Source organism: Sinohyriopsis cumingii, chromosome 3, assembly GCF_028554795.1.
Source record: "Sinohyriopsis cumingii isolate HCF-2022 chromosome 3, ASM2855479v2, whole genome shotgun sequence".
Lineage (NCBI taxonomy): Eukaryota > Metazoa > Mollusca > Bivalvia > Unionida > Unionidae > Sinohyriopsis > Sinohyriopsis cumingii.
This window is the reverse complement of record NC_142963.1, coordinates 149,179,104-149,251,192: the sequence shown is the minus strand read 5'-3', so window position 1 is coordinate 149,251,192 and position 72,089 is coordinate 149,179,104. Positions and strand designations below refer to the sequence as shown.

Sequence of the window (72,089 nt, the reverse complement as noted above, 5' to 3'; positions counted from 1 at the left end):
AGAACCTGACAATAGAGGGAAGGTAGTAATGTGGGGATGTATGGGGTTTAAGGGAATTCCAAAATAGAATTAAAATGTATGGGGTCAAACCAGAGTTATCATCACGCCGTTAATCCATAGGTTCAGTATTATGGACATATATTTTGTCTAGCGGGAATTTAACATTACTTTCTAGGTTTAAGGCTATAGGCCATTATGGGGTCAATTCGAAATATACATTCCAGATATACATATATACATAAATTTATTAATTGATCGATGACCATAGTTCTATCCATAACTTCTAAACTTTGTGTAGATAACATTCCCACACATGGACAACAACATTACGGTATATTAAGATAATTATATGCCTATCATTAATACTGTAACATACAAAGGGTGTATGAGAACCGGATAATAGAGGGAAAGTAGTAATGCGGGGATGTATGGGGTTTAAGGGAATTCCGAAATAGAATTAAAATGTATGTGGTCAAACCTGAGTTAACATCACGCCGTTAATCCATAGGTTCAGTATTGTGGACATGTGTTTCATCGAGTGAAATTTAATATTACTTCCTAAGTTTAAGGCCATAGGCCATTATGGGGTCAATCGAAACATAAATTCCATACTTATCTTTCAACACTTATACTATACCAATGACATGTCATTAGATTGACGAACACCCAAATGTGCTATTCAAGGCTATACAGTTAATGTCCATCAACACACTTTACTATCTTACGCTCAAACATCCAACTCAAAAACTCTTAATCTTTTTCGTCTCTTTTTTCATTGATACACAAACGAGTTCTTTTCTTGTCCTCAATCAAATCATTTGCCTCTTGAGATGTTTGATAGGGTAGTAGTGCCTCGTCTGTTTCAAGAAACGCTCTGTGGTTTAAATAGCTTGCATATCTAGCAGTGATGGCTATTTATACTTCTATGACGAGCCGACGAGAAACGCTAGAAAAGTGGAAGTGATGGTAAAGATTCCTAAAAATCAGTGACGCGAACATATAGCAAACTATGAGTAGAGGTACACAGATATGTCAGAATATAATTAGGAGTAATCCTGCGGAGTAATCCTGCGGACCTTAAAGAAACAATCTATCACAATTTTGGTTTTGGCTTAGTTGTGAATAAACCTGTATAAAACCATGGAAAAAGAAAACAAACTCCCAGAATATTTTGATAATACTTGAATAATATGTCTGTTTGTTAAAGATGTGGATGGCCCTGATATTCAGGACTACTAGACATCAATGTCCTGGCTACACAGCATGGACGTTCCTCTGTAGAAGAAAACGTGATTTTAAAATAGGTATGATCTGCATACAGGTTTCAGTGTTCTGTGGCTGTAGCTATAAATTTGGTCCACTTATTAAGCACAGACTTCTCCTCTGTTCAGCTCTTTATATTCTTCATTACTTCACAAATCACTTGTCTGATCAGCTCCTTGGCTCATTAGAAGGCTGTTATTTTGCTGTAGAGATGAAGGGTATCAGTGTAAATTTGAACTCTTGTGAATGGTACAGGAGGTCACTCGATTCAACAAACAACGTCCTCGCTCGACGTAAGCCATTTCATTAACTAATTCACTTTGTCTTCCTCGTCTGATCGACGATGAATTGCAATACTGGTGAACTCATCCATTCACATGCTTAGAGGCAAAGCGTCAAGAAAATAAACCCTTAGAAAATTTAATAGATCAAAAAAGTGAAATTTCCTTTCAAAATAATTTCATTCTTTAAATAACGAACATCGTTGTTTTCACACAAAGCTTTTCTCAACCCCACAAATTTAAATAAAAAACAAAAGGGGACAATTGTGGCTAGTCTCTTTTCCTTCATGTATATCTAGCAAACCAAATGTTAAACATATTTATATTTACAAGTTGATAACTTTGTGGAGTAAAACTAGACTTCCAATGATCTAGTACAATGTCATTTTCCATCAATATACACTTTTGAGCTAAAGAAAATATATGTCCATGATCTTCACATATTCACATTTCTAATTTGGTATCAGTTCAAGAGACAAGCAGATCGAGTTCTGACCTGGAACAGTCGCAAGTATCCCCCTGAATGATTTTCATATAGTTAAAGAAAACGTCAAAATCTCTGTCCTTCTTCTCTTGCTATCTACTGATCATATCTGTCAGGTCTAAAGTGTTTTTTGGCATCCTTTTATGCTTTGTTTTTGTTGAGTAGAAATCAATGTTTTCTAATGTAACGTACGTCTAAAAGAAAATATACAATAACTATGGAATCTGATATTTATTTGGTGGATACATAATTTTTTCTCATAAAGTAGATGACTGAGTTTTCCAGAGAAAATAATCCGAAGCATTCTTTCAGCCAAGCAGCAAGAAAATGTTATTCTGATTTGTTGTGCATCATTGGGTTGATAGGTGGAGATTGAGACTTTTCTCCTTGCTTTGTTACATACACCCTACAATACAATAAAAATACATTACTACAATAATAAATAATATCGTCATCAGTGCATTATTGTTCTGCATGTTTACATTGATTCTCTTTACAGTACATTCATTACGAATAACTTACAATTCTATATATTTATTAATTATCCATCTAGAGAGATAGTGGATCAACTAAACCTAAACAACTGTCAGTGTTTAGAGCAAAGGTAGGGAACAGACAGACAGACAAAGGTATGGACAGAATGATATGCTAATAATAAAATGCAGGTTGATAACCTTTTAAAATGTATTAATATACATCAACATGCATTCCCGAGAAACATGCAGAGTACATATAAAATAAACTATTACATTAACCGTATTATAAATCTATTTACCTTATCATATGGGACAAAGGCCAATTTACATCTTCTTGCAAGCACAAAAATCATCAGGCACATTAATGCAATGCCATGACCAGCACCCTTCAGCAGCTCCAATGGACTGACCACCACTAATATGTTGTTCATACTATGTTGTTTATACAGACAAGTAGCAAACTAACCAATCAGAAAGTTGTTTACCACTTGTCATACAATAGAACAACCCAGCATGACCAGCAATCAGGGTAGATGCATTGCTTAATGAACAAAACTCTAACAGGTAATCCTGGTTCAAGGTTACCTAAATGGCTAAATATGTGTAAAACGAGAATAACACAATAATTGCAACTGATGACTGTATTTCACTCAATAATAAACATTAACTACATAAATTAATAAAATACCTACTTCTGCCGAATTAAAACATGAATATAAAATTATAAAACATGCTCCTGCTACAATCGTAATCGTCGCTTGCATGGCAAGCAGATCGAGTTCTGACTTGGAACAGTCGCAAATATCCCCGTGAATCATTTTCATTTAGTTAAAGAAAACGTCAAAATCTCTGTCCTTCTTCTCTTACTATCTTCTGATCACGTCTGTCAGGTCTAAAGTGGCTATTTTTTTTTTGCATCTTTTTATGCTTTGTTTTTGTTGACTAGAAATCAATGCTTTCTAATGTAACGCGAACATATAAGTTTTTCTTGGCAGCCAAGGAGTTATTGTTATGTCTTAGTGAAAACTTTATTCCTGCTTTTAAGAACGCTTGTTTGACACATTGATGGTAAATAAATATATTTTTGAATAAAATTGGTTAAATTCCCCGTTTTTCAAAGTCACTAAAGATCGATTTAATACATATTATAAACCATGTCTTCCATGTCAGCAAGTCCACAGTTCAGAAGATTCATTGTACAATTCCTAGGAGAATAGATTTCAAAAATAGTTTCATGGTGACATTTGTGCAGAGTATATACTATTTTATCGCAGATGCTTTTATACAAATTTACAGGCAACGTGATAACAGAGATCCACAAATTAACTACCGCGGCCCCTTCCCAATGAACTTCATGGTATAAATGTATGGAAACCCCGTCCCAATGAGTCCCGTGATCTAATTATATGAACCACGGTAATGTAGCCGTAAACAACATAATTTGCTGTTTCTAAACAAATCCATACGGCTGTTACTAGGTAACTTATGGAAGATTGATCATTCATAGTTCAAGTTATCGTGTCCTCGAAATGACCTTTAATTCATGTTTTCCTTTCTCTGAGGGGTCTATAGATATCAAAGGAGAACCATAAATTTCCAAGGAGTGTTCCAGAAGATCGCTGGTATGACTGGAACAGTTGTCACTAGTGTTAACACCGTGGTTGCGTATAGCTTTTGAGCACAATGCATACACGTTATTATCCTCCTTGTTGCAAAGGCGCGTTTATAATCGCCGCTCCAACAACACAACACACCACAAAGATATGGCGGCAGACGACAATTGTATAGTGCGTAAACGTTCTCCATACTACACCCACTGTTGTGGATGTTGTTGCCTTGTTTGTATTGAGATAGATCAAGGGGAAACAGCAATATTTAATGTATGTCGTGTTTTGTGAGTCTTTTATATGAATTATGAAACCTCAAGAGAAGAACGAAACTTAGATGATATCGTTGCAATCGTACTTCACCTTCTGTATTTCGGAGAGAAGTCACATGCACTTAATTGAGGAATAGAAGAGGAAAGCAAGCACGATGCCATGATGGTCAGAATAGGAATAAAACTTAATCTCCTTGTTTCGCTTGTTCTTTGGTTTAAAAATTGCGGATTATTTCCTCGGGAAAACATTATCATCGACTTAATGAGATGAAATGACGTACCCACTAAATTCAAATTTTTGAGATTATAAAGATCAGATTCAATAGTTGGTGTGTGTGTGTGTGTGTGTGTGTGTGTGTGTGTGTTTTCGTTATCAATGCTGTCTTGGACTCCCACTAGAATATGTACTGACTTTATTTGGATTTAATTTTTCTATAAATTATGAAAAAACAGAATCGTGTAGTTATGTATTTTCTTTAGTTCAAAACCATAGTTTCCCTCGATGGAAAATAAACATTTTACTAGGTCAATGGAAGTCTTGTTATTTAAGGCAGACATTTATTTTGACAGGCTCTTCCGCTTTGTCGATCTTTGAAATTTTCCAAAGGGATATTATTTCGATCAACTATGATGTTTAACACATGTGGTAAATTTGTAATGCATTCCATTTTTGTACTCTCAACCTTAGCCTCACTTTCAATAACTTTGTCAACGTGTATAATCTTCAAAGAATTGCACACAATTCTTGAAAGGACCATACATATAATATTTATGTTACTTTATTTGGAAAAGTATACATTATGAGATTTGATCCGACCTTCTGTAAGTAGACACTTTACGATTTGATCCGACCTTTAGTAAAACTTTGTATATATGGACAATGGGGGTGGGGGACTAATACAGAATAATCGAAGAGAAAAAGAGGAAAAATAAAGCCGAAGCGAAAACGAGACGATAATTTATATTTACTTTAACATTTTTATTTATTGCACATGAGAAAGATGAGAGAAGAATAAGGGTGAGACAAATGAGGTAGAAGAGACAGAGAAGAAGGAGAAAGGAAGATAAGAAAGGAAGCATTATGTCAGCGATAAAGTATCTATACCTTTGATTTTGGCTGGAAAAATTCATGCAGAGCCCATGAAAGGAAGAAAGGGACATAAAAGAGGAAGAAAAAGTAAAATAGACAATCATAATAATTAAACTAGTACAAAGTATCTTGCTGTATTATTTTTATTTTCTCTTGCAAAGTCAACAGATTTAGAAAACATTTACTGACGGAGCGGAGAAATGTAGTTGGTAAAACAATCAGTGATATTCGTCTGTCTGAACATTAAAGGAAGAAATCATGTTCTGTTTCATTCCACGCAACTAACGCAATGAAATTAGCTGTCTTTTTCTCACAGGCAATATCTATTTTAAATCTGATACAAGGCAGGGCCTCCATTTGTCAGGCGGCTGAACTTTTTCTTTTGGATTCGAGAAGCGACTGTGTATTTATCGTGAAAAGCTTTGAATTTGTAAAATTTCGATCACTTTATGAAAGTTTGGTAAAGATAAATCCCTGCCTAGATGCACGTGTGTCGGTCCGTATATACCAAGCTACATAAATATGCATACCGTCACTTCTTCATTAGTTCGTCCATCCTTCAATATTCGGGTTTAGAACCTTTTACGAGTAAAAATGTTGAAGATTTTATAGTTCATTAATTACTTACATAAAAAATTTAGCTTCATGGTCGAAAATATGTTATTTCATTCATAAACTATGCACGATCTAAAAGTGCCTCCTAAGAAATATTTACTCGCATCTATGTTTTGTTAGATAAGTAAAAATTCTTGTTACCTTTGTATCATCGATTGTCTCATAGCAAAGCCAGCTTCGACAGACTGGGCGGAAGAGATCAACTTAGTGATAAAACGGCCACGAAGTAGAATCTGCAAACGCTCTGTGGAGAGCGCAGGGCATGATAAGGCACTGAAAAGTCGTATCCATCCAATGCACCCGAAGTAGTCACCAGTCTTGTCGAATCCAACTACCAAGGCCGAGAGTGAGGCTGTCTCTCTGCAAAGTCTATTTCACTTAAATCTCCTTCATGCACAGGTCATATTGTGCACCTATCATTCATCCCCATCATCACTCTCATCTACCAAACTCCTGGCGAATTACTAGGAGGAGATGACCACTGGGAGTTGTAGTCAGAGACTTGCACGTAGGTTCCCTTGGACAAGTCGCTCTGCTCTGTACCTAGGGAAGTGGAGCAGTTCGGCAGCATCCAGGGCGACTGAGGAGACCTTTACAGGACAGCGTTTGCTCACCCTGCATAGAAAGGGGCCGATAAATGGTGGCCTTAAAAATAGCCTGCCGCTTCAAAATCTGGCCGGTTTTTTCCGAGGCTGCAAGATCGTCCTAATCTGCGATCGAAACTATCAAAGAAAAACACTTCTTATCGGAGCATGGAATACCCCTACTCTCATAGAAAAAGAGAACGCGCCAAGACCTTACAGGAAAACAGCCCTAGTTGCAAAGAAGTTCTTACGCTACAGTATCGACATTGCAGCCTTGAGTGAAACCAAATTCGACGAGGTGGTTTCACTGACTGAGATAGCAAGGTGCTATACCTTCTTCTGGAAAGGAAAAGCCCAAAATGAAGAAAGGATCCACGGAATCTGCCTGGCTATCAAATAAAGTTTTCTGAAGCAGGTTCCGGACCTGCCTGTTGGTATCAATGAGGCTAATGAAATTGCGACTACTTGACAGCCACGAACGCCACGCAATGATCATTAGCGCCTACGCGACTACCCTCTCGAACTAGCGGAAACCATGAAGCAGTTCTATGCAGACCTCAGCTCTCTACTGTGCTCAGTTTAAGCAGAAGACAAGATCATACTACTGGGGGACTTCAACGCCCGTGTTGTCTGCGATTATGGTCGATTAAAGGTGTGCTTGGCAAGCACGGTGTCGGCAGGATGACCAACAAATGACTGCTCCTAATTAGCAAATGCGCAGAATTTGACCTCCTTATCACAAATTGAATGTTCAGAATGGCGAACAAACACAAAAACACCTTGATGCACCCGAAATCTCGACAATGGCACTTAATCAACTGTGTAATAGTCCGCTAGCGCAACGCCCATGATGTCTTCATCACCAAGGTCATGCGAGGAGTGGACATACCCCATACCTCTTCGAATTACCCTAAATATGCACATTGCCCCACGTCAGCCAAGGCGTCCTACGCTTGTGCGCACAGCCTTCAGCATTGTCAAACCCTAGCAGTTTTCCATCCATTTCAATTTCCAGAAGAGACTAGATGATAAGCTGTGCACCAACGGACCTATACTTGGAAATTCCTCCGAGAAATGGAATTAGCTCAGGGACATGATAAGAGAAACAGCTATGGCAATTCTGAGCCCCAATATACAAACCCATCAAGATAGGTTCGAGCGAGAACAACGGTGCCATCGAAGATCTGATTGCCAGAAATAACAAAGAATTTATGGACTGGTAGAATAAAACAAACTCCATCATCCAAGAAGACCGCTTCAAATCAAGTTGAGGCTCAGAGGGAAACCCGCAAGATGCATGACTAGTGCTGGAAAAGGAAAGCTGGTGACATACAACGCAACTCCAAAGAGTTATACAACGCCATCAGGTCAGTCCTAGGCCCTTCAAAGCCTGGCAGTACACTAATAAAGGACAAGGCTATCATTAAGGACAAATGGAAAGAACACTTTAGTCAGCTCCGAAACCTGCTCTCATCGGTCAGCCAATATGCTATTGACCAATACCCAACAGCCAACGCACGACCAACAGGATGTCCCGCCAACGATAGAGGAGTTGACAACGGCCATTAAACAAATGAACTGTGATAGGGCACATGGAAAGTATGGTATCCCAGCGCAGATGTACAAGTCTCTCAGTGAACAGACTTTGGAGGCGTTCCACGATGCGCTAATCAGCATCTGGACGGAAGAGGGGATACCAGACGACCTCTGAGACTCAACAATTGTGACCTTCTATAATAATAAAGGCACACGTGCGGACTGCAGTAACTACAGAGGCATCTCCTTGATCTCCATAGCTGGCAAAATACTTGCTCGTATCATTCTCAAACATGCTTATTGCGACCGTGTCAGAAGATAAGCTTCCCGAGTCTCAATGTGGTTTTCTCCCAGACGTCAGCACCGTGACATGATCTTCTCAGTGAGACAAATCCAAGAGACGTGAATTGAGCTTCTGTATGCCGTCTATGTGGACTTGACAAAGGCTTTCGATACAGTCAACAGAGACGCACTGTAGTTCTCAAAAATATTGGTTGTCCTCAGACGTTTACTTGCCTCATCCTTCTGAACCCATTGCGAAATTATGAATATCAAACAATGTCAAACAGGGCTGACTACTCGCTCCGGTACTCTTCAACCTCTTCTTCACACAGAGATTTTTCCATGCCATCAGTGACCTTGACCTTGGTATCTACATTAGATATCGCCTGGATAGATGAGTGTTTGACGTGCGTAGGATAGCGTTTGAAACCAAGACGCTAGAAAGATTCATCACTGTAGCACTTTTTGCAGACGACTGTGCCCTCATGGCCCATGAAGAGACTCACGTACAGGCAAACGTGGACATGCTCTCTGAAGCCTCCAACATATTTGTACTCACAATTAGCCTAAGAATGACATATGTCCTCTTCCAACCAAACACTGTCCTTTCATAACCCAGCATCACCATTAGCGACACTCAGCTGAAGAACGTGGACATTTTCAAATACCTAGGTAGCACAATATCCAGTGATGGCTCCCTGGACAAATAGATCACTCCAAGGATCCAAAAAGCCAGACAACCACTCGGACGACTCCTAACCTCTATCTTGCAGCACAAGGACATAATCCTGTCAACAATGATGAAGGTGTGCAATGCAATTGTTTCCACTTCTCTCTTGTATGGTTGTGAAGCGTGGACTGTGTACCAAAGGGATATCAATTAGTTGGAACAATTCCGCCAGCGCTTCCTGAGATGTACCATGCAGATCAAGTGGCAGGATCGAATCACCAACCAGGAACTCCTTATTTGAGCCAATACAACAAGCATCGAAGCATACTAATACTATCCCAGCTTCGTTAGACTGGCCATGCCATCCGCACGGATCAAAACAGAATCCCAAAGGAGCTGTTCTTCGGCGAGCTAGTCCAGGGCAACCGAACCAAGGCCGACCTCGCAAGAGGTCCGAAGACAATTTCAAGACGCACATCAAATGGGCCTACCTTCAACCACACTAGCTCGAGCTCTATACCTCAGACAGAAGTCAATGGCGAGCTCTAACCAGAAACCCTAGTTCCACCTTCGAGGTTGACCACTACCAGCGTCTTGCTGAAGCTCGTGAGAGACGTCATAGAGCTGTGACCGAGCCTCCCCCATCCAATGGTGTCCCATGCCCCACCTGCAACCGCCTGTGTGCATCGGAAGTTGGACTCTGGAGCCACATGTGCAACAACCATGGATGCGATCGCTCAACTTGCTTGTCTTCCTCGGCTCGACATACTTCCAAGATAACCTTTGCTCTCGGATACGCTTACTCTGTAGAGGTAATTCGCATTATACTTTCCACATTATAGTTTATTCCTCCGGAAAAATAAATAATGAAAAAAAAATGTTTGCGCGTTTGGTGGACACACGAGTTGAAGAAAAACAATTGTCAGTGTATTACGTTTAAGCTGTAACTTTAGAACTTATTCACACAAATTTGAAACAGTGTGGCGCAAATATTTTGTCTTTAGCTGAAATTAAAATATATTTTAAATCTCGGTATTTTAATAATAACGATTAGAGACTATTTGAAAACTAATTTTATGTACAAACAACATTTGCAAATATTTCCGCAATAGAAATGAAGAAAATCAGAGTGCATAGTTCTTTAGCTTCAGGGTAAGTTGTTGTTTTGCCTTCTTCCTGGTACTCTTTTCAGCGTGCTTTATGTTCCTGTCTTCCCCGGCTTTTTGAACGACCTGTCTGACATGTAGGCGCCAGGAGGAATGGTCGTTAGCACATCTATCCCAGCTTTGACATTAATGTTGGCTGTCTTGTTGCAGACATCTTTGTAACGCAGACGTGGCCGTCCAGTCGATCGTGCATCTTATGCAAGCTCCCCGTATAGCAAGTCCTTGGGAATGCAGCCTGGGTCCATTCTCTTGACGTGGACGAGCCAGCGAAGGCGCTTCTCGCTGAGAATGAAGAAAAGGTGGAAGCTGTTAGGTTTCCTCTCGTGTCTCGCATAAGTGGTCCATGTCTCGCTGATGTATGGTGTGTGCCTAGCACGCGTGCCTGTTCTACGCGCAAGTTGGTCTTCTCAGGAGGTTGGTGTTGTTCCAGACCCTCTGATTCATTCTTTGGTGCCGCCTTGGCAATCCTGCCGTTCATCTCAGAATCAGTGGAGAGTGAGCTGGAGATGGTGGACCGGATGGCATGTGAACTTAGAAGTTGTAACCATCGATGGGGACGGAGGGGAGGCGTCTGCGTCCTGTGACATGACGTTCTTTTTCTTCAAACTGATGATCAATTCAAACTCCTTACAGGCGTGGAAGAGGCGGTATACCAGCTGCTGCAGTCATCTTCCGTGTGTGATGTCAAGTCAGCATCGTCGGCGAAGAGCAATCATAGATGAGGACCTCTGTGACTTTAGTCTTAGTTAAGAGACGGGCCATGTTGAACAGCTTGCCGTCAGCCCTGGTATGGATGTACACTCCCTCGCTGCAGTCCTTGAAGGCTTAGTGAAGAAGCATGGAGAAGACGATGGTAAATAGAATCAACGCAAGGACGCATGCTTGCTTGACTCCGCTGCTAACTGAGAAGCCCTCCGATGTTGCGCCATTGAAGCACACGGTACTGTGCATGTTCTCGTGGAACGACGTGACAAACAGAGAGCAGGAGCATGAAGAGTCCACTTCAACTGACCAGGTCAAACGCCTTCGTTAGGTATATAAAGGCGATGTAGACGGGTATCTGCTGCTCGCAACACTTCTCCTGCAACTGACGTAGTGAGAAGATCATGTCTACATTTCACCTACCTGCTCTGAGGCCACACTGGGACTCTGGGCAGACGCGTAAGGATAGGGTCTGCAAGCGCGCCATGGCGACACTGGAGAAAGAATTTCCGACGCGGCTGAGTTAGATGAACGGTAGTTGTTGCAGTTGTAATGGTCTCTTTGTTCTTATCCAAAGTGAAGATGTTTGCGTCAAACATGTCCTGGGGGAATGTGTCCCTGTTCCCAGCAAAGGCAGAGGAGTATGTGAAGGGACTGGAGCAGTGCTGATTTTCCGCTCTTGAGGACTTCGGGCGGAATGCCATCGCTTCCAGGAGCCTTCCCACAGACGAGACAATTGATGGCTTTTCAGAGCTCTTCCAGGGTGGGCGGTGTGTCTAGTTTCACCATGACTGGCATGTCTGAGATGGCATCCAGTCGGTGGCGGTGACGATGTTTTGGGTTGCATACAGCTCGAGATAATGCTCGACCCATCGATGTAGCTGCTTCCCCTGGTCTGTGATGGCCGAAAAAGGTAGTGCACCATTATCTTAAGGGCAAACTATTATGCGAGTGGTCAGTATCAAGTTATTTGAATGTATAAGGGTTCAGCAAAAAATAAAACAACAATTTTATATTCGAATATAATTACAGTTGAAAATAATGAATAATGGCAATGGTTTAACAGAAGAAAATTCTACTAAGAGGTTAATTCTTTAAAAGTTTGTTCTATAGTTCCAAAACTTTAATTTATTGTAAAATTTCTGAGTATTTTAATCACTGAAATCTTTCGCTTCTAAGCATAATGATTTTTTTTCATTGACATCGACATAAAATAGGTCACTTTCATCTGATGGTCGAACCCAAAATTTCGACTTACCGGAGTTAATTCAAAACACCAAAACAACCTTTAATTTTTTTCAAGGCACATGAATACATATATTTGGCTTTATTTGTAATGAAAGGTACTGTTTGTTTCCAAGGAATATTTACTAAAAGTGAAGGTCTGATCCACTTTGTTGTTCCTGAACAAAGTCAATACTCAGTCCTCCGTAAATGTATCCATGATCTTTTTATATGTGTTTTCTTTATCGTTTTTTGATGCTTTTCCCTTAATTACTATTTGTGGATATATACAATGTTTTCCATTAAATTTCACGTTGCCAGGAAGTCGTGACAAATGCTCAACTTGAAATTGATTGTGTGGCTATTTCCATATCTTGACAATACAATTTTAAAAAAAGTGCAGCTCGCTTACATCACAGTTCTGTGAGATCTGTCCAAATGAATACCAGAAAGATTTGGGTTAGTTGAAGCCCATCTCTCCATTAAATAAGATAACTCGAAGATAAAAATCACAGATATTTTCCTTCTATCTTGATAAATACGATTCATTCCAAGCATCGAAAGCAGGTGGTTTATTTTATAAACAAAATTACTTTTAGATTATTTTAATAATGTTTATATTTATCAAATAATTCCACTATCTTTCTTGTAATCACGTAGTTACAAAATAACAATAATAATATTAAAAGCGACGACAACGACAAAAATGATTCTGTATTGTACTTCAATTTAGGATTCTCACTTTCCTTTAGACCCATTTCAAACCTTAGTAAATAATTATTTGTTGTGTTTACTTCTTACAACTACGCGAGCCTTGTTGGTGGTAGAGATCCATTTGTCTCACTCTCTCATGCTGTAATTACTGGTAAAATTCTTAAAGGTCAAGGGGCTTGGGTAAAGAGTGAAAAGAGGTCATAGGTTGTTTAATTTGTTGAGAATTTGTTTCACGAAACGAAAGATTATATTTAAATATTTTAAAGGATTTATTTGTAGCTAACTGTATTCAATAATGTTATGCATATCTACATTTTATTTTTGTAACTCCTGGTACATACTTTTGTCTAATTTTTTAAATAATTTATTTCATCACTGCAAATTGCACTGATTAGCAATAGTTGGATTTGGACTTGCCTTGATCCCTCCGTTCCAGCATTCGATTCCAGTTTATTAACTAAACATGTTTTTTCCCACTTATTTTAGTAGAATTAATACGATAATAATTAATTATTTTACTAATCAATTAATACATCAATTATTTAACGGTATTAATTACAACAGATGTTTAGCTCATCTCGTGTACAGAAAACGCGTATGACCTAATTAAAAAGTCAACTAGAACAATGGTGATGTATGCTTAGTTACGTTATGTTCTTCTCTAGAGTTTGGACGTACTTCGGAAATAGGTACAAGCATAAGGTAACGTTCTTTGCATTTGCAGCATTCACAGTGGAGAGACTGTTGGCATCCCTTGATTTTATACCATGTTGCAGAAAAAATCATTGCATGTAGTAATTATTAATCTCTTGCATTATGTTAGCATGCAACTAATCAAGATGGGATTATCCCATGTGTTTGGAAAATGAGCATGAACTAGCCCAAAGTACACTAACTTCAGCAGCTATTAAAGTAGGTGAATTGAATCTTACAAGAGGAGGCAGTACAGTTTCTGAAACTGCAATAAATGAATTAAAAAATATAATAGTATTTAAAAAATGTTTTTGGCTGGTTTGTTTTCTCTAATTTACATTCAGGTTCACGAGGTGAAAGTAACTAAGGATAGCTATCTGTCTTTCGATAGGATACTCATTTGAAGCAAGGACAAGCTAAAAACTCTCCAAGACAAATTATACTGGCCAAAATAAAGGGAATTCAACAGTTCTTTTAACAATATCTAAGGGCTTCTAATAATCTGCAGAATTTTCAGAAAGTAAAATCTGGCCAATTCCTTTACTTTAAAAATCAAACCCAATGGAAATTCCGAAACGGTGAGCAATTTTGATATGGTACATTCCAAAGACACTGCCGGGTCGATAATAAACTGCCGTTGTACAGTAACAAAGGATCAACGTACAGATAATTTCATTTTTAGTGGGATTTTCTAAACAAATATAGTCAGGACAGGCCGTGAGTAAATTCTCCTCTGTTCTTGACTTTTTGTTTTACTCCTGGTAATGTTATTTGCATATGTACATTTGTTTCATAACACAAATCTTTCAACCTTTAAATCGAAAGGAATAAAGAAGAGTTTTCCTCCTCTCTAAAATACTTTTTTAAAATATGGGAAGAGATCCTCCAAATTAATCCGAATAATAAAAAGCTACACTTAGAAAAATTAAAGTGATAAATTTAACTTTCGTTTCCAGTGGCAATTAAATTAAAATATTACAAAACAATATGTAATTCCCTTTAATTCTTAATTTTGTTTTGGCAGATACCCGTGAAAGAAACCGAACACCATTATGTAGTAAAACCGAGACATGGCCTGGATTTCATCAAGAAAATTCTAATCAGGACTTGATATTAATATCCCGACCCTGTATTCACGAAACCGTCTGGGCATTAAAATGAAACTCAGACTATGAGTCTTTCAGAGCAATCAAAGTTGATGTGTATGCAGAAATACAAACAATAAGACACCCCCCCCCCAGCATTTTTATATATGACTCGACAAACACGGTACATCGTCAGGTTATGCTTTTTCGTCTTTATTGATATTTATTTCAGCTGGCTCATTTTTGTCTTTTAGGGGTAGAAGGGTTTGGATAAAGAAGTGCTCTATGCATTTACACACACCCAGCGAGAGAGAGAGAGAGAGTGTGTGTGTCTGTGTGTGTGTGAGAGAGTGAGTGAGATCTGGATTTTTAACATAGCTTTAACAATATGTCAGTCATGTCGCTACGATGTCTGCAGTGTGACAGTTCATAGTGATGTCTAGCACTGGGGCATCATGCCGCAGACATGTAGCACGATGTCCCATCCAGTCATATTATCCTCACACCAAGCCGACCAGACCTAACACTAACCTCTTAATGCTGAGCGCCAAGCGAGGCAGCTGTTAGAACCATTTTTATAAATCTTTGGTATGACTCGGCCGGGGATCGAACCCAAGCATGATAAGTACAAGAATAAGGATGGTAATTTAGAAAACTACCAATATATATATATATATATATATATATATATATATATATATATATATATATATATATATATATATATATATATATATATATATATATATATATATATATATATATATATATATATATATATATATATATATATATATATATATATATATATATATATATATATATATATATATATATGTATACTGCACAGTAGATGTAAGAAAAATAAAAACTTGGGAGGCCCACTCCACCTGGCTTCCTTTTGATCATCTATTTTTCTTTTTCCTCTTGTCTCCCTCTTCATCTTTATTATCTCAGCCATTCTATTTTCAAATCACTCAGTACAATAACTGAGAATCGTACATTATAGTAAATATGTCAGTTATCTTCTCCTTTTCTCTTCGGCCTTTCTCTATAACAGCAGCATAGGAGGTGAACAGACCTTTTGCTAGAGCGTCATTTTTGAAAAAATAAAACTTCCTACGAAAACGAACAAAAAAAGAATAGGTCAATAACGTCAAACCTAAGCCTCTAACTGACCGAGAGTTTCTTTAATTGGATTAGTTTATTTTGTTACTTTATCTTTGTCATTTGTGCTTTTTTCTAAATTCGTATGTGCGTTCGTTTACTCGCCAGACGTTTTATTGAGGGCGCACCTCCTCTGCTGCTATAAATGTATGAGTAATTAAATCATTAATATATCATTACTGTAATCATACACTAGTAGATTAGCTCGAGAAAGATTAGAAGCAATTAGAAAATATGTCTCTAATCGTGACATTCTCAAACAAAAACTGTAAGAACGTCAAAAATCACAAGTTGAATATGCAGAAGTAAAGAACGAATTTTAAAACCTGTTACAAAGGCTACTGAGAAAGTTGCGAAAGTTACTGAGAGTCTTCTTCCAGCATTACAACAAACTGCTCAGCAAACTGAATAGATATCAAGAACTAAACAGAAAAAAAGATTTTAAGAGATCTTCCAGCTTAAATAGCTGCTGCTCAACCACAGCCTGCCCCTCAGCTACAACCAGAACTTGAAGATGAAGAAATACTTGAAGGTGCTTTTGATGATAAAACTGATATAAGTGAAAAATTTACTCCAGGAATTATTGATGAGAGAAAAAAACGTAATGACATTGATTTCGCTAAATTTTGATATTATTCTTATAATTACAGAAAAAATACTTAAAACCAGGATATAAAAAGACTACAAAAATTGGGAAAATGGGTATATCGAGTATGTAAAGGTATTAGCCATGCTAGAGATAGTGATCATGAATTTATAGACTATCTAGTTAATATAGATACACTTGAAAAAATTATAAATGAATTTCCAACGCCGAAACAGTCTCAGATGGCATCAGAGTTTTTTTTATATAGAAAATGTGATAGTCAACCAGGTCCTTTCCGAAGGATTTTTAAACCTGAAATTATTCAAGAACTTAAAAAACCCGCTAAAATGATTGATATAGCTGCATATGGATATGATGAAAAAGAAAAATATATAATACCTCAATACATTCAAAAGCGAAAACCAGAAAAATGGTTCGCTGAGGTATATGGAGCTGCAGGTGATTTAGATAAAATTAATTTACATGACCCAAAACTAAAATGATTTGAAAAAGTACCAAAATAATATAAGGAAAAGAGAAAAGAACAAGTACAACAAGAAAGTGAAAAGTACTAAAATAATATGAGGAAAAGAGAAAAGAACAAGCGCAACAAGAAAGTGAAGAGAAAAAAAGACAAGAAGATGTTCTTAATGAACTATTTGGAAAATCTGAAATAAAAACCGGAAATGGATTAGGAATTTTCCTGACAGAATTCTTGCCGATGTTGATCGCTTAGAAGTTCTGATCGGAGGAAAATTATTAATGAAATATCTGATATTTGCCGACGATTATTAACAGGCAGTGTTATGGATCGTAACATTGATCATTCTCTCATTAATGAAGTTGTTGATTATTATTACAGTGACTGAAAACAATTACTTAATCAACATGTAATTTAAAAATGATTATACACAATGCTCAACGTGGACCTATAATAGGTACCAAAATCACGATTGATAACTTACATAGCGAATTACAGAGATAGACTTGGTGATGTTGTTCAAGGTTTATTTAAGAGAATAGCTCCAAAAGCAATAACGATTGCAAAACAATTAGGAATGAAAGTTATTGACGTATTTTGCCATGAATGTATCAGTGCTGTTGGTAATCTTGCTGGTAAAGTAATTTTATCAATCAAATTAAGAGTAACTCGATTAGTACGAAGACAACCACATTCAGTAAAATTACCTAGTACTGAAAGTATGCCTGCAAATATCAGTAAAATAATAAATCAAGCTGCAAATAAAAAACTAGCAGAGTTGGCTGATAATGAAAATTAAACACATTTGTTTCATAATGAAAACTTAGCGAAGTTGAATATTGGAAAATGAGCAAAGTAGACTAATGAAATTATGCCGACAAATGCAAGTTTTATTTCAGGAAGTGGTCCTCGTGTTAGACAAAGATAATAATAATAAAATGTTCAAGCGTATATCCGATCCAGCGTTAGATATTAACGCAACAAATCTCAAAGATGAATCAACTCGCGATTATCAATATTATTCTTATGACGCATGTATACCAAATCAGCTTGGTCGAATAAAACTACAAGTTCGAGATACAAACAGATAGTTTTGCCTGCCGAAGCATTTATTGAAGTAGAAGGAGAGCTTGAAGCAGACGTCCCTCTTAATACAGTACATGGAGCCGATGTTATAGTTGGTTTTGTTAACAAAGGTATTATGGCGTTGTTTGATAGCGTTACGTACATGATTGCCGGAAGAAATATTGAAACAGTTAAAAACTAAGTTGATGTTGCTACAACGATAATACATTTAGCAAGATATTTAGATGAGTATACAAGATCATCTGGTCTGTCAATGATGTTTACCAACGATGACACTGGACATCCTGAAAGTATCAGTATGGTATAAGACGACCAAGAAAAATGCAGGCGCTGCTGACGCTGATATTGAAAATATGATTATTAAAACCAAACTAAATTATAACCTATAACATATTTTTGGATTTTGTAGAAATGTCAGAAAATTTATCTTTGGAGCTAAACATCCAGTTGTACCTGTGAGAAAGGGTAATGATAATGATTTTATTTGTCGACCAGCCGCTGCTCTTGTTGGTAAAGTAATATTATTCAAACTTTCACCGTTGATGCCAGTAATGACTCCAACATTTGGTGAAGAAAGATGAATTAATTTTATGAATTCAGGCGGAAAATCATTATTCTCAAGGTTGACAGTAAGTACAGACAGCACTCAAAGTAATATTGCTGTGTTATTTATATGGTATACTACATCACAGCAAGGAGTTTCTGCACCAAAACATATATTTATCGCTTTACAAAATGCCGAACGATAAAATAATCAAGAACGCAGTCATATAATGTTTGACAATTTTAATTTTAGTGAAGTCAGGAAGTATCTGAGGGTATAATGTTAAAATAACTATTATTTCTAGCACGTGCATGTCATCGTTTAATGACATTTATGGGGCATGATTAATATATAGATACTGATTTGCAAATATTACAGTTCGATTTTACAAATCTGTATCCAATCTATTAAAAACAATTACCGATCATTTAATATATACGGTAAGTGGATCCTATGGATGTTTGTTAGTGAAGTTAGATCAAAAGGTCGAGGGAATATTTCTGGTGGAACCTGAAGAAAATGGCAACCCCGTGTTGTATTATTTGTGTCTTCAATTATTTGCTTAACTACCACCAAGTTAAAATATAATGAGCTCCCCAATCAACGTTTAACGTTTTAGATACAATCAAGCACGTGAATGGGAAAGGAAACTAAAATATACGGTAAAATTTTAAAAATCTCAAACGTGTAGTTGTTGTTGACATAATTGTATATTCGGCATCCGGTGTTATTGCTGGAACCGGCGTATTATTATCAATAATAACAATGACATCACCAGCAGTTGGAACAATGTGTATTTCAGCTGCATAAACAATTTCCGGTTTTCTTAATATCATCTGATAGAAAATATGCACGTGTACAAACACAAAATTAAATGATTATATAATAAAAGTACATACAGGGACATTAGCATACTCAAAATTATCCTCGTTATTATCAACAACCCTTGTGATAGAAAAATATCAGATTTTGAGTTCACGGAGATGATTAAACTTTACAAGGAAGTAATGACTTTGATAGAATCCACGCCTGATTTAGAAAATTAGGATTTAAATAAGAATGTAAACTTCGAAAGAGATACTTCACCAGATTGTAGTTAATACGACATAGTGAAAGACTAGGATGATATCAGTGAGCTCAACTAATTCGGAATTTAGTGTTAACTTTCCAACTGCAATTCCAGAGAAATAAATAGCGCTGGCACAATTACCAGTATATTACAGCTGGCCAAATTACAGATCAAAATCATACGATAGATTGTCAGCAAATAATTCACTGGTATTTGAAAATACAAATAAAGATGATGGATCTCCTGATTGGCAAGTTGTCGGAAATCCCACATCGTACAAATCAATGATGAATAGCCCATTTCTTACCAAATTTAACCGAGTTGCTCCGTAATTATCCGAATAACCTCCCAAGTTACTTTATATTCCAGCCAATCCAACGATGGTGGGTACATGTACATAACAAAATGGCGTCCATTGTTGTTTAGAAATATTTCAGAAATAAAATTAATTAAATGATTGAAATTTTTATGTAAATTATCGACAGTCTTTCAAAAACAAATCTGATCAACTCATATGAAGCGCATTTTATTATAGTGACGTTTCGGATGCACATAAATAGTTTGAACAACTTGCACTTTGATTGCCAATATTACATTTGTTTACTTCGACACCGTTTCCTTACTCACATGTACATGTCCAGATGTAAACAGCTCAAAGGTACTCTTTCGTATGGGTTTGAAATCCGCCCTGGTTTCCAGAAAATATGACAGGATGGATCCAATATCAAATTTCGTCAATATCTGTTGCAGCATCACTGTCGAATATGCATTTTTCAACTCGATAAATGATGTTGAAGTAGTTACAGAAGTTAATGCTGATGCTGAAGCGTTAGCCATATTTTGTCCACCACCTGTTACGGTCAGCAAACAACACGCCACGTGATCAATATTCCGAGCAAATTACGAAGTTCACCGAAGTCTGCATGAAATAGGCTATTCCAGCGCAGAATCAAATTTATGAAAAGAATAAAAAAAATAGCTATCACCGTTCACGAACCAACTTAATCAGCTGCGTTAGAAATAAACTCTCTACATTATGATGTAGATATTTATCAATCGCCAATCAGATCAGTGTTAGGATGGCTTGAAATTCTACATGAATATCAAGGACAGCCAGAACCAAAATTAAATGAATTTATTACAGATGAGAAAACATTTAAAAATCTGCCATACTATCGAAAAGAATATTCGTGGAGTCCTGATTTTCTTTTTTTGCCTCCTAGTCTACACGAACGTGATCCGAAACACTTTAATATAATTGTTATTAATGATTAAGAATTTAGATCACTTGTTAATAAAATTAAAGATGAACATAGCATTATGTCCACGACATTAATACAATTATTTAAAAATTATCTTTTGCAGTATCATAATAACAATCTAAAAAGGAAAATCATTGAAACAATACAACATTTAAGTCAAATTGTATCATACCTTGATTATGCTAATCGATTTTTTTATTGAGCGTATATATAATAGTAGTATTCGGTTAAGAGAAATGACAAAAATAATAAATTTTAAGCAACTATTCGCTAATCATTATGAAATAGCTCAAGCAGATTTAATAAATATATATTAACAGGATTTGATACGGATGAACGGGTCAATGATATTATGAATGAATACTTGCAAAAATTGTCGAGTCATGGAGAACAATAGTCCCATCAGCAGGAATTCTCAAACATAACAATGATTCATACGGTGGAGGTCGAAATATTTCACAAAGAATTGCAACTATCACATCACCATTGCAGTCAGTCTTGTATGTGATGCAATTAATTGCACCTATCAAATAGATCTTGAAAATACTAGTCAGGCTCAGCAAGAATATATTTTATATACATTTACACCGCAAGTACCTCCTGGATATTTGACCGTACAAGAACCGATTAATTCGTCTATTTGCGATGTCATAATCCGCTAATATCAACTATAGATTTCAAACTAACTGACCTATCCGGACGGTTGTTTGATTTACGAAATTAAATCTTGAACATAAATCTCTGCGTAAAATCTTAACGATTTCATGGGAATATTCAAATTATCAAACAATTCCAATAAAATGGGATAAATGAAAATAATGCCATCTAAAACATTTGTATAAAAATAATTTCATAAATAAATAGATTTCTTTTACTGATTTTTTTAATTGGATGGGGTAAATAGTACTAAAGTAAGAAAATCAGTTAGATTTTATAATATTGATGGGGTAAATAGTACTAAAATAACGAAAACCTCATCAAAAACACGATTTTTAAAATGCTTAATAATAATAAAGTAGATAGAGCGATTTTGTGCCTTGTAAAGTCTACCCATTTCTGGACATCGCCCGTCGTTCAAGAATGTTCTAGAAAATTATGTGACTGAGTTATTCGGAAAATAACCTAATTCTAGAATGTTCTAGAAAATCAGGTGATTGAGTTATTCTGGAAATCCCAGCCATTCTAGAATGTTCTGCGTAGACTATAAAAAGCTAAGAATCGTTCTATCTCATCCAGTCTGGAAGCACATTCTGGAGTTAACAGAGGTAATTTAAATATTTTCCTTATCTGTGTTGTGTTAATTATCACGCAGACAGTTAAATTATTGTATATTTGTATAATGTGTTTACGAGAACACAAAAAAAATTAATAAATCGCTGAGGTCAATTACGCAGTAACAAGCAAAATAAGTACTTAATTACTCTACTGGAAGGAGCTAAGCTTGACAGAGATATCTCCCTTCAACAATACTGAAATTTTATAGCAATGTATATACCTTTCACACCAACGATAGAGTTATCAGAATAACTAAACAATTTTATCTCGTAATTCTTGTGACTGGTGAAACTTCCGGAAATATTTATATAGTATTTACCGAAGTATCACCATAAAAGTTAGATATATCAAAATTATAAAATACCTTATATCGATGTTATTTTAATTAACATAAAAATACCTCATATATTTTGCGAATGGGGAACCGTCAGTAATTATATATATTATTTATGATTATAGTAGTTTCCACATCGACGATAGAAGCTTCAGAATGAAGGATACACTGTTCTGTCATAGTTATTTTAACAATTTGTATATGTATACCATGAATCTCGTTCATCAAATATACTGAACCATTTATTGACACTCCATATATGAAATTTTAACTTCACCGAATGTTCTTTTATTACCAAAATATCATCTCTCTTTACTGATACTAATTAAAATACATATGGTTAAATTATTGTATATTATTAATCACTGAATGATGGCACAAAAAATAAATAGTTGGTAATGTAATTTTAGCAACAACAAGCAAGGTAATTAATTAATTACTCTACCGGAGATATCTTAGCTTGACAGAGTTATATCCCGTCAACAAGAATGTAAAGTTGTCTTTTGGTTATTTTTGTTCGAAAAAGATGATCTGGTTATATTTTCTGCGACACGCTCACCCGAAGACATGCGAATATCAAAATAATTACCAGCTGCATTCATTGACTGAAATATTATTTATTCACCTGTCTCTACATTTATAGATACAACTGCTCTAGCGATTTTACTACTACGGCCAGTATTTCGAAATTTACAATTTTGGCTGTGAGTAATGGCTGGTAAATTATCTAAGGAGTTATTGAGTTTTTCTCCATTAATATGATCGGTCACAAGACCTTCTTCGATTACACCCCGGAAACATTCGTACACGAACTCATGAAAAAGATGTATTTTATTCCCACTGATACTGAATATTAGATGACTAGCATTAGCGACAAAACAGACTGGTTTTTCAGTCGACCTTGTTTGATGATGCCATGACGAAATGTCTCGTAAATCGCGACGATAGGATGTTTCACAAATTCTTTTTGCTAGACTTATATAATAACATCATTTGTTTTAATAATGATTTGTTTAAATCATTATTTTGAAACTATAGAGAGATAGTTTTCAGCGTTTCTTATAACTTTGCCATTATTATCAGTGCTTTTATATATATAAAATGATGATATATTTTCAGTTCTCTGTATTTTCTGCCACCACTTTGCAGAAACATCTGTATTTTTCCTCTAACCCCATTTTTTCCCTCTAACCCCATTGTATTTTTTACAGCCACATTGCATAAACAACTGAGTTTTTCCTCTAACCCCAATCCCAACACCATTTTTCAAACACGTTTAGGTCCTAAACTCCCTCTCCGAATACTTTGTAAATGATTGCCGCAGAATTCATGTACGCAAGCTTTGTTACAGGGAGTTGTAGAACTCATAAGCCATTAGCATTTTTTCTTTCTTTAAATATTTGTTTAAATTATAATATGGAAGAGTTATTATCAGCGATTAAAATTAAGCCTGATCATAGATTCGACGTTGATAGAAGAACCCCTGACCTACGAATACGAGCTCTGGTTGATCCGACAGAAACTCCGATTAAAAGTATTCGTGATGCTAAAAGTTCCTATTATAGGAAGAATTCGACTGAACAGAGCAAATGCTTAGTCGAGTCTTGATACCTACCTACCTACCTACCTACCTACAAACATACCTACATACCTACCTACAAACATACTTACATACCTACCTACAAACATACCGACATAACTTCATACCTACATACACACATACATATATACATACATACACACACACACACACATACATACATACATACATACATACATACATACATACATACATACATACATACGATTATTAATACTAGTGTAAAAAAAAACAAGGGGTATACAAACATTATTGGGTTTAACGAAATTCAAAGGTATGGGGTCGAACAAAATTGAACATCACGCCTTTGGTTCATAGTTAGAGGCAAAGACCTGAAGAAAATAACACGATAGAACAATTCAAATATCGAGAAAGCGAAAAAGTACCTATCATAAGATTTGTTTCTTCAAATAATGAGACAACATCATTCTTTTCGCAAATAAAATATTTTTATCAGCCCTCTAATTTCAACAAGGAAAAACGAATGATATGGATTGTCTTTTAGTTTTCACGTGCAAAATAACACACAAGTGAACATCTTTACAATGTTGACAACTTTGTGCAGAAAGACTAGACTTCCAATGATCTATTACAGTGTCATTTTCGATGGAAGTACACTACGAGTTTGAACTAAAGAAAATACGTTTCTATAATAGTCACAAATCCACATATATATTTTACCATGATAAAAAATCACACAAATTATTGAATATGATCTGCACAATGTTACATTATTAAATTTAGTGGATTCGTAATTTTTCTCATGCAGCAAATGATATAATTTTCCCCTACTTTTTGAAGTTTCGGACTTACTTCCAAGCCATTCAACAAATATTTGTCTTTCATAATATAAACAAGCCATCATTTCTAAACCAAGTCCTTGCTTTGGCAATCGTTAAATCCAATATTGAGAGAATTGTCAGCTTTTGTCAACTCTATGTCGTTGAAGGCACCCAAAGTGTCAGGTTTTCCCCAGCACTTAGGCATCACAAGATTTAATCTTGGATTCTTTTACACATAAAAAGAGATTCGCTATTATAGCTTCGTATGGAAATTTTTAAGTTTAAATATTCTCCGATAAAAAACAAATGTTCATAATTGTTTATGAGAGCTAATATAGAATGTGCTAATGTGCCAACAGTCTTCATGTACCACGATGTTATAGTAGAAGATGTCCTGGAAAGATTAAAAATAATGAATTAGTCCGAAAAAAATAATGACCACTTTGTACTCACATACAATAATAAAAATCCTCTCAAATATTAACTGCAACACAACTAAAATTGATAGCACTATGAATGATATTAATGAATGGAATGAGTTAAAACAGTCGTTTGTCTCCATGTTCCAAAATTAAGTTTTCAATCGCTGCTCCTATAACACAAAACACCCAAAGATTTGTCAGAAAAAGACAATTTGATTTTTAGATCATTGTTCTTCATACTAGATTCATCGTGGTGATTGTTGTTCTTTTTGTAGTTCTTGGTGAGATGAAGTCTACGATGGAGTAGTGAATTTTTAACGTAATGTATTTAACGGCTTGGTTGTATACTTATTCTTCTTTTTGTAGTCGATGATATGTGAAGCTGGAATAGAAGAATATAATCTGGTGGGTATGATTCCTTTGAACATTCACCTCGTGAATACGTTTCCCCCACTTTATATATATATATATATATATATATATATATATATATATATATATATATATATATATATATATATATATATATATATATATATATATATATATATATATATATCTGTGTGTGTGTGTGTGTGTGTGTAAACTATACTTGATATTTTTATTTTATTTAAAGGCATAACACTCTTTAAAGAGTAAGGTTCTATTTTGGAAACGGGGGGTTCCTGCAACTCTGACTCGGCCTCAAAATCTTGTCAGAGGAGGCAAAACAGTTTCTTGAAGTGTAATAAATGAATTATAAAATATATGAAAAGTACAAAAAAGATCTCGGTTAGTACTTTATCTCCAATTTGACTTTGAGATCCACAAAGTGAAAATGACCAGCTACCTGTCTTTTCATACGATACATATGCAAAGTAAGGACAAGAAGTATACTCTTCAATCCAAATTACACCCATTATTCGGAGACCAAAATAAAGGGAATTGAAAGTTCCTTTTACAATACCTAAGATATACAAATTCCTTGTTTAAATAGCTCGCATTAGCAGAGAGAAAATCTGGCAAAAGATCCTTTTCTTTAAAAGTCACACTCCATGTAAATTACAAAATCTATAGTATTACATTCCTAAGAGACTGCTTGGTCGATAGTCGACAACTATTGGTCAGTAACAGAGCATGCGGACTGTAAGAGTACAGAGAATTTAGAAATTTTAGTAGGATTTACACCTCTTTGTATAGCCAACAAAATGTAAATTACTTTTATAAATCTGTTGACAAATTGGGCTCATTTTTACGAAAGATTATTCAGTATTTAGATTAATTAATTTGAATAATGAGGAATGAAATGTATCGCTTTAGTTAATAGTTATATGTGCATCATGGTAACATACATGAATTAGCATTAACCCAAAGGTTTACATGAGTGAGTCAGTTTGGGCTCTACCGGGAAATGCTATGTTAAAAATGTCCATACATTTCTCATTGGATCATAATATCTGGTGAAAAGTGTTTACAGGGTCAACCGTGTTTTATTGGGTCAAACGCGAATAGTAATGTTAAATATTTGTCTACAATCAAACAAAACCTATACTATCCAACAAAAAATATACTATACACTAGCCACTTTTTGATTACTATCCAACATTACCAATGCATGCCATCCAAATGGCTTGTTTAGTTTCTAAATAAACCCACATCAACCATCCAACAAAAAGGATAAGATGTAAAAATGAAAAAGAGTGGGGCTAAATCACACTAACAATACTAACCAACACACACTTTTTGATAAAATTCTCCATCTCTCACTGTCCACTTATAGTCCAACATACAAAACTATATCAATGACCCTATGTTTGATTACCCTCCAATACCCACTTTTTGAGTACTATCCATCATCCATACATGATATCTAAAACGCCTAACATAGTGTGTAACCACACCACACTTACTATCCAACGGAAAGGATATGATGTAAAAGAAGACGGATGAAGAAGACAACCATTTTAACTTACATACACTTTGCTCACTATACCATCCAACACAGGTTGTTTGATTACAGTAGAACACAGTTCTCTATTATTCAATGCCACACCTCTATTATCCATACACGCACACAAGCTATTCAGAAACCGCTTTTTGATTAGAAGACATGACGCAACTCTTCTATCGATCGAAAAGGGTAGGTGTGTTTTTACACACATTATATTCAATTATATGCAAACATAATATCAAACAAAAGACAGTATGATTAAAAAAGGAGTGGGGTGAAAGCTAACAAGCATATTATCCAACAGACATGTTTATAATACAATCTAAAACTCACATTGTGAGTACTATCCAATACTCAATGCATACTATCCAAAACGCCTTGTGCATTGTCTTATGTTACCTGTTTAGGCTCGAATAAACGGTAACACAAGAAAGAGTGAGAACAGCAAGCTTTGAAAAATACAATAATTTATTTCCCTGGCAAAATTCTATAAAAATGAAAAAAAAAATATGAACTTACGGTTTTATAGAATCAAATTCAAATATAATTCAGGAATAAAATTGTAGTAGTCCTAATAGCAAAATGTTCTACTGATTTCAACTTCGAATCCCGATGAAGAATCCAAGATGGAAGACGGTGACGTTTGCTGAAGTATGTAGTGTTGAAATTTACAGTTCCTTGCAGAAACAATCATTATCACTCCGATTTTGGAAATCAAAATAAGTTCCTTATGAGAACTGTCTTTGATTAAGAATCTCACAGGAGCACACGTATTTTCCAGAAAAATAACAGAATTAATCCTTTTGAATCCAGATAATTAGAAATAACTCCAAACGACACAATACTGTCAAGTGTAAAAACCCAAACTGAGATTATTTCTCCAAAAACAAAGGTTATGTTGTATTCTAAAACGCAGTTTCGAAAATTCCCAAGCTGCGAAATCGAAACAGGGAGGGTTGGTCACTTGATCACGTTTATGCCCCGTACTCCGTTCCTGACCGTGACGAAAATCAATCATTTTATTCTAAGAAATAAAACAAAATTGTTTACATCTTAAATACGAAGTCCCAACATGACCTCGACAACAACCAATCATTTTAAAATAAAGATAGAACTTGTTTACATGGTGCCACAGATTTTGAAACAAGGTCAGGATTTAGATCAACATCTGGTGTTTATAAACTAATAGTCAAGGTCAAACTTATTTCTAAAAAAAATGTATCATCTCTAGTGAATAAATTTACATTACAATATCATGTAAGGAAAAATAAAAACATTAAAACTGACAAATAATTAAATTGAATTAGATATATAAATCAGACATAATTAAATCAAATATACATAACCACTGCCTACAACAGCACACCGACTATAAAACGAAAAGAGTAAGATGTAAAAGAAGGGGATAAATTACACAAGCATACTGCCCAACACCCCGTTTTTAATTACAATCAAAATACACACTACTGAGCATCTCACACTTCTTGATTACAATACAGCATCCACTTTTGAGTCTTATCCAACACTCAATACATGCTATCCAAAACGCCTTGTGTAGTCTCCACCGCAAAAAATGCCACACCTACTACCCGAAAAAAGATATGAATTAAATAGGGTGAATGAATCACACAAACATACTAACCAACACACATTTTTAATATACTATAAAACACCGTTTTTTAATTACAATCAAAACACACACACCTACTACCCACCACCCACATTTTGATTGATCTCTAACACCTCATACATGCTATCCAAAATGTTTGGTGTCTTAAGAACCCACACCTACTCTCAAAATAGTAGGGTATGATGCAAGCTCATGGGGATGAAGTCGCACAGGCATAGTATCACATAACGGGAAAACTTAAGTTAGGTACGCGGTAGTGAAAGATAACTCATTTGATTTGGTACGCGGACGTGAAAAAGACATCTTTTTTACAAAGATAGAAAAAGGTGAAAAGACATGTTTAAAACTTAATTTAGTTGTATAAAAACAAAACAATTCCATTTGTTAAAAATCAACACCTTTTTAATAAGCGACGTTACATCAGCAGTAATATGACTGTGACACGTTTATTCTTCTTTATTTACAAGTTTTAAAGTTTTAAAATGAATACGACTTTTATATTTTAAGGGTTTCTCTAATTTTTTATCATGTTCTTCAAATACAAAACAAACATATAATCAAAGCAAGTTACGATATGTGGTATCACGGTGTGGTGTCACGACTTCATTATGTAAAGAAAAAAATATGTTATATGTATTGGGTTATATCTCGATATGAATAGGTGTCACATATAAGTTGTTCCATACCCTTGCTTATTTGTAAAGAATTTAACAAGGACGCAATGGCGGGTTATATTGCCTGTTCTTATAATTGGATATGTTATTCTCCATCGTTTCTTTGAGTTAACGGTCTTGAGAATCTCTAGATCCTGGCTTTATTTAGGAAGAAATATTTGTTTTGCTTTTTTAAATTTCATTGCGGCAATATATACAAATGTTGTTTGAACAATAAATCGTTCTTTAAACAGTCAACTTTATTTCCAGGTTTTTAATCCTTGTTCAGGAAATACTGCCACTTAAAGATCTTAATTTCGGTTTAAAGTCAAAGAATAATGAATACCCTGCCAATAAGTGTTTTTCATCATTTTCGTAGTAAAATCAATTATGTCTCCACCTAAAGGTTTCTCAGGGAAAATGTTTTTCTCAGTTATTTATGCTTCCGGAGGAATAAGTATTACTATAATATAGTAAGTAAACTGCAAATTATCTTTGAAGGGAAAACTTATTCAAGAGCAAAGTCTATAATAGATCACTGTAAAAAGGTATATAATGAACGAAATATCTGCGCATACGTATATGCACGCATACAGACACATAAAAGGATAGCGATAAGAAATTATTGAGACAGAAGCTTATCTGGCAAGAATATGCCCATATGAATTGAGAATTTCCCTCATTTAACTCTGATACAAAATTTTAAACGGTTTGTACTAACCTCATCGTGACATAGCCCAAACTTAAGGCGACTGGATTGATAAGGGCAAGATGTCATCCTTTGTCCAACGAAAGTCACAACATTCGTGATAAAATCACTCATTCAAAACGTAAACCATTTAAATTTACAACAATATAAATCATATGGTTACGTTAAATGCTGGAGGATATTTTACTAAATCTGGTTATATTGTGTGTATACCTACATTTTTTTAAAATCAAACACGAGATATACTTTTTTGGCTTGTTCTGCCAAAGGTAAAAAGGATTGTGCCGAATCAATTTTTAGAATGTTACATAGCACGTGTCATTTGGTTTCACTTACATGGGTATTATTTTGCATAAATTGGAACAAGAGCGGGATTTCAGTCACATCTGAGGATCAAAGAACACTCCAGTAGCGTCTAAGAAGGTAAGTTAGATTGCATTAAATAAATACAATTTTTATATAAAATTAAGTTTTAGTAATTCGGACCTAATCGAGTCAATTTCGTGTAGTTATGTGTTTAAGTCACCATCTGCAACAGTATGTCGTTAGTTATATTATTTGACTTGACAGCCTACTGGTCTAATATCAAATATGAATGAATACATGTAGAGACCGTTTGGTTCTAATCTCAAATAAGATTGTATACATGGAAACCACGTGGTTCTGACCTAAATTATGATGTATACAGACGTAACAGATAGAAACCTAGAAAATTAAGATCACGAACGGGAAAATCGGAGGCGTTATTTTCTCTAAATTCATCCCAAAAATATGAAATATATAATGGGGAAATAGTACTTAGCAGAGCACGAAACCATTAAATTCGATTACGTTCAGTACACTGTTGAAATTCTAACTCATACAGTACGAACTCATAACATTTTATTAAGCTCTAGACACTGCTGCAATTATGCCTATACAGCACGAACCATTTAATTATATTCCGTTCCATATACTGCTGAAATTATACTTCATAAGGCATGAAACCATGAGTTCTGTTATATTTTCAGCATCCTGAAGCTCGCCCTGGTTATTTTAGGTGTGCTCCCGCTTGTTCTCTCCGGATCAGTGGAGGAGAAGAGATTTATTGAATTGTTCCACCGTATGTGAGTCGCTATTCTTTTAGTTTTGTTGTTGTTTCCTTCGTTCCAGCAAAATCTTTATGCGTTATTTTAAAAATAAAAAAGGTTCAATGTCATGGGCCCCTGAATATAGGGGCAAGGGGAGGGGAACTTTCCCTCTCCTCAGATTCAACCATAAACACGAATTGGACCACATCCTTAAAACGTTATAGCTGACCGCTACATTTTTGCCCGCCCCCCAACCCCCCAAAAGAAATTCTGCTGAGGCTCCTGTGCAATTTAATTAATATTGATCATCTAATGCCATACAGATTGTGGCTAAGTTCAAATATTTCCACTGGGCACGTTGCTTTTAGTCTCCCTCCATCGCTATCTCTATGTTTGTCTTTGTGTTTCCCTCTCATCAATCCCTACAGTCCAACGCTCATGAAAATATCCCCATAGTTTTGTCGAGACTGAAGTTAAAAGCAAATGTTGATTCCTTTGTGGACTACAGTAGGATATCAATGGGTTCAGATGAAGCGCAATTGAGACGAACAATGAATACACGCCATCTGCTTATTATCTTTACTAGCAATCAGGGAACTGCACGTGGATGCTTATATTTTTATTCCACCTGTGGTTCGGATTTCACTAAAACGTTTCTCAATATAAGTATTATGTTTCTAAACTTCTGACTGCAAGCAAATGCTTATATCACTTGTTTTGAAGGATACACTTTTTCACCGATTGTTATTAAATATACCGTATTGATGTACAATCTTAACAGGAACAAAACTTCGTGAAACATTTCCTATCTTCATCATATAACATTTGTAAAGCATAGTTTGCAGATACAGAATTAGCACAAAAATAGACAAATTTTAATGTGTCGAAGGATATGTTGTTGTTTTCTGTATATTGTTTTCGCCATACTTCGATAACAATGCGCAAGCCGTCCCTGTAATCGGAAAGATGACTTGATGAGATCAAGGTTTTTAACAGGATAAGAACCTTTGTCGGCTAAAGGCTTTGGATAGTTTATACATGTCATTTAGCATATATATTAAATTCGAATGTTTCATTTTTTGCTATGTGTATGCATGCAATCAATATAGTCTTCAAATCTTTCCAAACATGTACATTATTGTGCTCGATGAAGTTTAGAAAACACGTTATACCTGCAACTGATGACATACCAAACAGTTTTGTTTCTGTCAATTTCTTTGTCGCTATTTGAGATTCATCTTGTACTCTCTCTACAGTCGATGGTCTGGTGAATCAACTAAATTCTATAGTCCACGGGTATAGTATATGATGCGTGTGTTTCCGCCAGCCATGGAATCGCCGGTGAAATGTCTTTCCTATGTGATACCTCTTGCACCACGTTAGTCACTTCATATATTGTACTGAACGTAAGGTTCACAAGGGACCAATCATTTCATTTTTTGGGTGATGGTGGTATTGGTGGTGGTGTTACGACTCAATGGTTTTAAACTATGTAACACAAAAGAAGAAACCAACACATTTAACAATATAGGTAAGGAAGTAATGTGTGGACGTATGGAGTTTAACTGACTTTTAACGAAATAGAATTGAAATGTATGGGGTCAAAGCAGAGTTAACATCACGCCGTTAATCCATCGGTTCAATATTGTGGACATGTATTTGGTCTAGCTGGAATCTAACATTACTCACTAGGGCCTAGGTTTAAGGCCACATGCCATTATGGGGTCAGTTCAAAATATACACTCCATACTTATAATTCAACACTTAAACTATACCATTGACATGTCGTTGGATTGACGAACACCCACATTTGCTATTCAACGCTATACAGTCAATGTCCATCAATATACTTTACTATATTTCCCTCCAACATCCAACTAAAAAACTCTTAATCTTTTACGTCTGTTTTTTCATTGGTACGCAAACGAGTTCTTTTATTGTCCGCAACCAAATAATTTGAGCCTTGAGATGTTTGATAGGGTAGTAGTGCCTCGTCGGTTTCAAGAAAAGCTCTGTCCTCTGAACAAGGCTATTTTTTTATACAGCTTGCATATCTAGCAGTGTGGGCTATTGATTGTTTTTGTATAACAAGCCGACTAGAAATATTAGAAATGTTTAGAGGTAAAGAGTCAAGAAAATAAACCCTTAGAAAATTTAAAAGATCAACAAAGCGAAAGTTCCTTTCAAAACAAAAATTCATTCTTCAAATAACGAGAAAACATCGTTGTTTTCACAATAAATCTTTTGCGAACCTCACAATTTTAAATAAACAACAAAAAGAGGGATGGTCCCCTTTTCTTCATGTATATCTAACAAATCAAATGTCAAAAATATACATATTTACAAGTTGATAACTTTGTGGAGTAAGACTATACTTATAATACAGTGTCATTTTCCATCAACATACACTACGCTTTTGAGCTAAAGAAAATACATATCCATGATCATCACATATTTACTTTTCTATTTTGGAATCAGTTCTTGAGGCATTGATTCTAAATAAAGTCGGTAAATTGTAATAGGTGTCGTAGACAGCGTTGATAAAGAAAATACACAATAACTACTGAATCTGATATTTATTTAGTGGACGCATATTTTCTTCCTATAAAGTTGATGACTGAGTTCTCCAGAGGAAATAATCCGAAACATTCTTTTAGCCAAGCAGCAAGTAAGTGCTATTCTAATCGATGCTTCCCTCGGTTCGTCTCTACATTTCAGCCACAATATGATCGAAGGTGATCAAGCACTACACGGGATAACATTCTATCTATCGGGATTCTTACATCATCATCATCGTCGCTTGCATGGCAAGCAGATCGAGTGCTTACTTGGAACACTCGCAATTATCCCCGTGAATTATTTTCATCTGGTTGTAGAAAACGTCAAAATCTCTGTCCTTCTCTTATTATCTTCTGATGATATCTGTCCGGTCTAAATTTTCTTTTTTTTTTTTGCACCTCTTTATGTTTTATTTTCCTTGAGTATAAATCAATGGTTTCTAATGTAACGCGAACATATAAGTTTGTCTTGGCAGCCAAGGAGTTATTGTTATGTCTGAATGAAAACTGTATTTCCTGCTTTTAAGAGCACTTGTTTGACACCTTGATGGTAAATAAATATAATTTAGAGACAATTGTTAAAATTCCCCGTTCTTTAAAGTTAAAAAGGTGGATGTAATACATATTCTAAACCATCACATGTCCAGCTAGTCCTCTGTTCACATGATTCATTGTACAAGTCCGAGAACAATAGTTTACGAAAATAGTTTCATGGTGATCGCGTGCAGAGAATATACTATTTTGTGGCAGATCTACTGTTATGCAAATTTATAGGCGACGAGATAATGGAGAGCCATAAATTCTCTACCGAGGCCCCTTCCCAATAAGATCGTGTCTAACTTTATGGAAACCTCGTCCCAATGAGCATATGAACCACGGTAATATAACCGTGACACAACATAAATAAATCCATATGTCTGCCACAAGGAAACTTATGGCAAATTAATATTTATAGTTGAAGTTCTCGTGTTGAGTACAACTTTTGATCACAATACATCACAGTCGTTTATCTACTTGTTACAATAGGTCATAACACATCAAAGTATTAGGGTATGTTGTGGTGTAAAATAGTTATACCTATGTCGTTGTACGGTCCTATGAAAACATTCCACGCCTTTGGCTTGAGTTTCATTTGTATTTTTCAATTCCGTTTGAAAAACTTATTTACGAAATTAGGTGTTTTTGCTTGTTTACCATCGCAACGGATGTCGATCGCTTTATTTAGGTCTTATTTTAGAAGTCAAACAATCAGCCCAGGCCAAGTTTAAAAACATACCAAAAAAGCAGATATTAGTAACCTCGAATGTACGAAGATAAAACGGTTTTAAATTGATTCCTGCTACTTTTTGACTTCATACATAATATTGTTGAATGTGTTTGAGTGTCTCGTAAGTTGATTGTTCTTGTTATCGTTTTGGTACATGATGCAAACAACAATCTTCGAATTATTTTTCGCTTCATCTATAGCCAGTGTTATGATCAGGATTGCAGCAAATGCTAGATCAAAGCGTTTCCATATTGTTGTCGTTTCTCAGTAAGTCACCAATTGATCGATGCACCTTATGTTTTTGTGGTGTATTCGATTGTTATTCTTGTCGGGTATGACGACCATTGTGAGTAGGAAATGAAGTTTCCACGGAAGTCATAGGTTCATTGAACACTCTTCTGAATTATATCTCTTCTTTCTTTTTTCTCTTCTGCCGCTGCTTGCGTTAACATAATCATTTTGTTTTAGGCTTTCGCATGTTTTCGTTTAGGAGTAGGGCAGAAGTAAACAAAGTTGTGTTACTGGAACAGGACGAGCAGACAGAGTTCGAAAGACTGATATTGTTGATTTATCTTTTTCCATTTCTGTGACTGTGTCTATAATAATCTTGTGAGCTGCTAGTACTGTTTGTTTTTTCTTCTGTTTTTATTCTCAAAATATCTTAGATTAAGTTTACAGTTCTCGTTTAAAGCTTTCTAGTGAAACAGCCGAAGATGTTGCAATAATTTTTCAATTGGTCGCAGTGTTTCTGTTTTTGACAGTTTTCCATCAAAGATTGTTACTATTGTTGTAAGCATGACAGACCACTGCGACTCGCATTACGAGGTACTTGCGGTATCCACTGCTTGCATTAGTGGTGAAGTCCCATGTACTGTTTGTTAGATAGAAAAGTTAACTTTCGAACTTCCTAAAGATGCAGTTGTACAGATTTTGATGTTTTTCCAGAAATGTCTGTCCCTTTATCTCTATAGTCAACCGGAAAGAAACGATAATAGGTTTTCTTTCTTCAAAATGTGTTTGATATTGTCAGTCATCTCTTGTTTCCAGGTGTCGAATGCAGTTTTATTCTAGACAAGTTTATCCGTCCAGTCATCCATAGCTTTGTGGATATAACTCTTGCTAAGCATAAATAGTAGAAAAAATGCCAAGTGCATTCTTCTGATGGTTATAGAATAGGTAATGATGCAATCAACGCCTGTAGTTGAGTTCACAGGGATTAAACCTACGGATGCGATTATAACAGCGACAATGAATACGTCTTCGAAGTCGTCTTGGAGTAATCAGGCGAAGTGCACAGCACTCGCTCTGATTATCCATTTCCACCGGGGCATACATATTGCATACGAAATTGTCATAGACTAAATCTAACGCAGGTCGTTTTGAAATATCTATACGGTTGAGGCGGAAGCTGTCGTCGTCTGCCCAATTGCATGAGGGGTTTTCAACCGGATAGCGTGGGGGTAGGTTGGCTGGTTTCCTTATTCAATGCTGCTATGACCGACCGAGCCTGCGCCACCCATTCATTCGCGAGACCGCTCTAGACAATTCACAAACAATTAATGCGCATGTGAACGTTGAATCGACTAACAAAGACTTTATCACGATGCATGCTGAAATATCCCCGGGATATTCTTTCTTTGAGTTCTCCCGCAGAAGCTGTGGCAAAGTAAGTGGCGAACGTGCGCTGATGCACTGGAACGAGTAAGCAACACTAACTGAAACTTTGAACGTAAATGGTTTCGTTGTATCGTCTAGAAACATGTGCATATTTCTGATCGATCATGTTGGAGAAAAACAAAAGATCAGTCTTGTGAATTTCGTTGCGGTGTCCTCACATCAAACCGTCGGTGGGAAATTTTCCTAGGCGCACGTATGTAAATCTGCCACAACGCAAGCCACGCAAGTGGGTCACTTTTTGCTGTGCTCACTAAACACTTGAATAAAGCCACAAAGGCAGCAGGTGATTATGCATAGCGTGTTGGATAGAATGTGTACGACTCAAAATGGACTCGAACAATGTAGCAATATAGCCCCATTTGAGGTCAGTCACTTCTAACAACGTTGCCATGTGACAATTTTAATATCTCCGTATCCCATGTGTTGCTGTGAACCACTTCTAATAATTTTCTCATTTAATCTTAATCTTGAAACTATGACCAGTTTTAACATATAATTTCTCGTACGACCCCCAAGTGGCTCAACCCTGTAAAGCTATGTGGAAATGTAATTCCCTTAAGAACCTTTAGAGGTTCAGAAAACTACTTACTGGTGTATAAACAATGTGTTTGATACTGGTCATAGTGGCTGTCACTCCAATGTTACACAATGACTCAATCGGAATGTCGTCGGCCTTTCCTATCTGGCAGAGAAAGAAATCTGGCACGTAAATCTTCATCATCGAGAACTTTATTATGAACTACTTTCGTTCACATGGAAAGTAATAAACGGAGAATTCTCGGCCTTTGATGTTGTAATATGTGGTGCACTCTGCCAGATGATGATCGCCATCCTTAGCTAAAAAAAATTATTTATCCTCACTTTCAATAACTCTGTCACCGTGTATAGTCATCAAAGAATTGCACACAAATCTTTAGAGAACTATACAAATAATTTTTCTTTTACTTTATTTGGAAAAGTACACATACTGAAGTTTGATCCGAACTTCGTTAAGCAGACATTATGTTGTTTGATCTGACCTTCATTAAGTAGATATTGTGAGGTTTGATCCGACTTTCATTAAGTAGATATTATGAGGTATGATCCGACCTTCAGGAAATAGACATTATAAGTTTTGATCCGAATTTCAGCAAGACTTTCAATATGTGGACAATGGGGTGGGGTAGATAATAATACCGACTAATCGAAGAGAAAAGTAGAAAATATAAAGCCGGAGAGAAATGGAGAAGGTAATTAACATTTTTATTTAGCGTACTGAGAGAGATGAGAGAAGGATAAGAGTAAGATAAGTGATGGAGAATGGAAGAGAAGAAGGAGAAAGGAAGATGAAAGTAGAAGCATGGTGTAGTATATCAATACCTTTGAATTTGGCTGAAAAATCCCTGCGGGTGCCCATGACAGGAAGATAGAGATATGAGAGAGGAAGAAAAGGGAAATATGGATTGTCTAGACAATCATAATATTTAAACTAGTACAAAGTTTATTGCTATATAATTTTTATTTCCTCTTGTAAAGTCAACACATTTAGAAAACTTTTACTGGCGGAGCCGACAAATGCAGTCGGTAAAACAATCAAAGATATCCGTCTATCTGAAAATTAAAGGAACAAATCATGTTCTGTTTTCATGCCACGCAACTATAGCAATGGAATTAGCTGTCCTACTGTTACATACAATATCTATTTTAAATATGATACGTGGCAGGGCCTCCATTTGTAAGCTGGTTGAACTTTGTCCTTTAGATTCGAGAAACGACTTTATATTTATCGTGAAAACTTTAAATTTGTGAAATTTCGATCACTTTATGAAAGTGTAATAAAGATATGTCTCTGTCTAGGTGCACGTGTGTCGGTTAGTAAATACAAAGCTACATAAATATGCAAACCATCACTCATTCATTAATTAAAGATCTTTACGATTTTTAGTTCAATAATTGAGTCCTTAAATACTAACATCAAATAGTTAGCTTCATGGTCACAAATATGTCGTTTCATTAACAAACTATGTACGGTCTAAAAGTACATCCTAAGAAATATTTATTCAATTATATTTTTTATTGAATAAGTCGAAAATCTTGTTAACTTTGTATCATCGATTGTCTCATAGAAAGCATTTTTATTATATGAATCGACTGAAGTTAGATAGTGTCTGTTTCTACTAATTGCACAGGTTCAAATTCATATTTTAAAGAAATAAAGAAATATACCGTAGTAAAATTCATAAGGAAATTATAGATTTTCATTTTACTATGTAACACCGGTTTGATATGACTTAAAATTAAGTATAAATTTATTAAACTCGAGATATAAGTTTGTCTAACAGGCGTTGATACAGGTTTTATCTTAGTGATATTTGGTATTCCTGGTCCACTTATATTTAACAACCTATTTGATAAATGCACGCACACACGACTCGAAGGAGCCTCGGTGGTCTTTTGGTTGGCGTGCCTTACGATCGAAAGGGTGTAGATTCGAATTCTGCCACAGGATCACCCTTGGTCAGCTACCGTGCCCTTGGGCAAGACACTTTACTCCAATTGCATAAACAAAACTAAATAACCTACTTGTACCGTTAATGTACCAAACCGAGCCAAACAAAAAAAAAAAAAAAGAATTTGGAAGGTTTACGGTTAGTCACACTATGACAATATGATTGTGAACGAAGTATTTCCCTGTATTTTGATTGGTGAAGTGAAAGGTCAACAGGTCCTGGCTCATATTGGTGTCCGTCAAATGCATGTTGTGTCAGAAAGCTCTATTTAAATCAAACTGCTGAATTTATTTAATCATATTTGTTTAAATCCTTATCTATTTCATGAGAACAAAATATGCCTACATCTAAGACAAATATTAAATGTTTATTTTCACAGCGTTTCTCGCCTTCAAGAATTGCTTTATATGAATAAGAAATGTAAGAAGAGTAAGTCTGGGGTCATATTATCGGGACGCATGCGTGAATCCGGATTATTGAAAGTTATTTACATTTCCTTTGGCTGTGTCCAATATCTGACATCACTTTCCTAGGGAGGCAAGAGCCCTGAAAATAAAATGGTAGTTTCGCTATTTACATATGAGAGTAAAATTATATAGAAACTATCTACCTTTTGGAGTAAATATAAATATTTCACGAATTAAGTTGACACACTTTATTGTCATGAGTGGCAAACAATACCAACTTTTTTCACTTCACGTGTAAAATATATACTTGTCTGCAGAGAAAATGTGAATTTTCTTTATATATATATATATATATATATATATATATATATATATATATATATATATATACATATGCATGCTAAGGCCAAAACCATCGTTTGCGATGGATTTGTTACTCCCTTTTATTGCCATGTAATTTAATGGCTGCATGTTTTGCTTCATGAATACAAAAAAGTTATGACATTTTACAAATTTTTTAGGACTGCAATATTTTTACAAATTTAGATTGTGCATTAATGCTTCAAATTGTGTATTTATTCAAATTAAATGAATGGAGCGATTTTTATTTACGTCAACACATTTCGTGCACATATTGATACAGTGAACATTGATGGGGAATGGTTGGTGTACAAACATGACTTAACGCTCCAACCGACCTTAGAGCGGAGCATCATTAAACAATATATTTTAGTGATTGTGATATTATTTCTAAATATTTTGGTTTCTATAAGTGGGTTATATCTATATCATACTTCTTGCATACATATGAATAATGTGTGTGTGTGTGTGTGTGTGTTTACATCAAATCGTATATATTAATTTCAACTTTATCTAATATGAGTTTTTGCTGCAATGAAATGAGGTCTGAGAACGTTTTCACTAATATGCTAAAAGCCAGATGTAGAGTGATCGATACATTAGGTTAATATGTAATGTGGAGTGATCAATACATTAAGTTAATATGTAATGTGGAGTGATCGATACATTAAGTTAATATGTAATGTGGAGTAATCGATACATTAAGCTGATATGTAAGGGCTAGAATTATCGGCGTATTTAAATGTTATTAGATCCCTGAATATGCCAATTGATATGAAGAATGTGTAAGACAATCTACACGAACATTTTCTGTATCGAAAGGGTTGATCTGTTAGATGTAGTACTCTTTGACAAAATAATCATATATGAGGAGAATCCATTGTTATGCATATTTAATTTATATTGCATGCTTGACCTTTCTCCACGATTACGAAAAGTGTTTTTGTGTGACAGAAGTAGTGAAGGGGGACACTTTACGGACAATGGGAATTAGCATTAAAAACACCCTTGGGACACTTTACGGACAATGGAAATTTAACATGGAGAAAAATCGTGGGACACTTTACGGACAAGGGGAATTAACATGGGAATAAATCGTGGGACACTTTACGTACAAGGGAATTTAACATGGGAATAAATCGTGGGATACTATACGTACAAGGGAAATTTAACATGGGATTTTTTTTTTAAAAAAAAGTTTTTTTAAAATTTAAATTTAAATTTAAATTTAAAAAAGGGGTAGGCAATTCAAAAGACTATCTCTTTTCGAGAAATATGGCTGGCCCTGAAAAGGGCCTTTGGGTTTTATGTTAATGTATTCATTAACATAAATGGCACCGCATTGGTCTTCTTCTTGTCCTTAGGCTGCGTCTTACTGTTGGTCCGTACATCAGCACTCTTTTCAGGCATCCTTGTCTTTCGACGTAGATCCTACGTATCCACAGGCTGGTGTTGGTCCTGTGGACAACGGTCCACTTCGATCGGACATACATGAGCAAGTCTGTCCGAAACATCATGGAAGACACAAGGGTGGATGACTCAACTGTAGTCCACATCTTGAAGCGACGAGAACAGGTGAATCAATGCACTGAACGGCGCTTATTTATAGGCGGAGGAAGGATTGAAACGGATTGAGTTCATTTACCAATCCGAACACGCGTTACAGAATTCAGTCAGCTCGCATCCAATCCGAAGAGAGCAGTCTGTGACGTCACGTAGTCAATATAGATTCGCTAGCGCTTGTGTGCAGTCAGTCTATGCGACAGTGATTCAACATGACGGAAACTCAGAAAACGGTCCATTGGGGTGCACCAGCAGGGGAGACTGCCCAAGGGAACTCGGACTTACTTTCAGAAGAGGTGAATTGGGATTTTGTGGATTTTCTCTCCTCGCAAGAATTTGTTCCGGAACCTTCGTTACTTTCTTCATTACCGCAAGTGGAGAATTTTAGACAGAGACAGAAAGAAGAATTGGAGAAATTTATACAACGACAAAAGGAAGCGGAACAGGCTTTTCTCCTACAGCAACAGCAACAAGAAGAAGAAGAGGTAAAAAAAAACAACAGCAAGAAGAAGTAGCAGCAAAGAAACAAGAGGGTGAAAATCAAACGGTCACGGTACTGTTGGACATTTTAGCGGAGTTAAGAAGTCTGAAACAAATGTATCAGACTTCTTTATCACGACCGAAGAGAATACGACCTTCCCGAGCCAAACATGTCAACCCTGTGACTAAGCCTACCGTACCACCCTTAGTGATTTCAACCCAATCATCATCATCATCAACATTACGCAGTCCAGAAGTAGGCCTTGGCCGTGGCAAAGGCTTAAGGCAGTTAAAATTGATTGCTTAAACTCACCCCTACACCATGAAGAAAAAAGGCCCTTTTCAGGGCCACCCACATTTCTCGAAAAGAAATACAATTTCAATTTGCCAATAACTCAAAAAAACTCACCCATGTTACCCTTATAGTACGTGTCTGTGTATGAGTGCGTGAGTGTAGCTTCTTATTTTAAAATCACAACTCAAAGACACTTACCTTATATCATTCATTTATTCTTTTCTCCATTTTTTTACAATCCAATTCACAATTTATAACACAACACTTTAATAATAAGTTCATTAATTTCTTCTTTTCTCCTTGTTTAGTCTCTCTGTTTTTTGAATTTCTTCACCGTCACACTCTTTTCCTCTTCTTCCTCCTCGCTTTCTTCCCTTCTTCTTTTTTTCTCCTGTTTCTTTTTCTTCACCTGTCTTCTTTCTTCCTCAGAAGAATCCCTCTCTTCCTCTGAAGAATCCCTCTCTTCTTCTGAAGAATTCCTCTTTTCTTCTGACTCCTCTTGTTTCTTTTTTGGACAATCTGGAGACCAATGTCCTTTTTCTTGACAATAATAACAGGTATCTTCACTTTTGTCTCTTTTAGTCCCTGTTTTTTTTCTTTTTTGACGGTCTGGACACTCTGAAGACCAATGCCCTTTCTTCTGACAGATATAGCAAGTATCTTGACTTTTATCTCTAAAGGAAGGAGAGTAGTCCGTAGGCTGGTCTGAAGAGAATTTTCTAATGACCCCTCGCAAAGCTCTGACGAAACGTTCCATCTGGTCAGTCTCTTCCATCGTTGTGCTCGGCTTGAGAGTGAAATGAATAGTGAAAGGACAAGACACACACCCTTTTATATACGCTGGTCTGCCAGGACTATAAAGTAGTTTATGGTGTTTGAACTTGAGTCATTTGACTTTTTGCTTTCAAGATGAAACGATCCCATTCATTCGAGAAGAAAGAAGAAGAAAGTAAGAGGCAGAAACGTGATCTATCGCCTCGTACCAGGGCTGAAATCTTGGCACAAATTCATGCCAGTGATTTTGAAGAGGACATGAGTGAACCAGAATCCAAACCCTCTAAACCAAGTTCACCACCCTTTGTCAACCCTGAAAAGTACTATTCCATTCGAGAGACGGAAAAGCGCTCCTCTAGAAAATTTAGAACCACGGCTTACAAATACACGGTGAAGTTTAAAGATTTCAAGTCCGAAGTACCGTTAGAGAAAGCAGAAGTGTTCATCACTGAGGTGTGGGATTCTTTGCTCACTGCACTCAAGCGACAATGTCAACCCAAAGAAGACGATCGTTTGAGACTTTCCATACAACACGACGGTTTGAAATCCCCTGTTTGGATCGAGTTTAGCACCCCTGCAGAATTAACTGCTTCCAAAGTCATGGACAAGATTCAACACGTACAACAATCTAATGATCAGTTTGACATCACCGATGGTAAAGCCACACTGGACATGACCCACGTCTCTCCTCCTCAAGGGACTGGACGCAAAAAGATGTTATTGGTGGACGACCTTCGCAACACCAAAAAGAGTCTCGTCCGAATTGACAACCCTCATGACCAGATGTGCTTAGCCCGTGCCATCGTGGTGGGACGAACCTATGCCAACAAGAACGACACGGTAGAATGGAAAAGAACCTGGGACACTATTCAACGTTCCCATCGAGCCAAACAAGGAAACGAAGCAGAACTCCTGTTGCAACAAGCTGGCCTGTCCAAAGACACACCCTGTGGCATTCCTGAGATGCAAAAATTGCAAGATGCCCTAGCTCCACGCTACACCTTGAAAGTGCACCCTCAAGAAGTGCGCGGACCTCTGTTGTTTCGAGGCCAAGACTTTAAGGACGGAAAATACATTCATGTCTATTATCACGATGAACATTTCGATACCATTACCAGTATCACCGGATTCCTGAAATACGGTTATTACTGTGAGAAATGTGACCATGGTTATAACAATCGAGAGCAACACAAGCATTGTGGAACGAAATGCACAGGATGTTTGGCCTCTTCACCCTGTCTGAGCGAAGAACCAGTGCCTTGTTCCACTTGTCTGCGCACGTTTGTCAGCCCTACCTGTTACCAACAACATCTGAAAACGCAAGGTTCACAGAAGAAATGCGCTTGTCAACTGCTGAGATTGTGCTCTACGTGTGAACAAGTCATACGTACCAATAATACCAAGGCACACGTATGTCGAGGAAAGAAAAAATGTCACATTTGTCACCACATCGTGGACTTGGAACACCAATGTTACGTGCAAAAATACCAACCCCCACCAGAGAAAGAGGACGGTCACAAGAAGAAAGGCAATTTCATCTTTTTCGATTTCGAATGCATGCAAGAAACTGGCATTCACATTCCTAATTTCTGCGTGGCTCATCGAGCGTGCGAGAAGTGCATTCAAGAACCTATCTTCAGTCATTGCCCTCACTGCAGCAAGATACCCGGAGGGCGTGAAAAAATCTTTCGGGGACCGAACACGTTAGCCGATTTTGCCCAATGGGCCTTAGACCCCGTCGACAAGACGTGGAGCCAAGAGGACATCGAACGTTACGGAGATTGTCATCGTCATGCCACGGTGATGGCTCACAATTTCTCCGGATACGATGGACAGTTTCTTCTCAGATATTATACGGAACAAGGCACCGAACGTCCTAAAGTGACTTTGAACGGAGCCAAAATCATTTTCATGCAAGTGGGACAAGTGCAGTTTAAAGATTCGATGAGTTACTTGGCCATGCCTTTGAGTCGAATGCCTAAAACGTTTGGAATGACAGAAATGGCTAAAGGGTACTTTCCACACTTTTTCAATACGGAAGCCAATCAACATGCCGTTCTACCCCATTTGCCTGAGGCTCACTATTACGACCCCGACAACATGCGTACCGAACAACGAGAAGCTTTCTACGCTTGGTACCAGGCTCACGCCTCGGACCCTTTCGACTTTCAGGAAGAAATGCTAAAGTATTGTCGTTCCGACGTGGACATTTTACGGCGTTGCTGTGGAAAATTTCGAGAACTGTTCATGGAACACGGAGGGGTCGATCCTTTGAAAGAAGCTTGCACCATTGCCAAAGCGTGTTCCTTAGTGTATCGACAACGATTCATGCCTGAAAAGACCGTGGCTGTCATCAGTCCTCAAACGACCCACTTTGTCAAACGTCAATACTCGGTCAAAGCCCTACGTTGGTTACATTACTTGTGCGACAAGGAAGACAAGTGGATTCAGCATGCCCGCAACGGAGGGGGCGAAAAGACCATCGGAACGTATTCGGTCGATGGCTGGGACTTAGAAAACCCCAAGATCGTGTACGAGTTTAACGGTTGCTTATTTCACGGATGTCCCGTCTGTTACCCTGACCGTGGCACTAAAAATCAGTTTTTGCAACGAACCATGGAAGACTTGTACCAGGACACTTGTCAGCGGCGCCTAAAGTTGGAACAGCAAGGATACCAAGTGGTGGAAATGTGGGAACACGAGTACGATCACCGTATGAAAACCGATCCCGAGTTTAAACGCCTCGTGGAAAGTTACCAGTTCGTGGACCCGCTGAACCCGAGGGATAGTTTGTACGGAGGAAGGACCAATGCCACTTGTTTGCTGTACCAAGCCGACGAAGAGAAAGGAGAAGAAATCAAATACTTGGACGTGTGTTCGCTGTATCCCTACGTGTGCAAATATTGTCGTTTTCCTGTAGGGCACCCGCAATTGCTGACGGAACACATCGACCTGAAAAACATTCGACAATACGAAGGCTTGATCAAGTGTAAAGTTTTGCCTCCCACGAACCTATACCATCCCGTCTTACCTCACCATTGTCAAGGCAAACTGATGTTTCCCTTGTGCCGTACTTGTGCCGAAACGTGCAACCAAGACCAACCTTGTCAGCACAGCCAGGAAGAACGTGCCTTGACGGGAACCTGGGTCAGCGTAGAATTGTTCAAAGCTCTGGACATGGGATACCAACTGTTAGAAGTGTACGAAATTTGCCACTTTCCCAAGACACAACAATACCGCAAGGGTGACCCCACGCAGAAAGGCATTTTCGCCGACTACGTGGATGCCTTTTTGAAACTGAAACAAGAAGCCAGCGGCTATCCTTCCTGGTGTCACACTCCCGAAGACCAAATACAATTCAAAGAGAAATATTACGAACAAGAAGGTATCACTTTAGACCACATCGAGAAAAACGAAGGCAGGCGATCGTTTGCCAAAGTGATGTTAAATTGCTTGTGGGGCAAAATGGCACAACGACCGTGTTTACCCAAGACGGAATATTTGACAGAACCTTCCCGCTACTTCCAGATGATTCACGACAAAACCAAATACATGAAACACGTGGACGTCGTTCGAGAGAATTTGATCTTGGTCAATTACGAAGAAGATCTGGACTTTGTGCAAGACGACCCTTTTGGAAATGTCATCATTGCGGCTTACGTGACAGCCCATGCTCGCTTAAAATTGTACGAAGCTTTAGAACTGTTAGAAGAACGCGTCCTGTACTTTGACACGGACAGTTGCATTTACATCCATCACCCGATTCAACATCACCCTAACATCGAAGGAGACCGTTTAGGAGCCTGGACAGACGAACATCCCGACGACAAGATTCTAAGTTTCGTCAGTGGCGGTCCCAAAAATTACGGCTACGAATACCGGGACAAACAAGGAGAAGTGCACACGACGTGCAAAGTGAAAGGACTGACTCTGAATTATCGTACCAGTCGAGTGGTCAACTTTGGGGTATTGAAAGAAGCCTTGCAATCGGGAGAGGATGGAAACTTTAAAGTGACCACTCACCAACCGAACAAGATTGTACGTTTACCCACTCACCACATCGTCAGTCGACCTTTGGAAAAAGTTTATCAAATCGTGTACCAGAAGCGAGTTCGACTTCCCAATCATTTCACCTTACCGTATGGACACGTTGGTATAAAACATTGGTTGTAAGAGGATAGTTACCCCACCAGAAAGATGACTTCGCCACAGCAAGAATCGAGTGAGAAACCCGATGAGAACTCCAAGTTCAAACCCTACCATTTTCCAGTCTTCTTACCTGACTATTGTGATTGTGCCCGTCGATTGGACACGTTTCAGAAATGGCCTACGGATAGGGAAGGATTACCTTCTTCGCATGTTTTAGCTAGAACAGGATTTGTCTACTTGGGACCTGAGTCAGGATTGGGATACGAGGTGCAGTGTTTCGCTTGCGGACTGAAGTTACGAATGGATCTATGTATCTATAAAGATTCAGCTATTCTGGAGCATACTCGATGGTCTCCGAATTGCCCTTACCTTTCTATGGCCTTTCCACCCATCACACTACGGTACAATGTTGACGGTACCTTAGAGACGGTACCTTCCGAAACAGGACATAAAAAACGTAAAAAAGGAAAGATGTACAAGTTGGAGACTGCATTGAGACTAGTATAAAAAGGGGGGCTATGGTCAAGATCGATAGTTCATTGTGACTACCAAGACCGAGCGAACAAGATGAATACTTTGAAAAAGACATCGTTTCAGTTTGGGGATTGTAAAAAAGTTGTATCTTCCTCTAGTGTGACTAATACTGGATGGATAAGACCCAGGCATTGCGACGGAAAATGTCCGGAAGGAAACTGCGATTGTCCATGTGGTTACCATTGTAATTGCGTAACGGAGTTTGCAGACGAGTGCGATTGTGAGCCTTGCGATGGGACCGATGCTGTACGTTGTGACCTGAGCGATGCCGTAAAGCATCATGGGAACTTTGTTCTCACTGCCCCTGTCATGGAAAGTGATGCTGTGCGTGTCAAACCTGAGGGATGCGAAAGCGATGCTGCTCGTCCTCTTGGACATTTTACTGGGTTTCGTTTTAAAGGGGAATGTCGACCTTCACGTTTACCTCCCTACGGATGTCATCCAGCCCTGAGCAAACTCCTGCCCATTTCACTCAACCCTCATCGAAACGAACCTGTGAAAAACGAATATTCGTTTCCTGTGCGTTTGTCGGAATACTGCGACTTTGAAAATCGTCTTCAATCGTTCAAAGGAAAATGGCCTAAGTATCTGGGAGGACCGACCCCCGAAGAATTAGCCAGAGCCGGATTTTTCTACTTGGGCGAAGGAGATAAAGTCAAGTGCTTCAGTTGCGGTGTGTCACTTCACCACTGGGAACCGCAAGATTCGGCCTACGTAGAACATGCTCGATGGTCACCGAATTGTCATTACTTACCTTTAGTGGGACCGAGACATTGAAGTAACTTCTTACCATAATCATCTGTTCATGGATACTTTACAAGAGAACATTCGTGCTTTGCCTGTGGAGTTGAGAGAACGCATTTATCGAGAACTGGTCAAAATACAAGTGAAACGTAAAGAACAATTGCATCCGATACGTCACCGGTGTTTGAACCACTGGTACCTGAAGGCTATACAAGGATTGATTCAATTGAAAGTGTTCCATCGGACAGACATTGATCAACGATCCTCTAGTTTTAAAAAGGATTGGTTTGGTATGGACGATTGTAGTTACATCATTGTAAACGTACTGCATCGAATTCCAGAGGAAGAGTTAACGAATTACCAACATCTTGAACACAATGTCAACTTGGTGAAAGAGGAAACTTCTGAACGAATTGTAATGTGTAGATTAGTGACTCAACGATTTAAATTCGACACTGAAGTGAAACCATGTTTGTGCAAAGAGTACATTTCTTGTGTCAGACCAAAGAGGATTTAGTATGACCTATTCATGGATACTTTGCTAGAGAACATTCGTGCTTTGCCTGTGGAGTTGAGAGAACGCCTTTACCGAGAGCTGGTGAAAATACAAGTCAAACGTAAAGAACAATTGCATCCGTTACGTCACCAGATCTTTAACCACTGGTACCTGAATGGTATAAGAGAACTGATTCGTCAGAAATTGTTTCAGTGGTCAGACCTTGTTCAACACTTTGAGTTAGTGAATGATCGAAATGTTCATTATTTTGGTTACTTCGAGATTCACCTACAGCAATACATTGAGGAAGACAAGTTAAAGGATTATCAACATATTTTACGTGGAATCTACTTAGAGGAAGAGGAAACTTCTAAACGAACTCTGAAGTTTCGGTTACAGTATGCAAGATTTAGATTCCCTACTGGAGAACGAAGATCTCTGGCTAGAAAGTACGTGTATTGTTTCCGAAACAAAGAGACTATAAAAACAGGCTGCCATGCCACGACTTATGTCACATGTCATCCAACAGATTCCGTGGAAGGAACTCAATGACCATATTCAAACCGTGGATCATTACCATCGATTATTGCAAGAACTGTATCCATTCAATTTTGGACGACAAGTGGTGTGTGTCTTAGTGACTTGTTTTCTGGGATTTCGTTTACCAGCCGATTCTTTGTGGACTCTTTACGATCAGTACTTACCACCTCCATGGCCTTAAATGGTCACGAAAAACTCCTTTTGTTCAAAGCCTTGCGTTTTCATCTGGATACTTCTCGACCTCAACAGGAAAAAAAGATTCGTCAACTTTTAGCGACCCAAGACGTGTATGACGATGTGTGTGTAGCTTGTGACTTACACCCTCATTGGACAGATGTTCGTGATTGGAAAAAGGGGGGTTTTGAGGTTTGGACCCAAGAAGTGGCCCAGTATGCACAAGAGTTGTTCAAGGAAAAAAGTTACTTTTCAACCCGTGTTAGTGACGGTGCCAGAAGAACCCGTCACCGAGAACAACCACTCGTTTCAGGACAGGACTGTCATGGACATGCCTGAAAGGTCATTCCGGGAGGACACTTGTGTGACAATACCTCATGTAGAAACTGTAAGAACATTACACACTGTCCCTAGGACATCTTGGTTAACCAAAACATGTTGTACAGACACTTGTTTATATTTCACTTTGATCGCTTTGCTGTGTTTTATATTCCTGTACATCACTATTTGGGTTGTATGTATTTTTGTCTTTCGTGTTCATATTTGAAACATTCAATAAACGTGTTCTGAAAAAAGTATATAAACTCTTGTCTTGTTTGTTTTTTCGTGTCACAAGTGACATTTCTCATACCATGGCTACCTCTGCTGTCTCTGCTCCCTCTTCCTCTACTGTCAAAATCATCGACGAACACTTAGATCGTGCCAGTTGGGAGGCTTTGTATCTTCGCCATCCCTTTAACATGCTCATTGCTGGACCTAGCGGTTCGGGCAAAACCGAATTCGTCAAACGTTTGATCGAACATAAACATCATTTGATCGATCGGCCCCCTCAACGGATCGTGTGGTGTTACAAAGAGTGGCAATCGGCGTACAGCCTCTTGCGAGAAAGTCAAGGCGATTCCATCGTGTTTGTGGAAGGCATTCCTAAAGAAGACGACGGCATCGTCTCTGACTCCCGTCTAACCCATTTGGTCATTTTCGACGACATGTTAGGAGAAGACGAAGAAGAAATTAAATTGTGGTTTACGCGCAAAGGGCATCACCGTAATGCCAGTGTCGTTTACATCACCCAAAATTTGTTTCAACAAAGTAAAGCCCATCGTACCATCAGTCTCAATGCGCATTACGTGGTCTTGTTTAAAAGCCCTCGAGATAAATCGCAAGTGCAAGTCTTAGCCAAACAGTTAGGAACGCCTTGGCTGACTCAGGCGTACGACGATGCCACTCAAACTCCACACGCCTATTTACTCGTCGATTTGAAACCTACGACCCCCGAGGATTTGCGATTTCGTACCCACTTGTTTCACCACTGGTGCCAAGACGGAGGGCCTGTCCTGTACACGTCTCCGTCCTCGACTTCATTTCACTCCCCATGAAAAAATCTATAAAAACCTCAGACCCTTTTTCGTCTGTCTCACACAGTGTGAACATGACGTCCCTTCAGTCGCATCTTCCCGTCAAATTGATTCGTGCCTTGTATGGCATCAGTCGAGAAAAAGATCCACAAACACGAGCTCGTGTCTTAGAAGCTAGTCTCAAAGAAGTCTTACGATGGTTCACGGTGACGGCACGTCAATTACTCCAAGGAATCATTCAGATTCCTCATCAAACCCAACGCTTTTTCGATCGAAACAAAGTCGCTTTGGTCCAACTGGCCGATCCCCGCATCGACACTCAAACCAAAAAACAAATCATTTTGAAACCTGGAGGGAGCGGTACTCTAGGAGGGGTCATCATTCGCTCACTCTTAAGATGGGATCCTAATGCCCCCAAAGTTATCCCTAAGACAAAAGTCCAACGAAGCCCCAAGAAGAAAAAGAAAAAGACCAAGTCCCCAAGAAGAATAACTTCTCCAGTGGCAGGACCCTCCTCTTACCAGACACCACCATCATCACCCCGGAAAAAGAAAAGAAGCCCCAAGAAAAAGAAACAGAGAAAAAGTCCTCAAAAAAAGAAAAGTCCACAGAAGAAAACTAGTCGCAAGAGAGGCACTTCGGCCAGGACGCAACCTTACACTCGCAAACCACGACCTGCCACAACGTCTCCGGCAGCCTCACGTTTGTCCACTTCTCCGTTGATGTCACCAGGAACTGAAGAGTACTTGGAGACGTTGATCACACCAAGAACTTCTCCGTTGATGACCCCCAAAAGAGCTTCCCCAGTGGCAGGACCTTCCAATTTAGCAGCAGTGGCTGCTGCTCACAAAGTACCTTCTCCCAAAATCAAAGTTCAAGAAAGATCGGGCATGTTACAAAGTTTACTGGATTTGTCCAAGCAAGAACTGGCTCGATTTAGTCCGTTACGTACCCCTGCACGACGTGTCATGCCTGTCCTCAAACTGATAAAACGTAAAGACAATCAGTGGCGACGCGTTCCAGTATAAAAAAGGCCTGTGACCGAGTAGGGTATCAGTGTTTTTAGGTGCTCCTAAAGACTCAAAGATGTCACCCTCCAGAAAACCCCAAGGAAAGAAAAGGAAAGGACTACCACCACGTTTAGCCAAACATGGGGACCTGTTATCTGTCCTGTCCAAAGCTTCTCCACCCCTACGAAAAAAACTCATTCAAACGGCCTCCAAAGAGGTCATCGATACCGTGTGCGAATGTTGTTTGAACGTTTTGAAAGGCACTATCCCTTTGTCCAAACACCAGAAACAATGCTTAGGCAAACATCGTCACGTTCTTCGGAAAATGGTTCAAAAGAAAATTCCCATTCGTCAAAAAAAGAAGATGTTGGTCCAACGTGGAGGCATTTTACCTCTCTTGTTAGGCCCCATACTGAAAGGAGTCTTGGGAACCATGTTGGGAGGACTGATGGGAGCAAGATAAAAAGGCCTTCGGAAGTCCCAAGATCTCAGAATTCACCCCTGACAACCCCATGGAAGGACGAAAACTAGCTTTAGTGCCTTACAAACGATGGATGGAATACCATCGGTGGCAAGAACAACGCACCCCGCATTTACCTCCCAATCCCAATTTGAGCGAGATGTCCCAGTTACAACACGAATTGCAGTCCTTGATGGATCGCCAAGATTTGTCCGAAACAGAAAAATCGCAAAAGTACGGTCAACTCTTGCAACGACTGCAACTCTTTCACCAGAAAGCTTTAGACGAAACAGCTCTACCCACTTTGAAAGATTTTAAGACCTTGATGAAAAGTCCAGCACCATCACCAGTACCAGTACCAGTACCAGTACCAGTACCAGTGGTCAAGACAGAAAAAGGAAAAGAAGAAGAAGAAGAAGGATTTCAAACTCCACCCGAAAAAGTACGCAAGTTAACAACACCACCTACCTCCAGAATTGGATGGATTAAAAAGATGATGGCCACCCCTTCTTCCTCACAAGAGAAAAAGAAAGTGAAGACAGAAGTGAAAACAGAAGTGAAACAAGAACCGATATCCCCCGCTCAGACATCCTCCTCCTCTTCGACACCTATTGCTGGCCGCACACGCAAAGCCTTGCAATCCAAGAAAATACCCCAAGAGAAAAAGAGTAGCCTCTTCCAAGAGTGGGTGCCTTATTAAGACACCAATCCACACAAAAAATGGAAAAAGTCTTAGCTAGCATTTACTACGATCCCTCCCATCCTGCAGGTTACGCAGGAGTTCAAAAATTGTATCGTGCTGCCAAAACCCGACTGAAAAGTCTCCGTTTACCTCAAGTGCAACGATGGTTACAAGAACAAGCTACCTACACTTTACACAAACCCATTCGACGCAAGTTTGCCAGAAGTCGCACCCGAGTGGAAGGCATCGATCATCAATGGCAAGCCGATTTAGCCGATGTCTCTCATTTGGCCAGCTACAATCGTGGCTACAAATATTTGTTTTGTGTCATCGACGTCTTTTCCAAATTTGCCTGGGTCGTGCCCTTGACTTCCAAATCGAGCAGCGAGTTAGTGCGAGCCCTGCAACGGGTGTTGAAACAAAGCGGTCGTCACCCTCTTCGATGGCAAACGGACAAAGGCACCGAATTTCTGAACCAAGCTTTCCAAAAAGAATTAAAGAAACGTGACATTCATTTTTTTACCACCGAGAATCCCGAAACCAAAGCCAGCATCGTGGAACGTTTTCAACGCACTTTGAAAGAACGCATGTGGAAATATTTTACGCATCACCACACTCTGAAGTACATCGACATCTTACCGCACCTGGTGCAAGCGTACAACCAATCTTACCATCGAAGCATCGGACGTGCCCCGCAAGACGTGACTCCCGACAACGAAGTGCTGGTGTTCGAGCGCCTGTTCGGTACGTCCCCGACGAGGGCTGTCCCCAAGAAAAGTGGAGAGTTGGCCGTAGGAGATTGGGTGCGCATTGGCAAAACCAAACGCACTTTCGACAAAGGTTACTTACCTAACTGGACGACCGAATTGTTTCGCGTCACTGGACGAGTGCATGGCCGTCATCCTGCCGTCTATAAATTGGAAGACATGAACGGAGAAGTACTCAAAGGAACGTTTTATTTGCCCGAGTTACAACGTGTCACCAAAAAAGAAGACGACGTGTACGACATCGAAAGCATTCTCGAACGCAGAACCCGTAAAGTGGGCAAACGACGTGTCAAAGAAGTCAAAGTACGTTGGAAAGGATATCCACCAAGTTTCGATTCTTGGATCGACGCTTCGCAAGTCATCGACTATAAAAAGAAGAAGTGACCATCATGCCCTTTCACACATCAGACGCAGCTACGTCGACCACTCCTTCTTCCCCTAGTTCTTCTGTGCAAGATTTACAAAAACAACCCTTGTGGGTGTGGTGTGGAGAACGTGTGCCTAAAACGCAAATCGTCTTTTTCTGCCAAATCTTCGTGGTGTATTGTGTCATCGGGGCAGCCATCGCCAATTTGAGTTTGCAACAAGGAGACAAACAATTGTGGACCATTTTATTGAGCAGTTGCATCGGTTACCTACTTCCCAATCCCTCCCTGAAATTCTCCTCGAACGGGAACGTTGTGTCCAGTGCCAGTGCCAGTCACCAGTCCAACCACAATCAGAACCCCATTTTGGGCGGAGACACACCTCTGACATCCACTAATATTCCCTCGGACAGCCACAGAACTCTGGAATTATGAGTCACCAAAACCAATTTTACTTAACCTTACCCAGTGACAGTTCCATGGAGGTGTTTCCCAACAACACGTTGTGCTGTTACACAGCCAAATTACCTCAAGCCATCCCCTTAGATCACGAAGCCCATTGGGAAGTGGCTTTAGTAGAAATGATTCACCCGACCCAAGTCCTCAATGTCATTGCCCAGCAAAATACTTTTACGGTTTAAGTTCATGACGAGCAATTGCAAGAGTACTTGGATAAGAATGTCAAATATGACAATAAAACCTATGATGAGAAACTTAAAACGTGGACCTACAACTTTGTGATTCCCCCAGGCTATTATTTCAGTGGTCATCATTTGGTCAGCGCCATAGCCTCCAAGTTTAATGGTGTGTTTGGGGAAGTTTTTAAGAAGGACAATTTCAGGAACAAAAGTGTCACCATGGAGTACCACAAAGTAGCTCGTCGCTTCTTGATGAAATTTGAGCGAAGTAAAATCGTGTCCATTATATTTTGTCCCGAATTGTTTGACATGTTGGGCGGGGACATGGAGCTGAGGAAGAACTTAGAACGAAAAACATCACCCGAATTACCAGTCATTTTCGACAACGTGACTTTTGGCCAGTATTTTCGTACCCCGGTAGAACTGAACCAAGGACTGAATTTGATGTTCGTGTACTCCGATGTGGTGGAATACAACGTGGTGGGACACACCTCCGTACCGTTACTGCGTGTCATTCCTTTCAAAGTAGATTCTGCCACAAACGCTGACGAGGAAGGTGGAAACACTTATCACGTCCACCGCGAATTTGTCCATCCTCACTATTTGCCGGTCACTAAGTCGTATTTGGACACGGTCAACATTACTATAAAAGGAGATTTGGGACAAAATATTCCATTCACTAACAAAGGAAAAGTCACGGTGAAACTCCATTTTCGAAAACGGTTCTCTCACGACTCGTAAGTAAGTCATGTATCCAGTGTACCAAGGGGTGGCTCGACAGCGAGGACACGGTTTAGGAGACATGTTAAAATCGGCCTTTCGTTCGGTGGCCTCAGTGTTGAAACCGATGGTGACACGAGGATTGCACGCCTTGAAAGATGCGGCACTGACACAAGGCAAAGAATTTCTCCAAAATGTCATCATCGACAAACAGAACCCTAAAGAAGTCTTCATGAGGGCAGGCAAAAATGTCTTGCTGCAAACGGGCAAAGACATTTTAGGCCGACGAGACACACCTATAAATGCCCTGCAGGCTACCGAGTCAAGCATTCAGCAAGGACAAGGCAGAAAGAGACGACGAAGAAGAAAACACCCTTTCACCAGACTTCAAGCGAGAAAGGCCAAGAAAAGAAGAACCGTTCGAGACTTAGACGTTTTCGATTATTGAAACACAGCAACAACAAAAAATGATGCACCGAGAGTCTTGCGCTTGTTCCAAGACGGAACTGGATCTGTTTGCCATGCCCCCCACCATGATGACCATGCAAGAATCCCAATGGGTGGAATTTCATCCCGTCTCCTCATTGACAGCCTCAGCTCCCATCGAGTTTGAAATCAAAGGACAGCCCGAAGATTACATCGATCTGAATAGCAGTTACTTGTACCTGAAAGTCCAAGTTCTAGATAAGGAGGATGGTGCAGTAGAAGACACTGAGAATATAGCTCCCGTCAACAATTTCATGCATTCCTTGTTCAGCTCAGTGGACTTGTACTTGAATAACAAACTAGTCAGCAGTAGCATGGATACTTACCCTTACCGTGCCTACCTGGAAAATCTCTTGACGTACGGAATAGATGCCAAGGATACTCATCTCAATGCTTGTGTGCTGTGGGAACCTGACGAAGCGAACGAGTTCAACACATTAAAAAAAGACAATGACGGCTTTGAGGAAAGACAAAAGAAAATCCTAGGTGGAAAGAGTTTAGAACTGATGGATCGTTTGCATTTGGACATGTGGTTGCAAGAGAAATATTTGCTGAACGGTGTCAATGTGCGCCTGAGACTGAATCGCAGCAGTGCCGCTTTCCATTTGTTGGCTGATAGTGATGCTACTAAAGGTGGCAATCCTAAAAGCACAATCCTACAAGCCAGACTCTACGTACGGCGCGTGGAAGTGTTACCCAAAGTGGCAAACGACATCAGTCAGACGTTGAGCAGAACGACAGCCAAGTATCCCATCCGACGTGTGGAAGTGAAAACGTTCACCATTTCTGCTGGACTACAATCCATAACCGAAGATCATCTGTTCCAAGGACAGTTACCCAAACGTTTGATCCTTGGTATGGTCTCGAATGCAGCCTTCAACGGAGCCTTCAATCAAAATCCTTTTAACTTTCAACACTTCGACGTAAAGAAAATCGAAGTCAGTCGTGATGGCAAGACCTTGTGTACCTGACCTTTCGAACCTGACTTTGCCAAGAACAATTACTTGAGATCGTACTTGTCCCTGTACGAAGCCACCGGACAGTTAGGAACCAACACCACTCACGGCATTACGTACAACGATTATGACGGAGGCTATGCTTTGTGGGCTTTCGATTTCACTCCAGACCAAGGCAGCGACGAGGGACATTTCCACCCTATAAAATCTGGCCAGATTCGTGTGGAACTTCAGTTTGCAAATCCTCTGACAGAGACAGTGAACGTCATCCTGTATGCAGAATTCGATAATACCATAGAAATCAACAGTTTGAGAGAAGTCATTCTAGATTATTAGAAAGCCATGGAAGACTGTTATCCCTCTTTACAAAGTGGAGAAACTTTGGAGACGGAATGTGAGGAGATCGTGGAAGAAGGATCCCAAGACAAAGACGAAGAAGTTGTCATGATGAAGTCAAGATGGCCAGAACAAGAAGCCCATTTAGTCTCCTGTTTTGCCAAACACTTGGTCGACAAAATGACGGAATTGATCAAGAAAAATTGCTATGGATGTCAAAACGATCATCCCAGTCAAATTCAACACGATAAATGCCTGATGTTGAGTCAAGAAGAAAAATTGGACGAGTATCTGGACGAAGCTTGGAGTCTCATCTCGAACAAAGACGTGTTGCACCAGTGGTATAAAGACTTGCGTGAACATTCTTGTCCAGCATTAACCACTCAAGAGATCCATCGTATCGAAGCTCTCCTGAATCAGAGTGAGGAAACAGAACGAATAACCGTTTATTCCTCAGACATTTTCAAGCAAAAAGTCAGGATCGAATTGACAACGTATTATTACCTGTGAAGAAGAAAAAAACAAACACAAAACAATGGATACCTGGGAACTTTATTACCTTTTGAACCACAGTTCGTATACGTCTTCTTGGAATCCCGTCGTCTGTGCTAAAGATGAACTCCCTCATCGCAAACCTAAAGACCATCAAGCTTACGTGATCAACACGGACGAAAGTCATCTCCCAGGAACCCACTGGGTAGCCGTCTACTTTCCTCAAGAAGGATGTGTGGAATATTTCGATTCGTATGGATTGCCCCCTTTGGAAGACGATATCATCGACTTTATGAGAAGAAATGCTCAAACCACCCGATTCAATAATGTGAAATTACAAGGCACAGATTCCTTGGTGTGTGGACAGTACTGTGTGTATTTTCTGCATCATCGGAGCCTGGGCTATTCCTTAGAACATTTAGTGACTCATTTCGATCCTCGTTCTTCTGCTAGAAATGATGTGAAAGTAGATCGATGGTTTTGTGACCATTATGTTTATCTTTTGTCTCAAGCTAGGAAACGTAGTGTCCATCAATGGCCTAATGATTTCCAACAGTGGAAATCACAATTTCATTCACAACGTTGTCAGCCCTGTTTAAAGTAGATTGTGAATTGAGAAAAAAATGTTTGTGATTTGAAAAAATTGTTTGATGTTATAATGTTGGATTATTGTTAAAAATGTTAGAGTTGTTGTTTAGTGTTAAGTGATTTTTGAATAAAAAATGTTGTGTTTTGAAAAAATGCTTTTGTCTTTTGTTTAGCTATAAGAATGTTGAATTGATGCTCTTTCATTTCTTACTATCCCTCTCATGAACGTTGCGGCTCGAAAACCGTGTGGGGATGTTTTCCTTCACGTCCGCGCTTTCACTTTAAGAACCGGGTTGTTCCCAGTCTAGCCATCCATTGTCGACTCATCCTCCTAAGAAGATGTGCTCCAAACTAGCTAAGCTCAACGAAGCCTACGTGAATCTGCATAGGGTCAGACACAGTCTGATACCGAAGCCAGAAGAAATAGAGAATGTGAGAATGTTAAAAATCACTGAAGACCTGATAGAAGAGCTCTTCAGAGAAGAAATGAACAGGGAGAAAGAAGAATGGACAGAGAAGTACAGACTTCAGAGACAACAGCAACAACAACAACAGCAGCAGCAACAACAACAGCAGCAGCAACAGCCTGAAGCTGACAGAGGCTTTGTGGATTGTCGTATCGACACCAAAGAATTCTTCTTCTCTTTCCGAAGAAGCAGACCTATCGCCAGAAAGTCTATCCTCAGAGGACATCGCATTCTTAGAAACTAAAAAAGAATGCCATAGCAAAACAAAAAACAGCCCTTTTCAGGGCTACCCAATACTCTAGAAAAGAAATAACGATCGATTTGCCAATGTATGTAGGTAGAGTAGTGTGAAAATAAACACTAACTCTAGCTTTTAAAAATGTGAGCGTATGAGTTTGTGTGATTGTGTTTGTAAGTGATAAAGTAGGTTGGTGTGGATAGTAGATTAAAATGATGTTTGTTTTTGGGGTTGTTTGAGGTGTATATTAGGGGTTAGATTGGATTGCTTTGCGTATGTGGATAGTCAATTGAAGTGATGGGTAGCATAAAAAAGTGAGCGAGTGTTTCTTTTAGGTCCGCGCGTTGTTGTTGTTTTAGGTCATGATCTAGGTAAGATGAATTTTATGTTTTTAGGGGGATGTTTTCCATCACGTCCGCGCTTTCACTATAAATTGAAACTCGTTCGGCAGTCGAGCTACCCTTGTTGATTGATCAACACCAAAAATGAACACGAGACTTGAGAAACTGTTGGAGCTTCATGTGCATCTGGAATATGCCAGGCGCATATTAAATGAACTGGCCGCGGAAGCCATTGTCGAGGAGGGAAGGATAAGAGAGGAGGAAAGAAGAAACAAAGAAGAAGAAGAAGAAAGAAGATATAAAGAGGAAAGAAGAAACAAAGAAGAGGAGGAGGAAAAGGAGAGAAGAAATTTCAAAATCCCAGAGAGTGAAAATTGGGATTCTGAAGCAACATATCCTGCCTCTGCTCTCTCCCCTCAAAAGGTAAAAAGTAACTGGGGGATAAGATGTGTATGTGGCGCCAGGCCTGGAAGGTGCCACCATTAACCAGGTGCCCATGAAGTTCCAAACAAAACAGCCCTTTTCAGGGCTACCCAATACTCTAGAAAAGAAATAACTATTAATTTGCCAATGTATGTAGGTAGAGTAGTGTGAAAATAAACACTAACTCTTTATTAATAGTGGAAGTGTATGTGTTTGTGTGTTTGTAAGAGCTCAGGTATGTTGGTGTGAATAGTAGATTATGGGTTTCTTAGCAAATGTGGAGAGTATAGTTAGGGTTATATTATATGAAATGAGAAAAGTGGGATGTTTTCCTTCACGTACGCGCGATGTTCGGTCATCATCTAGGTAAGATCCATTTTATGTTTTAGGGGATGTTTTCCTTCACGTTCGCGCTTTTCGTATAAGAACCCACAGTATTCGTCGTTCAAACCATTCTGCAAAGAATACAAAGAAGATGGCGTCAAACCAAATGGACAAATTACAAACCTTGCAAGACGTTTTAGACAACTTAGGAATAATGGAACAGATGCTATTAAGACTGGTTGAAGACCATTATTCCTATAGTCCCCATCGTGTAAAGATGGAAATTAACAATTTAAGGAAAGCAAAGGACAAGATTAGTGGTGTCATGAAAGAGATCAAGGAGGAGAAGGAGGATGAAGAGGAAAAGATAAGAATAAGAACATGGAACGAAAAAATTGAAAAAGAAGAGGAAAATGAGAAGAGGAAGAAAGAAGAAGAGGAGGAAGAGAAGAAAGAAGAGAAGGAGAAAAAAAAGAAGAGAAAGAGTGTTGGAGATAAAATAAGAAGTTGGTGGAGGAAAAGAAGAAATTAGAAGCAGAAGAAGAAGAAGAAAACCCAAAGGCCCTTTTCAGGGCCAGCCATATTTCTCGAAAAGAGATAGTCTTTTGAATTGCCTACCCCTTTTTTAAATTTAAATTTAAATTTAAATTTTAAAAAAACTTTTTTTAAAAAAAAAAATCCCATGTTAAATTTCCCTTGTACGTATAGTATCCCACGATTTATTCCCATGTTAAATTCCCTTGTACGTAAAGTGTCCCACGATTTATTCCCATGTTAATTCCCCTTGTCCGTAAAGTGTCCCACGATTTTTCTCCATGTTAAATTTCCATTGTCCGTAAAGTGTCCCAAGGGTGTTTTTAATGCTAATTCCCATTGTCCGTAAAGTGTCCCCCTTCACTACTGACAGACATTTGTCATGGCTATGGGTTTAGTCTACCTGATTGTTGTAACGTTCTTTACTAGAATTTAATTTCAAGACATTGTTTACGAAGTTGACCTTATTAGCCATTTGAAATTACTTGCATACAGTGCACGTATTCGTTCCTATTCAGTATTAGTCCTTGGAAGTCTATAATCAGAGTTTGAAGTTGTGTTCAGATATAACTTCAAATGAATCATTTATGTAAATTATCCTTTTTAATTATTTAGTACTTATCAACTTTTTGGACTCAAACACTGCCTAGGAATTATTCGGAATTCATTCAAAGACGTTACGGGCCATATCATCTTGATATATCAAGACTATTGTTTCATCAGCACATTCAAGACTGTTGTCACATCATCACATCTACTATCGAAAGTTATTCTATGCTTTTTTACTTGCCACAGAACATTTAGGATAGTTAGGTTTAATTCAGAGTACTGTAAGTGTCCTTTGAATTTCCACGTTGTATTCTCGATAAATAAACATTATTGGCTGATCTTTTAAACGTGTTTTTCGCGTTTTTCTGTTACATATTTTAAGACCATAGACTCCGAATCTCGTCAGGGATCTAATTTTTTTTTTAAAATTCAGAGATATTAAAAATTGTTTTTAAAATATAAACTGACTTCCCTTTCGGAATTTTCTTTTTCTTTTTTGGGGAATGATTGTAATTTCACACAATTGAGAAATCGTTAGTGGCATCAGCAAGCATGCACAATGTCATCTAAAGTGGAAAACTTTATTTTATATCATACCCAGGAAGGGATAGAGTCTTTGAAAAAGGATCAGCAGTTGCTTGGGCGTGCTAGAGACTATGATCTTTCTGAAGCAGAGGCAACATTAACAAAACAAGAGATTAATAATATTTAGATCTAGTATTTTGGTTGGAAATAACAAATGCAAATATAGAGAAAGAGAAGTAGGAGATATAAAAACGAGAGAGAGAGGGAAAAAAATAAAAATACAAAAAGAAAAATGGGAAATGCAGTAAAAAAAAGTAAAAGAATTAGGATTAGCAAGCAACATTGTTGAATCAGATCATTAAGGTTTAGTCCTTTTGAAATAGATTCTGAACATACTATCCGTGGACCACTGAAGCTATAAAAATAGAAACTTCTTTCAAATGAAAGTTCCAGGACTACCCTTCCTGAATATGTGTCTGATTTCAAATACAACTGGCAAGAACTTACTTTCACTCCACGCAGTCTAAAATGAAATTATGGCATGACATAAATACAGGTGAAAGGAGTTTTCAGCCTGATCAGTTCAGGTTTTTATGCATTTACCTCAAAATCTTATTCGGGTTAAATTGTATGGGCCTTGTACGATTGTAAAGAAAGTAAATTCCTTAACTTACATCAGTAAAAATAAAAATAAATAATTTTGTCATCTATAGTCTACAAATGTGAAACGGCATCCGTACAGTATGAATCCTTTTAAAACATGAATGTTTGAAGAAAACAATGCAAGATCTGCTTGAACATGATTTTATAAAGCCAAGTAAATGTGAAGTGAGTTCACCGTGTAGTATTGTGCCTAAACCAGATAATACACTCCGCATGTGTACCGATTATAGAAAATTCAACAGTGTCACCAAAACGGATTCATTTCCAATGCATTGACAAAATTTAAAATACAAACTATATCTGCAAGTTTGACCTTTAGAAACGATTCTGGCAAATTCCATTCACGGAAGGAGTAAAATAAAGTTTACAACTTCAGATGGACTTTATCAAGATAAAGTATTTCCCTTTAGTATACGAAATTCTCCGTCAATATATGAATATGATAACATATGGTCTTCATAATAGTGATGCGTACATCGATGATGTTAGCATCTACAAGGATACCTGTAAAAATCATTTTGAAACCAATCAGAATAATGTAATTGTGATGATTCATTTAGGTAAAGGTGAGTCTTACCATGACTGTGTTATATCTTTAGGATATACTCAGTGACAAGGTCAAGTTACAAATGTAGAAGCTAAGGTCATGCCTATCGCTAAACTCCCATTGCCTGTCAGTAAATAGCAGCTGGTGTGGTTGTTGGGTATAGCAAGGTATTAACGAAAAATTGGTTATAATTTCTCCATAATTACTCGGTCTTTTACAAATTACTCATAATTACTCAGCCTTTTACAAATTTGTTGAGTAAGAAATACAAGTTTCTTTGGTCTGACAAGTGTAAGGATTCTTTTGACAAATCAAAGTCCATACGTAATATGTATATTTTGTGTCATTAATAAAACATCTTCAGATGCTAATTTTAATTCTTACAGTATCATATGTATATTTTGCTAATCTGTGTAATAAAAAAAACTTGATTGTATAAAAAATTATTTTTCTTTTTGATGGGATGCATATATATAAATATAGTTTGCTTAAACTTTGCTGGTGACATAGAGTCGAGTTTTCATATAATTGATTTCTCTAATGGCTGAGGGTTCTGTCTTCCTGGGGGGGGGGGTCGTATTATTTTTTTTCTTCTTTCGGAATTCAAATTTAAGACCTATCCTTGTTTACGAAATTAATTAAGTTTTCCATTTTAAATGAGACACATCCATGGCGTTATATTGCCTCATAGTTAATGTGACTGTAGAGTCTATATAAACATTTATTCATTCCAGTTTCAGAGTTTTTAGTTATGCTCAGATATAATTTGAGAGGAATCATTTATTGAAATTATTCATTAGAATCAGAATGTTCGCATTGGCTTTTGGGACTAAAACATACTTCAGTATTATTATGAATTCATTCAAAAACTTTATTGATTATATGATCGTGTTGCTTCAGGACAAATGTTAGATCTGCACATTCAATACTGCTGGTACACCTGCACATTCAAGACTGTTTTTACATCTGCACATTCAAGACTCGAATTCATCCGAAACATTCTATACTTTTAGAAGCGTGATATAATATTTAGGATTATTTTGGATTTCATTCACAATAATGTAGGTGTCTTTTCAATTTTCACTTTGTATTCTGGGAAAATATATTTGTTTCGTTATTTTACTTAACTTGTTTTTTCGATTCCTTTCTGTTACATAGTTTAAGACCATAGATCCGTAACACCATCGTTTGGCTTTTTCGATCGTTCGCAAACAGAATATCACTCTATTTTTTTTTTGTATGTTTTTTTTTTTGGTATGAGTGGTTACCCTAGTTGATACATAATACAAGCAAGAAGCAAGCAAATGTATACGTTATATGAGCTGGGGAAAATTATCGGGAGAAAAGAATACAAATTCGGATTCAAAGAAAATTCCAGTTCCCCCACTAACTAGCACTCTCATCACCGCGAAAATTGAAACGGCTGGTGCATTATGGGCCCCGTGTTTTGTAAAATACGTGAAGTGACTTACACGTCGCAAGCCTGACCACAGAGGAACGATACAGGACCGGCAAACGATTGACAGAGTACAACACACCCTGTATGTCCCGTACCACTCTGGAGCGAAGCCTTTAGCTTATCAACCAGATGATTCACTGTAGAGGGAATACAAAATGATATATGCGTACGAAACAAAGAAATTGACGGAAACAAATGTTGTGTATGTTATCAGCTGCAGGTATATAGAGGCGTATACAATTCAGCGAGCACAATAGTTTATATCTTGGAAAAGACTTTAATTTTATATTTGGATCGCGTACCGACACATTTCAGAATGTTTGACCAAACGTTGAGACAGGCGACTTTGATATACGTTTGCCTGGGAATAATTGGTGAAAGGTGTATCCTGGAAAACAAGTTATGTTAGCACTATTTTGTGATCAGATCCATATAAAAAATTCTATCACATGGAGCCGAATAAGTTCAATGAATACTCAAATACAGCAGTAACAAAATACAAGCATCATGTACAGATCCCTAGTCAATAAGCATCATGTACAGATCTGTAGTCAATAAGCATCATGTACAGATCTGTAGTCAATAAGCATCATGTACAGATGCCTAGTCAATAAGCATTATGTACAGATTCCTAGTCAGTTATCATCATGTATACATACATAGTCAATAAGCATCATGTACAGATCCCTAGTCAATAAGAGTAATGTACAGATTCCTAGTCAGTAATCATCATGTAAATATCCCTAGTCAATAAGCATCATGTACAGATCCCTAGTCAATAAGCATCATGTACAGATCCCTAGTCAATAAGCATCATGTACAGATCCCTAGTCAATAAGAGTAATGTACAGATTCCTAGTCAGTAATCATCATGTAAATATCCCTAGTCAATAAGCATCATGTACAGATCCCTAGTCAATAATCATCATGTACAGATCCCTAGTCAATAAGCATCATGTACAGATCCCTAGTCAATAAGCATCATGTACAGATCCCTAGTCAATAAGAGTAATGTACAGATTCCTAGTCAGTAATCATCATGTAAATATCCCTAGTCAATAAGCATCATGTACAGATCCCTAGTCAATAAGCATCATGTACAGATCAAAACAAAAATAAACTAAATGATAATAGACATACGATTGAGAGAGTCAAGATGGAGAAACTCAAGAAACCTCTTCTCTTCCACGGGTACAGCGAGAACAAGCGGAAGCACAGCGAGAAAAATCAGGGCGAGCTTCATGATGCTGCAAATATTAGACAATTGGTAGTTTCCTGCTGTATAAAGTATAATTTAAACCGCATATAGAACATAACAGAATTCAATGGTTTTGTGTTGGATATAGTATAAAGTTAGCAATATATGGAACGTAATAGAATTTAATGGTTTTGTGGTGGATACATTATAAATTTAGCAGTGTATAATACGTAATAGAATTTAATGGTTTCGTACTCTACAAAGTACTTTTTCCGCATTAGAAATTTTTGGAATGATTTGAGAGACAATTACCCCTTCGATTGTCCAGCTTATAATTTTCTTTTCCTAAGATTCGTTTGGATTCTTTTATTCGGCAAAATACTTGTATGTTGCATAATTTCAGAGGCACTGATTGTTTTCTAGGAAATAAAAACACACATGTTTTTCATAAAGCTCTCTGGCTGTGAAATAAAAACACATGTTTAATAATTTTCTACTCTGTTGTTATGGTGCCTCAGAATATTGAGTGTGGAGCATTGTTTGCACACGATAGGTAATTGATTTGACGTTTTTCTAATCGTTACATAAATAAATAGAAAGCCATTTACTTATTTAACTTTAAATTATATATATATATATATATATATATATATATATATATATATATATATATATATATATATATATATATATATATATTAATTGAATGTAACTCTCACCTTTTTGTGATGCTTCTCGTCTGTATTTTGTCCCTCAGCAGTGACTGAAGTAACGGTCCAGTTGCTATTTATACAACATGTAACCATGTACGTGAAACCAAGCTGCACGTATTATTAATCATTCTAAAAATTGATTCGGCAAAGAATTGCATGACCTTTATCAGAGCAAATCAAAAATAATATATATTATGTTTAATGTTAAATAATGCATGTGTATACATCATAGAACCATATTTAGACAAATATCCTAAACTTTTTAATGTAACTATATGATTTATATTTGTGGTACAAATTTAAATGGTTTACGTATTGCAGGAGTGTTTCGACCACTTGGATCGTGATATTACATCATGCCCTTATCACTAAAACCAACTTAAATTAGGGCAATATTGCGAAGAAATAATTACAGAGAGTTTAAAATATTGTTTGAGGCTGAAACTTTCAAAATGTTCGGTCAATATGCTAAACATATTAACGGAAATCAATACTCTTGTCAAATATGTATGTGCATCAATAATTATTGTTTGTCTGTTCTTTTTTCAGTATGCATATGTGCGTGCATATGTGTATGCTTATATATGTCGTTCATCATCTACTTTCTACCGGGGGCCCCGAGTGGTCTAAAGCGCTCTTCGTTACGGATCACTGCCATCTCACCTCTGTCTGCGGCGGTTCGAGTCTAGGATTCAGCCAATGTGGGTATGTGAGAAAGCTTGCCAGTAGCTTCTCGTGGGTCGGTGGTTCTTTCCGGTGTTTTCCCGGGTTCTCCATCCACCATTAATACTGGCCGCCATGTATAGCCTATCATGTGCTGAAAAATGGCGTTAAACCCCAAAACAACAACAACAACTACTACTTTCTACCTATGTATTTACGTATCATAGATGTTACTCTTAAATACATCTTCTTTGTAAATATGATTTGCATTTTAATTACTGTATTATTCAACTTGTTTCTCAGGAAGCATAAATAATTTAGGAAAGTTTTATGCTTTTGGTGGAGACATGACCAAATTGAAAAACAGATATTGTCAAAACATTTACTATGTTTCCGTATAAGCGGAAAGTGGAAACAGTGAACGAAATTTGTTAACTTAAATTTAAATATTTTTTAAATGGGAGTTTTTCTAAAGAAAATAACGAAAGGCTAAAGACTGGAAATAGTTTTGATTGTTTAAAGAACGATTTAACTTGAAAAATGTTTTTACAAATATTTCCACAACGTAAATTTATGATAATTAAGAAAATCACAACAAATATTACTTCCTGAAGAAGGATTATGTTAACTGATTTAAAAATATAACGGGTTAAAGTTTCTCAAGACGAGTAACACAAGAAAACGGCGGAGACTTTAAGAAAGAGTCAGTAGAACTCGTCTTTGAGTCCTTGGTAAATTCTTTATAGCAATGTCAAGGAATGAAACAACGCACCTCTTAACACATTTTCATATGAAAATATATAATCAGACTAAGAGAAATGTTTTTTTAAAAAAATAAATTACAGAAAACGTGTTACCATACCAGTATACTATCATTTTTAACATGCTTTAACTATCTGTTTATTTTCAATTATTAGCCATTTTCACAACAGGGTAAAGCTATATAAAGAAACATGAGAAGAACAAAAATTGAAAATTAAAGCAGCACTGATTTTGAAAATTAACAAATAAAGACTTCTTCAGTCCTTTTTATGGAGTATTCTGTTCAACTCCGTCCTTATCTTGTATGCAATATTGACATTATCTTATATGCACACCAGATGTGATTATTATGTGAGTAGTCAATAACAAGTCATTCAGTTGTTTAATTGTCTGGGATACCTATTTAGAAATGAAAATTGATCTTCAAATAAGATCACAAAGGCCTGATTTGCAGCTTACTATATTTAAGTATGACTCTAAACTTGTTTAAATCACTCCTTTCCTGCGTTTATTCACAGATTGTCAGCAAAACATTTTCATGGATTCCATCTCCTCCACCTATTTTAGTATATTGATATTATGTAGGTGAGCAGTAATTAATTAATTAACACTTTTAATTGTAACAGAGGCTTCGACAAAGTCGTGTTAAGAAAACAACTTTGATCTAAAAATAAAACGTCAAAGATATATTGTAGGTAGGAAAGATAAATAAAAATGTACGCGGTGTTGATATGTGCCTTATTACGTTAAGCTCTCAAGTTAGGGTGTACTACTGAATGCCAGACATGTATAAAGTCAAGTTGTTTTAATGTGCCACATTTCAGATGGAAAGACTTTTGGCATACCTCTTTGCTACTTTCATGTGATTTCACTGAATTATCTTTACAATTGGCAATTATGGGACTCTTGCACTGTCTAAAGCATTCACCTGATCAAAATATGATGCACTCTTGTGCTAGGACAATGACCCTGAACTATCCAAAATACACTAACTTTAGTAAACGTTAGAACTGGGGCAATGAATAAAAGCATACATCTGGTCAGCATGAGATGCTCTCATGCATATTAGAAGATGAGCAGGAACTAGTTCAAAATAGTTTCTGAAAGTGCAACACATGAATTATAAAATATATAAAAGTCACCAGCAAGTTCTTTTTTTTCTCTTCATTTTACCTCTGAACTCCACGACGTTAAAATGACCAATCGGAGCTAGCTGTCTTCCGAAAGGTTACACATCTGAATTAAGGACAAGCTTTACACACTTCAACCCAAATTACACATATTATTCAAAGGCTACAATAAAGGGAGTTAACATTTTTTTATAATACCTAAGATACGCAAGATCTATTTTAAACATCCAGAATTATCAGAGATGAAAATCTGGCAAAATCTTTTTCTTCAAAACTCAGACCCATTGCGAATTTCTAAAATGTAGAGCAGTTGGTTACGTATTACATTCCATTCGATAGTAGACCGACATTTACCGGCAATAGAGGATGCTGACAGTCACCGTATAGAGGATATCAATGTTTCAGTGTGATTCTCTAAGCAGATACAGTCTAGGCAGGCCGTGATTAAATTTCCCTCTGTTAGAGATTCTTTGTTATACAGAATAAGACACTCCCAGTAATGTTGTGTTTATGTGTATGTGTGTTTCAAAACATAAAGATATCAACCTTTAAAACTTAAAGAATACAAATCAGTTTTCGTCCTATCTAAAGGACAGTTCAGAAAAACGACAACTGGAGCTATTAATAATTAATTTTATTTAAAATTACCAAGTGAGAATGCATTGGATGTATTTCCCAATAACACATTATGTTGTTTCACGGCTACATTATTGAAATTATGAAATTACCACGACGTGCATTGAGTTTTTGGCACAAACTTCATGCATCCTATTCATCTTGTTGTCAGCAAATCGTCTTTTGACGAAGTGCATTTAAATATCAATTTAAACTATTGTTGGAAACGATTTTACTCTATGTACTGAGAAATATTTCAATAAAGTCGACATGGTTTGAAATATATATTAAAATCGACCTTTAAAAATTGGCTTACATCTGAAAACTGATGAGAATTACAGCCTTAAAACGAATTTCTCCAAAATAGTATTATCGACCAACAAGGTCTCCAACAAGAATACATGAAAGCAGGAAACAAAAGTGTTTATTCAGACAGAGCAAGAATTGCTTGGTAGGCAAGACAATCCTCTTCGTTCGGCATTGATGTGTATTCAACAGACATAAGGCGTCAAGAAGCGCCAAAAGCGCCTTAAACCTCACAGAAGAACTGAGATTTCATGTATTGTATTACTACATAGAAATGCTGAACGGGGATCCTTGCGAATGTTTCGAGTCAGAAAAACAACGCCATATGCTGGCAATATTGGATTTCATGACCGCCAAACTAAAATAAACCAAGATTGTTATTTGGAAATGATGGACTAACGGTAGAAACACAAGTATTTCCTGAATGGAGGGCATTGTAGGTCTATGTCTGAATCAAAGCAGTACAGTGTTTATGTTGATAGCCAATGATAACCAGTACAAATAAATACTTGAAGAAGCCAGACTAAATGAACGACGTGAGCACGTCTAACCTGAAGAGGGAAATGACAACAGTCTATGTCTGACCAGAAGAAAAGCCTTTTATTCTCTTCGACGAGTGAAGGTCTAATCCTTCACCATAGCCGCTGGAGTCCGATCTAAGATAGAATGTTATGTGACCAAGATCAACTAGCTGAACGTTTGTTTATTGATATCGTCAGCATTGCTGCCTTAAACAGAACTTTTTATGGAAATAATTTTAAATTACAATATGTTGACGTGACCAAGAAAGAGGTCACCAGAAAAGGCCACACGCCGTGTGTTCCAGAACCTTGTGAACCAACACTAGCCTCGAAAAAAGTGTTTAAAGCTCTGCTTGAAGTCACGGGACAATTAGGAACAAATAGTATCCACGATATTTCGCACTAGGAGGAGGATATGTTTTTACTCCATCTCCAAAATAACGACGTGGGACATTTCCATCCTATAAAATTAAACCAGCTCGGTATGGAACTTCTGTTTACACTGAAGATCACAATGAACGTGATATTATATACAAAATATGCTAATACTCTAGTAATGAAATCTCTGATGAAAGCTATAGCAGACTGTTACAACAGGTCGCCATTCAGACGGGTAAGACTGGTGTTTCCCATAGAGAACAGAAGAGCGAGAGTAAATTGTGAAGCAGCAGAGAACAGAATCAGGATACCATGATGGCCAGAACAAGAATAATACTTTGCCTCTTGGTTTTGCTCGCTACTAAGCTGAAAAAAATCAGATGGATCATTTCCTCTGGAAAACTATATCCATGTCTTTATGAGAAGTAAAGATCTATCCACTAAATTCAGTAATGTGTTATTATAAATATCTGATTCAATAGTTTCTATGCATTTTCTTCATCAACGCAGTCGTGGGATCCAATTAGCATATTTACTGACATGATTTGGAAGTGGTTCCCTATACATTATGCCAAAATTGAACTGTAGATTTGTGAATATTATGGATATATATTTATTTCAAAACCTTAGTATCCCTCGATGGAAAATGACACTGTTATTGAGCATTGGCAGGATACTCGGACTCTACAAAATTATGAACTTTGTAAATATGTTCATTTGTTTTGTTAGCCGAACATGAAGAAAAGGGAGTAGTCATAGTCTCTCCTGTTTGTTGATTATTTAATTTAGCCGGTCTGCTAAAACCGTCCTAGTGAAAACAATCGTGTTGTCTCGTTATTGGAAGACAATGTTTCTTTTGACGGGGTCTTTTGCTTTGTCATTCTTTGAAATTTTCTTAGGGTTTTATTTTTCTTATTGTCCTTGCCTTTAAGCATATAAATCAGTGCATTATCTTCCATCTTCGACCAGACAATTAAACTAAAATGAATCAATCAGGGCAAATAGGACTGTTTTGGCTATGTATTTG

At 37.6% G+C, this 72,089-nt stretch overlaps 1 long non-coding RNA gene across 1 annotated transcript; it reads right to left on the bottom strand.

Annotated features, from left to right (window-relative positions):
- Positions 1 to 38,325: 38,325 nt before the first annotated feature.
- LOC149804127 (uncharacterized) lies at positions 38,326 to 66,761 on the bottom strand. Its single transcript, XR_016420307.1, has 5 exons — positions 66,694 to 66,761; positions 65,917 to 66,023; positions 64,790 to 64,913; positions 39,827 to 39,881; positions 38,326 to 38,436 (listed from the first exon to the last, which is right to left on the bottom strand). It is a non-coding gene; the product is annotated as an uncharacterized LOC149804127 (long non-coding RNA).
- Between the last annotated feature and the right edge of the window lie 5,328 nt (positions 66,762 to 72,089).